Source organism: Momordica charantia (genome assembly GCF_013281855.1).
Source record: "Momordica charantia cultivar OHB3-1 chromosome 4 unlocalized genomic scaffold, Mcharantia_2.0 BLBB01000004.1, whole genome shotgun sequence".
In the NCBI taxonomy this organism is placed as follows: domain Eukaryota; kingdom Viridiplantae; phylum Streptophyta; class Magnoliopsida; order Cucurbitales; family Cucurbitaceae; genus Momordica; species Momordica charantia.
This window is the reverse complement of record NW_028275162.1, coordinates 18,252,963-18,325,051: the sequence shown is the minus strand read 5'-3', so window position 1 is coordinate 18,325,051 and position 72,089 is coordinate 18,252,963. Positions and strand designations below refer to the sequence as shown.

At 37.3% G+C, this 72,089-nt stretch overlaps 2 protein-coding genes across 3 annotated transcripts; one reads left to right on the top strand and one right to left on the bottom strand.

The window, feature by feature from the left end:
* The first annotated feature begins 8,997 nt into the window (after window positions 1-8,997).
* LOC111022348 (uncharacterized) lies at window positions 8,998-9,804 on the top strand. The gene has a single exon (XM_022299516.2). It carries the CDS (start codon window positions 8,998-9,000, stop codon window positions 9,802-9,804), a length of 807 nt encoding a protein of 268 aa, XP_022155208.1.
* Window positions 9,805-38,241: 28,437 nt separating this feature from the next.
* Window positions 38,242-48,374, bottom strand: LOC111022352 (Regulator of Vps4 activity in the MVB pathway protein). 2 transcript variants are annotated; one of them, XM_022299519.2, is made up of 6 exons: window positions 48,026-48,374; window positions 47,374-47,506; window positions 47,173-47,276; window positions 40,546-40,717; window positions 40,318-40,458; window positions 38,242-38,798 (listed from the first exon to the last, which is right to left on the bottom strand). In XM_022299519.2, the coding sequence occupies exons 1-6, from the start codon at window positions 48,073-48,075 to the stop codon at window positions 38,421-38,423; spliced, it is 978 nt and encodes a 325-aa protein (XP_022155211.1). In that variant the 5' UTR covers window positions 48,076-48,374; the 3' UTR covers window positions 38,242-38,420. The 2 variants fall into 2 exon arrangements, with proteins under 2 accessions (XP_022155211.1, XP_087979429.1); XM_088123303.1 differs by lacking the exon at window positions 48,026-48,374 and adding an exon at window positions 47,714-47,971.
* Between the last annotated feature and the right edge of the window lie 23,715 nt (window positions 48,375-72,089).

Below are 72,089 nucleotides of genomic sequence, written 5' to 3'. Positions count from 1 at the left end.
ATTGTCTAATTCAACTGTCTCATCAAAATCAAAATTTATTTTGATCATATGATTGTAGTGTATGTTCATGCTAATTTATGGGTGAGATCCATGTAGGTACGTCTTAGTCTCCAAGGTCTTGATTTCTGCACATAGAAATCTAGTATCAGTGTGGTGCTCCACCAAATACGCTCTGATGCTTACTTTAAAACTCAAGTAGGGAGCAAATGGGTTTGAAGAAGAAAGGGTAAAAGGACAGTAATCTCAAAGCTTAGAGTCTGCTTAAGAGTGTGTGTCGAATCCTCATAAAGAGTTGTGTTGGGAAATGCGACTACCTCAATTAGGGTTGTTATTTTCCTTAATATGGAAAGATAAAGTGGTGGAGTAAGATGGACAATAAATCAGAGGTGGGGGACCTATCTCGACATTCCTTAATATAGGGTATGCTTCTTTCATCGTGAAACGCGAGCACAGGGGGGTTTGTTAGTACTTTTAACCGCATTGGGGGCATACGTGGGTTCTCCCATTCTGGTATGCTTGGTATCCTAATTATTTTGGTGCTCTCGTCATTGTCTTGAAGCACTTTAAATATCCACTTTGCGGATGAAGGACGACCCTATGTGTTTTCGCATAGCCTCTACACGTGGCGCCTAGTGGATTTTCATTAACAGTGGCCCTACTTTCCTCGATCAGGCTTCCTTCGTGGGACGTTTGGAAAAGTGAAAGGAAAACATGGTGTTGGGTGCCGACCGCTCAAGGGACACGCTTGGCTTTTCTCTTTGTGTGAGTGATGAAAGGGTGATGATGAAATCTGTAATGAATGCTCATGAGGGCATTTTATTTTCACCAGTTGTGGGCCATCGGATCAGCTTTTCATCCAACAGTTGGGGAGTGCAACGATCTTTTGGCCTTTCTTTCTTTCTTGGGTGGGTTTGTGCCCTAAACGCCTCTTTCTTCCGTTCTTTCCAGTTTTCAAATTCAATCCTCTTGCGATGCCTCGCTTCTCTGTTTCCATGGATGTTCTCCCCCTTCTCGATGAAAGGTAGGCGATACATGCTAGTGCCAAGAGAAGATGAAACCTGGATTAGTTGAGGAGGCAATATCATCTCCCTGAAGTGTTTTGATGTGGCTCCATTCTTTGGACGAGAGGATCAACTGCCCATCCATTGGCTTGGTGGGGCTTTACTGCCAAGCATTTGAACACGAGTTGAGGCTACCGCTTCACCCTTTTGCCCAGCAAGTTTTGTTTGGAGACTGTAGTGCCCTCGTATAGCTAGCTCCCAATGGGTGGGGTTCCTTACTCAACTTGTGGCTGCTCTGGTCGACGTAGAGTAGAGGTTCAGGGCTTCAAGCGTACAAGGTTTTGTAGATAATTAGCCTTTAGAATTTTACAAATCATTTGGACTGGCTATCCCCTTTCGCTAAGGAAGCAAGCCCTTTAAAAAGGTGCCCTAAGCTAGCGTAGTATGGGTCTCCAGTGGGGGAGAGATGGATGTTTTGAAAGGCCTTAGATACACTGGGTTCACAAGGTGAGTTGAAGAAGAGGTTGGTCCTTTTTGACTTTGAGTTATCCTCGAAAGAGATCCTTTTAAACTCAGCTGTTTGACACGCCATCCTATGGGTGGGTTATCTTCACCCGCAGACCTCTACATCGAGATCGTGAGTGTTTTCATGCTGCCCCGCACTATTATTTTCTCTTTTTGACATGGTGGAGGTGGAAAAGGCTTTGTCAACCTCCGTGGCGCCCTTGGCCCATGATGCTTCTAGGCCTACCACAGGGTTAGGTTCTTAAGGCTTTCCTCGCAATTTCGATTGTGTGCATCTAAGCTTTCTCGGGTAGGTAGGTATGGTCGCTTTATTACTTCGTCTTATAAGGCTTAGCGTGTGCCATCACGACAACCCTTATTTTTTCTAATGGGCTAGTCCATCAGGATCGCTAGGAGGTTGAGTTTGCTAGCGCTTGAGACATGGCTGTTGCTGGAGCGAACTCGGCTAGGGCGGAAACAGTAAGGCTGCAAGAGGAACTTGAGGAAAATGACCTTGAGAAACTTGAGGGGTTGTTGGAGGTTGCACATTTGATGAAGGTGGAAGAGGCCCTCAAAGCCCTTCAGGCTCAGGTATTGGGTTTAGAGGCGTCCGTAGTCGGTGATTGTAGGGAGTGGAGGCTTATGAATCTGAAGCTTTATATCACTTAGGTGCTCAAGTCGCCGAGTTGGAGCGTCGATTATTTTTTGAAAAGGCTAAGGCAGCGCAACTCAACAATCCTCTATTTCTCGAGGAGTTGTTCTACAAACTAACCTCCTATCCTAAAAATTTGAGAAGAATATGCATAAGGAAGGTCTAGACTTTGCTCTGATACGCGTCTGGGATCGGTCTCCATGACTTCACTTGGACCCTATCGAGGCTTCTTTTTAGCGGATTTAGATCGAGTCTACTCTCGAGCTTCTCGCATAATGTGATTGCCTTATTGCTGAGGGAAAGTTTGAGCATGAGGCGACGAATCTTGCTACCTTAAAGTTTGCTTCTCTAGCCTATTATTCTCATTGCCTCTTTTTTGTGCTTACGTTGTATTTCGATTTTGGGGCCTTCAAGCCTTTCTATACCCAAACTTTGGACTATAATGGAGTTGCTTGCTAAGGTTTTCTTTTCATTTGACTTGTTTGGTTATAGTTGTTGTTCCACTACTTATTTGTAGTATTTGTCTTCCTAGCTTCAAAGTTAGGTGGTTGGGGCAAGCCCCAGGGCTATGTGGCTGAGGCAAATCTCTTATATCAAGGGCACGTTCATTTGGTCGTGGATCGATTTGTTTAGGGTAGGCTCCATCGACGAGGAACGCATCCTTCAAACCTTGGCGCAAGGTGTGGTGCATAAGACTCTGTGGCTAAGGTAGATCTTCTCTACTCTACACATCCCTCTCGTAGGCCGATTTTGTTTGTGTAGGCTACATCATCATGGATCCCATTCTTCGAATCTTGGCCCTATATGCTTTGAGGAGTGTTGGGAGCATCCATTATATGCTTTAAGAACATAGCATAGGTTATATTTGGAATGCTACAATACTACGATTCACCAAATCTGCACTAGATTTGCAAATCTGTAATAGGAAAAGAAAGGTCTTCTTACACAAGTAATCATTGACAACACAAATGGAAAATATGAGTAGCAATGTTTGTCTCAAAACAACCTTACCCAGCCACTAGCAGGCCACCATGAGGCAAGAGACAGATGAATAGCTCGAGAGAGTTCGACGGTGAATTTCCATCATAGAGAGAAGACACATTCAATAGAAGCCTGGCATCCATTGAAGGTGTTGGGAATTAAGCGCTCCAAACAATTTTCCCTTCCACAGTTATATCCAGTAAATCACAATCACATAACATAGATAAGAGATTAAAGTGACTCCTAATCCACAGGATCCCAATTTGATAATAGAGGAAGTAAACGAGGAGGCTGCAATAGTATTCCCTCTAAATGTTGTTCTGTTAGTTGATGACAAAGAAAAATCGATACGTGTTTATGCTGCTCCATCGTTTAACGAATTTAATATGGTGAATGCAGAGCCAGAGATAGCCGTAGATAGTTGTGTACAAAGCCTATTATGTTCCAAAATCTACAAACTCTAAGATAGTTTCACAATAAATCATCTACCTTGCATGAGAGTGTTGATCTGTAGTAGAGTAACCTTGGGTTAGTGGTAAAATTGGTTAATTAATGAGTTTAATTAAATAATTGTTGACTACTGGAGCTCCAAGTTGTAGGTCCATAACATTCCTTTCTTAGCTTTTTGACCTCTACTGCGAACAATAAGTTGGAAAAAATTAAATAATGTTGATTATTTAATTGAGAATTAAAATATTTAATGTGAGCCGTTATAATAATTTAGATTTATTATTAATTAATGAGATATGATTTGGTTGGTCTCATGGAACCTTCTATATAGCCAAACCCATGAGATTAGAACCAACACATTAATTAAGAAAATTAAAAATGAATTTTTAATTTTCATAATTAATTAGAAAATTAGTTAGTTCATTAGGGTTTTGCCCCAAAGTCTATATATAAAGAGACTTATAGGCAAAATCCTAAAGCATGCAAAAGTAACTCTTTCCATTTCCTAGTAGGCCACCAAAAAATAAGGTGTTATTCTCTTATCTCTAAAAATGTTCCCACACACAAAGTTCATCGTAGATCGAGGATAGTTGGAAAGATTAAAAAGGTAAGAGATTTGATCCATCTTAGTTTATTAAAAATGTGTTTAATTAAAAGTTGTCATCGAGATCTGCTAATAAATTTTTAGTATGTGTGTTTCTGCTCTGTCTGGCGGTTGGATCATTTGCCATTTCCAGCATACTTGAGGTTGATGCTTTTATGTCGATTAATGCATAGATATTAGCCTTAGCTAGTATGATGAAAATGATGACAATTGCTAGAGCACCACGTGCAAATGATATTGTCAGTAATATTCACGCAATATATCTCATTCTAAGTGTATAGATGAGCACAATTTTGACTCATGCTCAACGAGCCCAGCCTCTGTATACTATTTGGGAAACAAGAACGTGAATAGGAACAATCTTTATTCCCACATATAGATGGAGGTAGCACCCTAATTTCAGTTGGGGAGGAAACTATGGAAAAAACTCATGGCAATCTGATACGAATTAATTTTAGCAAAAGGCAAATTTCCCTTGGGGATTTTCTGGACCTAACTAGTAGCAATTCTCTCAACTAGCAGCAAATTCTTCAAGCTTGATGGACTTATGATGAAAGAACAATACCATTCACGTAGCGGGCATTCTTCTTTTGTTTGAAATATTTCAGCAAAAATTTCTCTAGAAAATCTGTCCATGAAGTGATAGAACACTCAGGTAATGAGATCAACGAAACCTTTGCGTCATCACTCAAATAATAAGAGAATAGCTTCAGTCTTAGTGCTTTATCGGTCACTCAATGGATCTTGAATGAGTAACACACTTCGATATAGGGCTTTAAGTGAAAGTGTGGACTTTCAGCAAGGCAACCTCTTGATTGCCTCATGGTCTGCAATATTTTGAACATCACTTGTTGAAGCTCAAAATTATTTGCCTCAATGGTTGATCTTGCAATCCCAATATTCAAATTATTAAATGTTTGCATTGCATAATCTGTCATGCATCTTGATCTTCCATCATCTGCCATTAAATGAGATTATTTTGATTGTTTCACGTGATTATAATTCTACAATGGTTGTACTCTCAATTTTTGGGCAGAATTTTCAGGTGGAATCACATAAGGATTCTCCCTTCTATTATCACCCATGTATTTACTATCACCCATGTCTTCTACGATTTATTAAAGCTCTTCTTTGCTACCTCAAAGTGCTTTCAATCTCAAGCGCAAAATATACCGGTGCTCTATTGCACATACATTACTTATCAAAAGCCAATAAGATCAACAAAAATAAGTTAGTCAAAAGAGTGTAAATCATAGTTTTGTAGCACGGTATTAAAAATAAATATGTTAGTTCTCTAAAAGGAGTCTCCAATAACAGCGCCAAAAAACTTGATACAAACTAATATATTTACAAGCACAGGGCATCCTACAAATGTAATAAAGGAAATATTCCAAGTATGGTATTCTCAATGACTTCATAAAGACCAAGTGAATTGATTTTAGAACAATGGCTAAAAATATTGATTTTATATAATGAAATTAAAAAAAAAAAACAGTAAACCATAAAAAAATTAAAACAAAAGCTGATATTGACACACAATGAGGACACCAAGGTTGTAGCATGCTAACTAACTATACTGAATGATGTAAATTTGAGAAATTAACTCCATGGAGTAGTTCCTAAACAGTGTCATATCTTTATATCTTTTTTTTTAGTAACCTTCTCCTATATTGCTCTATGATAACTCTCCAAAAGAGAGTTATTCTAGTAATTATTTGGGTGATTTTATACAAATAAAGGTCAAAGTATGTCGGTTTTAGCTCTTACACATCATGAAAAATCTTATAAACCAAACTTGGAGCTAAAGTCTCAGGTCTTGAATGCTTTGACTAAAAATTGCGTTAAACTCTCTTATTTTTTAGCTTAAATGCACAGGTTTGGAAACAGAAGACAGAGCATGAAGAGGGTCCTAAGCCGAGAGAAGAGTAGATGAAGCATGTTGGAGGCAGAGCAGACGAAAGCTAGAGCAAAGCAATGCTGGAGCATGGAATTACTGTGCAGTAACAGCCAAACATGGGAATTTACCATGTCCGTACAATCTTCAGTCGGGTGCCCTAAAAATGGATCCAAAACAGATCCCAATAGAAGCACATTTTTTAGAGCTGAAACGACAAGGAGGAGGATTCTCTCCATTTTTCGGGGGCAGAAAGCTGATGACAAAAGGGATATTCCACTGCAGTTTAGAGCTGTTATCTTCTTCTTCTTCGGTTTTTTTGATATTTCCCAAAGATAGGTTGTCTTGTTCTTTTACCCGTTGTGTTTTCTTCTTCATTTATGAGCTAAACCCCATTTCGGGGGAGATTCACATGTTGTAACTGCTATGAACTGAACCTCTAGCTGCTATATTCATTTTTTTAATGAAGTTCTGTTTATTTCTTATATCTTATCGAGCATGGTTAGCCGCTTTGTTATGTATGCTAGCTTCTGTATTGACCCGAGAGGGCTTATGGTTTGCTGACTTGCTTCATTAGTGATTAGTAATTTTCTATAGTATTTGTGGATTCTCAGGAATGGGGTCCCCTAATCATGCCTAGAACTTGTTTTTATTGCTTAGAAACTTAGCAACGGGAGTTGTGGGTATTCATGTTCGGGTGTCTCGGAAGGGAACCAAGTCAAGTTGGGCATTAACGAATATTCGTGAGCTAGAGGGTAGGTTGATAAGTCTATGAATGCATGTTGAATCTCCCCCACTTTCCCATACTTGTTAACTTCCCGTTTTCGTATTCTGTGCTGTTTCTTCTTCTTGTTATCAGCTCTACGAAGTGTGTCTGCTGCTGAGATTTGTTTACTGCTTGTTTATTTTATTTGTTTAAGTTACGACACAACATCTATATTTCTTTGTTTTACACTTTGGTATCTGTGAACATCGTTTAAAATGTAATCCAAAGTCTCTGTAGATTCGACCTCGTTTCGTACTACAATCGACAATCTCATGTATATTTGCACATGTTGTCAACAGGGTTGTGTGGACACAACAAGTTTTTCGTGACGTTTCCAGGGACTTAGTGATTTCTTAGTGATTTTATTTTTAATAATAGTGTTACTAGATATGGTGCTTAATCGAGTTTTCTCTTTCTCACATTTTTGTATGGTTGTAGGTGCATGAACAATTTCGAGAGCTTGAAATATATTATAGATCACGAGATAGAACGCACATTCCATAGGAATCAAAGAGAATAAAGGAGAACCCAAGCTGAAGCAAATATGAATCTGCCTAACCCACCTTTGCTCCAGCCTATTCCACCGAATGTGAGGATTGAGGAAATAGTAGATGGGGTTCCTATTACTGCTGACCCTGAGGTAGTAGTGCCCCCTCTCAATGATGTATTACTAGCAGATGACATTGACAGAGAAATCAAGGCGTATGCAGCTCAAGCATTTTATAATTTCAACTCAGTAATCACGGAACCTAAAATTGCAGCCCCAAAGTTTGAACTTAAGCCAGTGATGTTTCAGATGCTCCAGACAGTGGGTCAGTTTCACGGACATTCTACAGAGGACCCGCATTCGCATATGAAGTTTTTTATGGGAGTATGCAATTGGTTTGAGGATGAAGGATGTAGCAAAGAAGTGTTGCGGCTTAAGTTGTTCCCTTATTCACTCAGAGACGAAGCGAGAACCTGGTTGGAGTCACTTCCTTCAGAATTTATTACAAACTGGGACGACTTGGCTGAAAATTTTTTGATGAAGTAGTTACCACCAAGCAAAAATGCTAAGTACAGAAGCGAAATCAACAATTTTAAGCAATTTGTTGGGGAGTCAATTAGTGAGTCTTTGGAACGTTTTAAATGACTTCTATAAAAATGCCCTCACCATGGGATCCCAAGATACATCTAGATCGAAACGTATTACAATGGTTTGGACGATGCCACCCATCTTGTCATCGATGCGTCAACAAATGGGGCTTTGCTAGCAAAACCTTATGCTGAAGCATTCAATATCTTAGAGAAGATATCATCGAACAATCATTCATGGTCTGACTCTAGAGCCATCCAAGGGATAGGAAGCAAGGGACTGAACGAATCCGAGTCATACTCTTGCATTGAATTCAAAGATTGAGAATCTGACAAACTTGGTTATGTTGAGCATGACCAGCAAAGCACAGTGGGAGCATCTTCCGATAAAGCAAATATCAGCCACATTCAAGGGATTTCTTACTCTTTTTGCGAAGGAGATCACCATTACAACAATTGCCCAAGCAATCCAGAGTCGATGTACTACTTGCATAATCCTCAGAATAGTAGGAATGATCCACACTCCAATACGTACAATCCGGACTGAAGGAACTACCCTAACTTATGTTGCGGAGGAAACAATGCTGGTAAAAATCTAATGCTCCAGCATAGCAGCGAAAAAGAAGTTATTCCCTAGGCTTCTCAACCCAAGGTTAGGTAGCAGTGCAGAGGCAATCTGAAGGATCATTCGCATCTTTGGAGAATCTGATGAAACAGTATATGGAAAATAATGATACCACGGTACAAAGTCAGGTAGCATCATTGAGGAATCTGGAGATGCAAGTAGGCCAACTAGCGACAGACTTGAAAAGTAGACCCAATGGAGCGTTGCCTAGTGATATTAAGGTGCCCAAGAGGGATGAGAATGAGCAATGTAATGCTCTGACATTGAGAAGTGGCAAGACATTGCCTACTACCTATCCAAATGCTCTAGGAATCCACAAAGAATTAAATCAAGATGAAATAAGTGGGCCACAAACAGAAGAATGCGAGTCAGCCGGAACACCTATAATCATGTCAGTTAAAAGAAAGGCAAACTTCAGCCAGTTAGTGAAAAGTAGCGAGTAGATAATGGACCTGCAAAGCAACACAAGCAAAGAGGTCAACCCAGTAGAAGCTAGGGCAGCCAAAACAGAAGCATCACATCTACATATGACTGGAAAACAAAAACAGACAGAACATAAAAATGCTCCACCCGAGTATCGATCCGTACCACCATACCCAAAGCGGCTGCAAAAGAAAGAGCGGGATGTGCAATTTCAAAAGTTCCTTGATGTGCTGAAGCAGCTGTATGTTAACATACCGCTAGTGGAAGCATTGGATCAAATGCCGACTTATGTGCGTTTCCTTAAGGACATTCCCACAAAGAAAATAAAGTTGGGAAAATATGAAACGGTGACATTGACTAAGGCCTGCAGTACTATCCTCACAAGCGAAATTCCGGAAAAGATGAAGGATCTTGGGAGCTTTACCATACCCATTTCCATTGGAGGACAGAAGATAGGACATGCGTTATGCGATTTAGAAGGGAGTATCAATCTCATGCCCTTATCCATTTACAGGAAGTTGGGGATGGGAGAAGCGCGGCCGACAACAGTCACATTGCAATTAGCAGATCGATCAATCACATATCCTGAAGGAAAAATTGAGGATGTTTTAGTGCAAGTAGATAAATTTATTTTCCCTGCTGACTTTATTATTTTGGACTATGATGCAGATAAGGAGGTTCCTATCATTCTGGGAAGACCATTCCTTTTAACTGGAAGAGCGCTTGTGGATGTCCAAAAAGGCGAGCTAACAATGCGTGTTCAAGATCAGGAAGAGAAGTTCTCAATCTATGATTCCATGAAATTTCCTACTGGAAAAGAAGAATGCTGAGTGTTGAAGATTTTGGATGAAGCTTTAATGGAGGAAACGAATGCAGAAGCAATGTTGGAGCATTGTGTAAGTAGGGATGCTGGAGCTGAAGAAGGTTTTGGTGATGGGAATAAAGAGATGATGGTAAAGGAAGATGCTGCCTCTAAGATAGAGACCTCAGAACCTGGAGAAGAGTATAAAAATGTTGAGCCGTCAGATGCCCCAGCGCAATATGTAGAAGCTAGTGAGGGCCAACCAAGTGGTGAGAAGGTAGATGCTCCAGCATCTTGTGCCCTCAATAAAAGACAGAGCCTTACAGCCTCGGTGGATAAAGTGCACATCATTGTAAAGGAAAAACAGGAAAAATTACCTGAAAAAGAGCCACCTAACATCAAACCGACTGTAAAAGGTTCAGAAGCAAGGATGAGAAGACCAAAAAGAGAGTTGGAAGCATCATGCATCAAAGATAAAAAGGCAAAACCTTCCATGTCATCGGCCAAGGTACAAATCAAGCAAGCGGAAGCAACTCCAGTCACCACTTCCAAGTAAAACAAAAAGTTAAAAAAGAGAATTTTCATTTCCCCAACTGAGGGGAAAAGGTATGCTGCAGTTATTTCACAGGAGCATGCCCCGACAGCAAAGAGAGAGAAAAAGACAATTGATCCAGAGAGGAAGATCGGCCCACGGCCAACTCGTTGGATGAGAATAGAAAGCAAAGAACATTGACATGCTTGACTCGCGAGAGGGAAGTTCCTTTACTTTTTGCTCTAAAAAATGACCCATCCCCCCCAGTTGTTGTTACTTTTTACTTTCCTTAGTCTAGTTTAGTTCAGTTTTAATTTCTACTTTTTAAATTTTTGTCTTTCAAATCTGTCTTTGCATATTTTTCTTTTTGTAGTTCACTATGTGAATGTGAATCCCCTCTTAAAGTAATGATACAAAGAAAGTTATTAGCAATCCTGTGTTCTCAACATCTGCCTTTTGCCCTGCCCTTTGTGTATACTCTTGATGCTAGAGCCTGCTAGTGTATAGTTTTTTCCTGTTGATGCTGGAGCATTTTAATGAGAGTTAGCTTTCTTTTGTTTTCCCTCTGGTTCATGTTTGCTTGCCCATGCCCTAGCATCCCTCTAGTAGTACTGCCTTCAGGTAGTGCTTACCCTTGGAAGGAATTTCCATGGCTATCTATCCAAGACTATAGATATTAGATCCTCTTAGTTGTAGCATTAGCCCTCCACACCCATATCTATATCTTGATAGCGAACATCCTTATACTTCGCAATTACTTTCGCTTTAAGTTTGGGGGTGTGCTGGTGATTTACATTCAGGATATCCTTAGTTGCATTGAGGACAATGCAACCTTTTAAGTTTGGGGGAGTGAACTTTCAGTTCTTTTACCTTTATTAGTATTTGTATACATCCATGAATATTTTTAATCCTGTAATTCAGCCCTTTAAAAAAAACCATCATCATCAATAAAGGAGGGGCTAGTAGCCCACATCCAAAGTATAAAGAGGCTGCAGGATTAGAAAAGGCTAGTAGCCCATGGTTAAAGAAGCCCAAATTAGTAGTGCAAAGTTTAAAGATTAAGGCTAGTGAAAGAGGCTTGAGAAAGAAATCTTTAAGAGAAGTTCAGCTTGAGGTTGGGAAATAGAAAGAAGCTAAAGTTAGGCAGGAAATAGCGTCTTCCAGAGTGTGAACAAACATAGGCTGCCTTCATTTCTTTTAGCAGAGTATGTAAGTTCTAGCATTGCTGATCAAAGTGAAAGGTTGAGGCATAGGGCTGGATGTTTGAAGTGCAGGTTTCTAACATTCTTCTTTTGTGAGTAGAGGTAATATGCATGCTCTTGCTTGGGGACAAACACGATTTTAAGTTTGGGGTGTGATAACTCTCCAAAGGAGAGTTATTCTAGTAATTATTTGAGTGATTTTATAAAAAGAAAGGTCAAAGTGTTTCGGTTTTAGCTGTTACACATGATGAAAATCTTATAAACCGAACTTTGAGATAAAGTCTCAGGTCTTGAATGCTTTGACTAAAAATTGCGCTAAACTCTCTTATTTTTTGGCTTAAATGCACAGTTTTGAAAAATAAGACAAAGCATGAAGAGAGTCCTGAGCCTAGAGAAGAGTAGATGAAACATGTTCAAGGCAAAGCAGATGAAAGCTGGAGAGAAGCAATGCTGGAGCATGGAATTACTGCGCAGTAACAGCCAAACACGGGAATTTACCATGTCCGTACAATCTTCAATTAGGTGGCTTAAAAATGGAACCCGATATAAAAGGGACATGTTGCCCTAGCCACAAAAAACAGATCCCAATATAAACACATTTTTTAGAGCTGAAACGACAAGGAGGAGGATTCTCTCCATTTTTAGGGGGCAGAAAGCTGACAACAGAAAGGATAGTTCACTGCAGTTTCAAGCTGTCATCTTCCTCTTATTCGATTTTCTGCTATTTCCCTCAGATATTTTGTCTTCTTCTTTTACCCATTGTGTTTTCTTCTTCATTTATGAGCTAAACCCCATTTCGGGGAGATTCGTATGTTGCAACTGCTATGAACTGAACCTGTAGCTGCTATATTCGTTTTTTAATGAAGCTCTATTTATTTCTTATATCTTATCGAGCATGGTTGGCCACTTTGTTCTGTATGCTAGCTTTTGTATTGACCCGGGAAGGCTTATGGTTTGCTGACTTGCTTCATTAGTGATTAGTACTTTTCTATAGTATTTATGGATTCTCGGGAATAAAGTCCCCTAATCATGCCTAGAACTTGTTTTTATTGCTTGGAAACTTAGCAACGAGAGTTGTGCGTATCCATGTTCGGGTGTCTCGGAAGGGAACCAAGTAAAGTTGGCATTAACGAATATTTGTGAGCTAGAGGGTAGGTTGATAGATCTATGAATGCATGTTGAATCTCCTCCACTTTCCCATATCTGTTTACTCCCCGTTTTCGTATTCTGTGTTGTTTCTTCTTCTTGTTATCAGCTCTACGAAATGTGTCTTCTGCTGAGATTTGTTTACGACACAACATCTATATTCCTTTGTTTTACACTTTGGTATCTGTGAACATCGTTTAAAATATAATCCAAAGTCCCTGTGGATTCGACCTCGTTTCGTACTACAATCGACAATTTCGTGTATACTTGCACGTGTTGTCGGCACGGTTGTGTGGACACAACACTCTACCCATAAGATTTTACAAACTAAACTAGATATCTCTCGATCAACTTCTTTAATTTCTATTGCTTAAGTCGATTCTTTAAATTTATCCTCTCAGGCTTTATTATGTATCACAAAAATGGCCCGAATGAATAAATGCTTCCTAATATCAAAAAAATAAAGAAATCATCAAAGCAATGCATTAAAGAAAAAGTACAACATCATTACAACATGTAGAAAAATGTTCATCACCTAGGGTTTAGCTATGCTCGATAACAGTTTGTTTAATAAAATAACTTGGAGTACAGCACAACATGAATAAGGATTGAAAAGAAATAAGAGTTCTCCCACTTCGATAAACTAAAGATTTCTTCTCGACAATCTATAGACACAAGAAAATATAAACTCTGCTAAAACAGCTTCTAATCAAGACTCTACCTAGTCTTGTAAAGACTTTCTGTTTGGGAATAAAAATAGTAAACTAAAATTGTCTCAATTACAAAAGTAGATTAATTTTGTTAGTTAATCCTAAATTAGGTCTTGATTCCAATTATAAGAAATGATATAAATCGAATTGGAACTTACAAATTAAAAGATAGATAAACTAACCTAAGAATTCTAAGCAACAATAACGATAAATTAAATGGGAAGAGAAAAATTAACAATGGATTTATATTAGTTTGCCTAATATGGGCTACGTCTAGTTCTCTACTACCATTTCAAGTTATACTAAAATGCTAAGGAGAATCTCCCAAGAGTTTAGAAGCTTTTTATAATGATTTCTCTCAGTTTTCCCTTCCTAGAAAAATCGTTCATGAATTACTCTACAAGTCTTTCAAACTCTCTAAAGGATATACATGTATTGAGATCTCACTCAAATTCTCTCCACTTGAAGAATTACTCACGACTCACTACATTTGTGTACATCACTCAAAGATTTATCTATCTCTAGTTATAATAGATGACAAAACAAAAACTAAAGAAGAAAAGGAAAGTTTTTTAAAAAGACCCAGATTGATACTAAAAAGGATAAGGGAAATAAAAACAAAAGGATCTTGGTATTTCGTCTACGAACACGAAAACCAATTTTCTTCTTAGTTTTTGTAACGCCCCGCGTTACTCAGGTCCGGCCCTACGTTACTCAGGTCAGGTTACCCTCGAGTCCCGGGGGTTTCTTCTTAGAGATAATTTTAAATTTATCTAATTACTTTGTGTCGGTTCTTTTAAATTACTATAGTAATTGTTGTGAGTTATTGGTTTTATGTATGTATTTAATGGTTGCTGACTGTGAGTGGGTTGCCGTGGCACTTGCCTGGGTCGTTGGGCCGATTGCTTAATTATATTAGTGGAACTAATTAAGTATAGGGAGGTGAGGTCTGCATTCGTAATCTTTTAGAGTTCATGGGTCGTGTTTTCTTTCAAACAATTTATTAGTTAGTGGACCTTCTTAGAAGCCCAAAACTTATCCAAAGAAGGGGCCTTGTGTGGATTTATCAAATGCCCAAAACCCTAGCTATTTGGAAATTAAAACAAAAAGTTATAAAGAAAAAAAAAGAAAGAAAACCCTAGCCTTTTCCCCCATCTTCACGTGTTGGCCTTTTCCTCCACTAGGGCTGCCTCACGACCATCACCGGCGAGCCTTCCTCCGACGACCACATCTGGCGACGGCACGACGATCCAGTCCACGGCGGTAGGCGCGGCGACGACTCCATTCCACGGCAACGGGCGCGGCGGTGTGTTCGAGAACAGCGGGCGACGTGCGGCGTTGGCGCGGCGGTGTGTTCGGACAGCGGGGTGTGCAGCGGCGACGTCCGTTCGTGGCAGCGGTGTGCAACGGCTCCATTCGTGCTAGCAGCGTGCAGCAGTGACGACTGAGGGTTGCCATTCGTGACAGCTGGGGTAGTAGGTGCGCCGGTGACAGCGGGAAATTTCAAACAGCGGGGTTTTTAGTGTTCGGCGACTACCCACGTCTGTTAACAGCCCAATCTACACAACCTACGCCCCGTCGACTAGGATTGGAGCTACCCGCACCTGAACGAAATCGTTTTTGGCGGTAACGAAGCATTTATAACACCTTAGAACTAGTTCGATGGCTGAAACTTCTATTTTAATTGCTGTTTTTTTCCCTTGGTGTTTAGGTGTTGAATCGACGCGTGCTTTGGAAGCCTAGCAGTGTGTAAGTAGTACCGGGGGGGGGGGGGGGGCGTTTGTGAGTGAATGTGTGCTAATTTCCTTGGATAAGTCCTTGTGTTATTGTCCGCGTTAATCTAGATTTGAATGTCTGTTACTATTGGTTCTGGCTGTCTTTTGTTCGTTGAGATAACTCTGGAAGAATGGGTTCTATTATAATTGTCGATGTTAGATTTGGTTATGTCTGAATGTTGCCCGTTGTTGCTGAACTTGTAGTTGTGCTGGCTAAAATGTTGTGAAGCATCTGTGGAAGTCTATGTTTCTGAGTATGACTGTTGTGTCGGTGTTTCTGAGTATGTTGGACAGTTCATGAGGTCATCCCTAGTTGAGTGGTTTGTACAGGTTGCTTGGTTTTGTTTAGAATAAACCATGTAATTAAGGCGTGCATTATACTTGTTTGTTGTAGTTTGATGGGCTTGTTGCATCTGTCGTATGGTAAAACATTGGTGTAATGTGCTAGACGTGTGAGTAGGATCCCTGACATTATGAGAATGTTTGGTTGTGTTTACTATGGCCTAGTCGTAGGAATATTGGGTCTTCCTTAATGTGAAGGTTGCTGTGACAAGCAGGATGGGTTATTGTGAGTTGGAATCCTTGTTGGAAGCGAGGGGTGGGAACGTCGGTGTTGTTTGGTTCGGGTAGGATGTTGAATGAGGGTTAAGCCTCGTGAGTAAAGAGTCGGGGTCTGATACGTCTCTATGGGGTGTCGATGCTCCGGGTACAAAAGGTCGGGGGTCGATACACCATTTTTGGTTGAGATGAGTGTCGAGGCTCCGGGTACAAAGGGTCGGGGTTTGGCACGATGAGTCTAATTGAGACTAGCCTTGATTTTATACGGGGTAGAGGCCAAGAACCAATACGTTGAGCGGATGTCAGTACCTTGGGAATAAATGTCAAGGACCGGTGCATAGCCCAAGACCTTGGGAATAAATAGCAAGGTCGAGCGCCAAGCTTCTATGGAGGGATATCGGTACCTTGGGGATAAATGTCAAGGATCGATGCGCCTCGAAGGGTTAGCCTTGCAGTACTAACTCGGGGTTTAGTACGAGTTGTTTGTTGAAAGGGGTTAGGAGCTAGCGGGTCGTGCAAATCAAAGCCACGAGAGTTCCGAAGTTGGTTGGAGTGTCGAGAGGCCACTTTCCTGTTATTAGTTCTTGATGCTTATTTCTTAGATTGTTGAGTATGATGCCGATGTGATTGTGAGCATGTTGTTTGGTGTCTGTTTGGTAAGGGCTACTTACTGAGTATATTATATACTCACCCCCCCCCTCTATGTTGTTGGTTTCAGGTGTGAACAGGACCATTGGCCGTGGTGATGACGTGGAGAAGGCTTGACCGAGGAGGGACCACTAGTTATGTTTTGTTTAGGATAGTTGTACTGGGATTTCCTTGCCCTTCGCGTTAGAAACATAGTGCCAGCGGCATCAGATTTTGTTGAACTCACGGGACAGTTCTTTTTGTTTTTCTGTTCTTTTTTTTATTTCATACTTGTTCTTTTACCGAGCTGTTAGCTGTCCGGATTTATTATTATTGTTTAAAACTAGGATGGGTTGTTGAATTGTGGAAGTAGATAATTGTAACTTTCTTTAATCGGTTTTTACCCACTGAGGCAATATTGTGGGTTTTCTAGGATCCGGTCCTTTTCTTTATTTGGGTTGTTAGCCATTGAGGCCAATCTGAGTTTCCAGGTGTTCTTTTTGTTGTGACCGAAACCCCACAGGTTTTCCTCCGTCTTATGTTTCATTAATGAAAAGAAAAAAAAAAGGTGATTAGTTATGGCAACAATACCCCATTCCTTGTAGTGAATTTGGGGACGTTACAGTTTTGCTCCATTTCTGAAACAATCTCCCACTCGGAGGCAAAACAAGTAATATCCTCTACGACGGTAGTGACTTCTCTCTACTCCTAGAGAAGTCCAACTAAAGTTGTGTATAACTTTAATCTATCAATAGGGACAACTTTAGTAAACATATCGGTTGAATTCTGACAACCTATAATCTTTTCAGGCTCCAACATATCATCATCCAAATCTTATCTGATAAAATGGTACCTTAATAGTATGTGTTTCATTCTTTAATGGAACACTAGATTGTTTGCTAAATGAATAATGGTTTGACTGCCATAATGCAAAGTCACTTTTCCCAATCTCAAGCCAACTTCTTCCAAGAAGTACTGAAGACATATCATCTCTTTGTTTACTTTAGTAATTGCAACATACTCAGTTTCAATTGTCAAAAGTACTACTATCTTCTACAGTCTAGAGACTCAACTAATCGCAGTATTACCAAAAGTAAAAACATACTTGATAGTACTCTTTTTGCCATATGTATCACCTGTCATATCTGTATCTATATAAACTTGCAATTTAAAACTCTGACCTTTTAAAATGCGGAGCATAATCAATTGTCTTTCTCAAGTATCTTAGAATCCACTTCAAAGCTTCCTAGTGCTACTTATACTCGCTGATAGCTCCCACTACATGTTTAATGTCTAGTCTTGTGCAAACCATGACATATATCATATCGCCTCTAGCTAAAGCATATTACACTCTAGTCATATGATATCTTTTCTACTCATTAGTGGGTGAGTGCTCTTTAGATAATTAAAAATGAATAGCTAATAGAGTACTCACATGTATGACATAGCCTATGTTAAATCTATTTTGACACATTCTTCCTGTGACATGTCAATACCACCATCAAATGTCTACTCAGGAACACATTTGCACCAACTTCGTTCACCTTAACTTTCTTTGAGATCTTCCAATTCCTCCTCAAATGTTATATCTTACCACAATTCCAACACTTTAATATGTTGTTTCTAGATTTGCTTATGTTGTTTCTTGCATTTTCTCGATTTCCATAGCCTCTATTATTACTTCTTCTTCCATAAATATTCAATGATGTACCAAAAATAGATGCAACACCATAATACTTTAGTTGCATCTCTGACATCTTCAGATTCCAATTTCTCTTTTCCACAATAATTTTTTATAGTTACCTCCCAACTGTCAGGTAAGGATCTCAACAATATAATATTATTATGTTCATCACTAAACTTTAAATCAACAACAACAAAATTGTCAATCAACACGTCAAACTCATTTATATGGGCAGCAACAAAGGTAGCTTCAGCCATCTTAAAATTTAAAAAATTTAGTTGTAAGGTGCACCATATTATTTAACGAAGGCTTCTCGTACATGTTGGCTGGTACAACCATCAATCCCTTTGCGGTAATATCCTTATCCATGTTGTTGCTCTGCACATTTTTTTGTTAATGTTAGGCAAATCGTACCTTACACTTTATTGTCCAACCTCTTCAATTCTTTTTCTCCCATGTCATCCGATTTCTCATCTAAAGCAAATCCAACTTCATGGAGTGTAGATAACTCTCTACCTGATTCTTTCAAAACGAAAATTTTGATTCATTAAAAGCACTCAATTTATCTTTTCTAGACCTCGTTCTTCAACATTTGGCTCTTATACTAATTGTAAAGGAATAAAAACAATCAACTAAAATTATCTCAATCACAAAAGTAGACAAAGTTTGTTGGTTAATCCTAGAGTAGGTTCTTATTCCAATATGTAGAATTAATTAAATCAAATTGGAACTTACATCATAAAAAGATAGATAAATGAAACTAAAACTTAAGAGAAACAAGAACGATAAATAAAAAGGGAAGAAGAAAATTAACACCAGATTTATACTAGTTCACCCAATGTAGACTATGTTCAGTTCTCTTCTTCAATGGCAGGTTTCATTAAAATGTGAAGGATAATCTCCCAAGAGTTCCCGAGTCCTTTACAATGATTCTCTCAGTTTTTCCTGAAAAAAAAAACACTCACGAAACACTCTACAAGTCTTCTAAACTCACTAAGGGATACACAAGTATTGAACTGTCAAATTAAATCTACTTGAAGAATTTATCACGACTCTCTACATTTGTGTATCTCACTCAAAGACTCATTTATCTCTATTTATAATAGATGGTAAAACCAAAACAACAAAAAATGAAAATGAAAGTTTTTTTTTTTTAAATGCCCAAACTGAAACTATAGAGAACAAGGAAAATAAAACAAAAGGGCCATGATATTCCATCAATGAGCAGGTAAAATCAATTTCCTCATTGGTTCGGCTCCATTACCTCATCATAGTCTTCTAAAGAAGCTTTTAGATTGGTCTCAGAATTTTCCTTAAAAGCATTAGGAATACTCAATTTCTTGTTTGGTATTGAGGTTCATAAAAATGTAAATGGTCTTTTACTCTCTCAAGGTAAGTACACCTCAAGGTAAGTACACCCCTAAAGTACTTGCTAAGGCCCAAATGTTGGAAGCCTCACAGAACATCTAGTCCCACATCTACTTCTATTACAAGCCAAATAGGTGGCATGAATCTAATGAATGCTAGAGAATACAGGAGTCTAGTTAGGTCATTGCAATATCTTACTCTCACTAGACCAAACATAGTGCAGGAGGTGAATCGTGTGTGTCAACATCATCAACAACTAACCCTCAAGGATCTTAAAGTAGTCAAAATTATCCTAAGATACTTGGAAAGGACCCTTAATTTTCACTTTTTACAAAAATAGCATTCTAAATTTATATGTTTTTTGTGATGTAGATTGAGGAGGGTGTCCTTAGATACGCCAAAGCACCACTAGATTTTGTGACTTCATTGGATCAAATTGCATCCCATGGTCCTCATAGAAGCAACCAATAGTGTAAAGATAGAGCTCCAACATTGATTATAGAGCAATAGCCTCAACTACAGTTGAACTAACATGGATCACATTTCTCCTTTGTGATATTGACATACCACTTCACAAGGCACCTCAACTATTCTACGACAATATAGGTGCACTCAATATGTCCATAAACCCTGTATTCATATGCTCGCACAAAACATATCGATGAGATTATCACTTTGTGTGAGAGAAGGTGGCACTTAGTTCTCTTATAACTTCTTACGTGCCCTTACACAAACTAGGTATTCATTCATCACTGCCACTAGTCTGAGGAAGGATATTAAACAAAATACATTGGTCTACTACCGATCTTCTCCTTAGTACATAGACAACAAACATCTTGGAATTTATGAGCCACAATCTCAACGAATATCAGCCACAATATCAGCAAATTTTTGTGGCAATTTGTTCTCATTTATGTTAGCAAATTTGCTATAATTGATAAGACGTAATTTGTCTCATTTATTGTATTCAAATCCCTTTTATTTTGAATAAATATTATGTCTAATTAGACAAATTATGTTTGAGTTTATTGAGCTGACAGAAAACTGAAGAGTCAATAGAATTCAGCATAAATGCGTGCGATTGTTTCGAGTAAGTAGATTGAGTTCTTGAATTAAGAAATCATTTTTGCTCATCAATCTTGGCCGGACTCAGTGTTATTTCATCCGCTGAAGCTTTAGGGTTGAGTGACAGTTTATTCATCATTAACATTCAATATTAGGGTTGAGTGACAGTTTATTCATCATTAACATTCAATATTCACAGAGTTCCATCTCAAAACCAATTTACAACTAAATTAGTAGCCCGCTTATACTATAAACCCTTGTTATGTCCCTTATCTTTTCTATGTGGGATCCTTAACATGCCTCGTTAAGATGTGCCTCTTTTGCATTCACCAATCTTGGTCGGATCCCATTTTTGGACTAGATGCTCGTTTGAGCTTGTTGAGCTCTAATACCATATCAATATTCATCGGGATTCAATCTCAAAACCAATTAGCAACTAGAGGAGTTGTCTTGGGAATTCTCTACCTCGATGGATAAGAGAATATGTGTAAGTGCACACAGTCACAAGTAATAAAGAGAAAAGTAATTCCAAATTTGTATCCTCAAGGACTTTGATTAAAAAATTGATATGGCGAATTGCTTTAGACGGTAATCGGGTCTATTGGTAAAAATAATAGTGAAAGTCATGGTTTGCTTTTAAAAATATCAAGCTACTAATCAAAGACAACCCCTCTGATTCCTGCCTTAGTTTTAAAAGAAATAACACAACAATGAAAAAAGCATCATGTGCTACTCTTGACAACTTATTGGAAACTGAGTTGTACTCCTATCACGAACCGCTTATGGTTGTTTTATAGTCTGGGGCAACCACTGGTCATATGTCTATGCGTGATGACAAACCTAGAAAATTACTATGAACTCATCTACTTTTATGGATCAAAGGACCTATGTTTAGGATCATGTTTTATGTGCTTATGTCTAAGCCACATCCTATATTAATGCTCAATTAATCACTAACCTAACCCTATCAGTATTGGGCTTTGGTTTAGCAAGACTTCTTAAGCGGCCAACTTAAGAAATTGCTTGGAAAATAAATGTGTTGTGAAGATAACCAATAATGCGTCCAACACTACCTGGATATTTTCTCCCATGTTAAATTTTAATAGATTTTCCTAAGGCATTTCACATAGAGGTTGAAAGCTAATTTAGTGTATAATGAAAGTACGGAAAATGCTCATAGAAATAGAAGAAATTCTTTCCATTTATTGAAAATAAATAATGGAAAAGGTACAACGAGTCCTAGCTTAACTTTATTCTCTTTCGAGCTTGAAGAGAGAAAAACTCGCTAAAAAGCTTGGTAAAATAGAAATAAACGAAGTACAAATGATTTAGAATTTGAAAAAAGGTAAAACAAAGCTTAACAAATAAATTGCTTAAAGACTAGGATTCGAAAAGCAATAAATATTAAAGAAATAAGAACAAACGAGTTTAGCTACAAATTAAGACTAAAATGCAGTAAGCATTTAGATAGTTGTAACTTTGTTGGAGGCTGTTACCACCTTACACGTGTCGACAATTTAAGGTTCTTTCTATTTAAGTAATTGGGATTATCACAAGTTCCTCTAGCTCGACGTAGCGCCTCCAAGCTGAGCTATAAATAGTGATGCTTGCCCTTTATACAAGGTATGCGAATCCATTTGCACTTTGAGCTTAGATCAGACTATGACTGACTTCCTCGTCGGAATGCTAAACCTTGTTTTGCAGGTTCTTTGGAAGTACAAGTGAGATTGTCCCTTCAGTTCTGATCTAGAAGGATTCCAAGCTTGGTCGTTTTTTTTATCAAACAAAATTTCCTCCAAAATAGAAGGAACTTGGAGCGTAAGCCATGTGATTTTATTGAAAAAAATGATTGTTGACTAGACCACGTCGATTTTGATTAAGGAAGTTGACTTGGGAGATGTCCTTTATGGCTTATGCCAAAATGTATGTTTCATTTAACAAGTCCCAAAGTAGCGTCGGTGCTACTTACTTGTGGTTTGAGAAAATACGAGTTTCTACTGTATTTACCCACAAAGTATGTACTTTTACTTTGAAATGTTCTACTCTAAATTTCATGCAATAATAATATGCTTTTCCCAACTTTTAACAGTATGTACTCAAATTATGCAAACTATGAGAAGAAATGGATCATTTTCATATCCAAACATGCATAGAAAATAAGTTTTAAACCATGAAAAACCAAGCTCATCAAGTAGCCATTTAGTTCTATCCCTTAACATGATAAGGTTATAGTTGGATGAAAATCACAACTTCGGATTGAAGTTTGGTAAGATTGACTTTTGTTTTGCATTTAGTTTATCTTTATAACTTTCAAAATTCAAATTCAAAACCCTTTTTATAAAACTTTGAGAAATTAATTTAATCGGTTCCCTTGGGATTCGATATGGTCTCACTATTTCTACAAATTAGATTTCGCGAATCAGTTATTATTTTGGAGGACATCAACAATCCTTACCAGTAATTCAAGCTAGTTTTGGAATGATTCCTTAGTCAATCCTTTGCTTAATTCTTTCCAGCCACCCACTTAAATAGGTGGACTAAATTACTTGAAAAGAACACTCAAGCCATTTAACCTTTGGATTTTATGTCAAGCTATCATATGACCTCAATATGCAGTAGCTTTATTATTGTCTTTCCTAGTTTATGTCTTACCTTTTTTTATTCCTTTGTGTCATAGCTATATGTATGAATTTAACTTAAGGTTATAGTTTCACGAAATACAAAATTACTTTGGTTTTCTTATTAAACTTTGATTACTTTGCAATTTATTGTTGTTGTTGCATGATTTGATTACTTCTTAAAATTATGTGGTTTGTTTGTTGATTGCTCGTTTAGTTCAACGGGTTGATCGACTAATTGCTGTATTGGTAAGGGATCTTGGAAAGGCTTTTCCAACCATGATATTGAATACTCTTTTTGTCCAAATTGGTGATTCTTATAGTCCATCTAAAGGGGAGCATTGAGTTTAGATGTTATTTTAGTTAAAGATTTTGTTATTTTATTTTGTTTGTTGAATTAAATGAATTATTTGTAGTAGTCAGCTACTTTAGTTAAGATCATCGTGTAGTCCTTTAGGATTATTATTTTTTGTTTACTTATTATTTAGTACTATTTATTGTTTTGTTATTTATATAAGGCTTGTTGGCTTATAATTTGCTATCTAGTTTGGAGCGCAACAGAACTTGGCTATGTGGTTTAGGTTCATCTTTAGTACATCATAGGTTGTGTCATCGTCAAAATATTGTGTTTGGCACTTTTAGGCTATTCTATGGTTCTATGGCTATCCGGTAGTTATGATAACAACTTTAAGCCCTCCAAGCATTTGGTAGGTCGATTTGAGAATGGAAATGACACTAATTAGAATCTTTTAGGCCACTTAGACATCTTTTTTTTAGTACCACTTAGACATATTTTTAGGTAATTTCGTAGTGCAATGTAGTGGTAATGTGCTTTTATGTTCACTTTAGGTATTTTTTAGGTTGGTTTGAGAGTTGAAATGACAGTTAATCACTTTTAGGCCACTTACGTACGTTGGCAATGTGCTCTAGTTACTTCCTAGCTTTATTTGAGAGTCTAAAGGATGATTAGACACTTTTAGGTCATTTAGGCATGTTTTTAGGTGAGTTTGTAGCACGAAGGGGTGGTAGTGTGCTTTATGTTCACCAGGTACTTTGTAGGTTGATTTGAGAGTTGAAATGACATTTAGTCATGGTTGTGCCACTTAGGCACAATTTTAAATGAGTTTCTAGCATGAGGAGGCAGTAATGTGCTTTACATTCACCCTAGTACTTTCCTGGTTGGTTTTGTTGTGAAAAATGCAGCCAACTAATTATTATCTTAATCACAAATGCATACAATATTTGTTAGTTAATTCCAGATCAAGTTATGGCCTCAGGCTTCTAGCATTGGAACTTACAACTTAAAATATTAGATAAAATAATCTAAAAATTCTAAGTAACAAGAACGATAAATAAAGATAGGAAGAAGAAAATTAAACGTCGAATTTATACTGGTTCACCCAATGTGGACTATGTCCAGTTCTCTGCTACGATTGTAGGTTCTACTAAAATATCGAGAATAATCTCTCAAGAGTTTACAAGTCCTTTACAATTATTCTCTCAGTTTTCCCTCGCACAGAAAATGCTCACGAATCACTCTACAAGTCTTTCACTCTCAATGGATACACAAGTATTAAGCTCTCAAACTTTCTCTCTTTGGAAAATTACTCACGACTCTCTATTTATGCTCATCTTCAAATTTCTCATCTATCTCTATTTATAATAGATGGAATGATAAAAACTAAAAGGGAAAGGGAAAATAAAAAAGGCAAACTAAATAGGACAAGGAAAAAAAAATTCAAAATGACCTTTTCCCTATAGGAAAAAAAATTTCTCCTTAGTTTGGCTCCATTATCTTAATAATCTCCCACTTGGAGGCAAAGCAAGTAATATGTCTCCTCTCCAACGGTAGCGACTCCTCTCTAGTCATGGAGAAGTCCAACTAAAGTTGCACACAACTTCAGTTTATCAACAGGGACGACCTTGGTAAACATATTCACTTGATTCTGACAAATTTGAATCTTTTCAAACAACAACATTCCATCTTCCAAAGCTGATCTCATAAAATGGTATCTTATCTGAATATGTTTTGTTCTCAAATGAAACATTGGATTCTTTGCTAAATGAATAGTTCTCTGACTGTCACAGTGCAACAGTGCAAAGTCCATTTTCCCAATCTCAAGCCAAGTTCATCCAAGAAAGGCTAAAGTCATATCATCTCTTTGCTTGCTTCAGTAACTGCAACGTACTCAGCTTCTGTAGTAAACAGTGCTACTATGTTCTACAGTCTGGAGATCAAGCTAATAGCCAGTATTACCCAAAGTAAAAACATATTGGTAATACTCTATCTGTCATCTATATCCCCTGTCATATCTGCATCTACATATCCCTACAGTTTAAAATATGATCTTTTAAAGTGCAAAGCATAATCAGTCGTCTTCCTCAAGTATCTGAAGATTCACTTCACGGCCTCCTAGTGTTGCTTTCTTGGGTTACTCATATACCTGCTGACAACTCCCACTGCATGTGTAATATTTGGTCTTGTGCAAACTATGTCATACATTAGGCTTCCTATAGCTGAAACATATTGCACTCTAGCCATATGATCTCTTTCCTACTCGGTAGTAGATGAATGCTCTTTAGATAATTTTAAAATGACTAGCTAAAGGAGTACTCACAGGTTTTTCATTTCTCATGTTAAATATGTTTAACACTTTATTCACACACTCGTTCTATGACAATGTCAAAATACCATCTTTTCTCTCGATTCTCATCCCTATGATTTTTTTGCCAGCTCCCAAATCTTTCATGTCAAATTTTTTAGATAATTCAACCTTTATCTTTAGAATTTCCTTTTTGTTTGGTCTTGCTATCAATATTTCATCAACACATAATAATAAAATGATGAATGAGTTACCCTGAGTTCTTATGTAGCAGCAATGATCTGCCTAACATCTTTGGAATCCACTACTGCACATCAAACTGTCAAGCTTTTTATACCATTGTCTGGGTGCCTGTTTGAGACCATACAGGCTTTTCTGAAGTTTGCATACCATTTTCTATTGCCTCTGTAGTGTAAATCCTTGTGCATGCACCATGTAAATTTCTTCCTCCAAATCACCATGAAGAAAAGTCGTTTTTACATCTATTTGTTTTAGGAACAAATCATCTTCTGTCACTATCCATAGAACAGTCCTAATGGTAGTTAGTTTAACTACAAGAGAGAAAATCTCATTAAAGTCACAATACCTTGCTTTTGTTGAAAGTCTTTGACTACAAGTTTTGCCTTGTATTTTTACTACTATCGCGTCCCTATTTGATTCTATATACCAATTTATTCTACAAAGCTTTCTTACCTCTTGATAACTCAGGAAGTTGTCATGTCTGATTAGTCATTAGAAAATTCATTTTATCATTCATGGCTAACTTCCACTTAACAAAGTCTTCCAACTAACCCGCGTGTTCATAACATTTAGGTTCACCTCTCTCAGTCAGTAAAATATAGTTCAAAGTAGGAGAATACTTCTGTGGTGGTCTCATGGTCCTGCTAGATCTTCTAACTGTTGTTGGTAGTGTTCTTTGAACCACTCATAAGTTTCCACAACTAGTTCCTCATATTCCAAAACATGTCCATCATATCCCATAATTGTTTCCTCAGAAGTAACTGCATTCTGATTTTCAATCTCTGTTATTTTGGTCTCAACCTCAGGAGGACTTATATATTAAGTCTTCTCTTCTACGCTTCCACCTGACCGTGTCTTTCTTGAATCAACTTTGTTCTTGTCTTTTTATTAGACGTCCTCATTGAAGATCACGTTCTTGCTTCTGATAATTTTCTTGTTTTGGTCATCCCAAAATCTGTATCTTGTCTCAGCTCCACCGTACCCAATAAAAAACATTTCTTGGATTTGGCATCCAATTTACTTCTGTCTGCAGCATCAATGTGAATGTAAGATACGCAGCCAAAAACCTTTAGATGGAACAGGTTTACCTGTTTACCAGTCCATATTTGTTCATGCAATTTGAAGTATAATAATATGGTCGGGCTCCTATTGATTAGATAGGTCGCACAATTGATTTCCTCTGCCCATAACATCTTAGGCAATTCAACATGTATTCTCATGCTCCTAGCACTCTCATTTAGCGTCCTGTTCATTCTCTCCATCACACCGTTCTGCTGTAGTGTCTCTGGAATAGTCTTTACCATCACAATTTCACTTTTTGCACAATATTTCCTGAATTTCCTACTAACGTATTCACCACCATTGTTTGACCTCAAGCTTTTGGTTTTCAGACCTGTCTCCTTCTCTACCATAGTCTTCAATGTTTTGAAAACATAAAACACATCAAACTTATGTTAGATAAAATAAGTTCATATCTTCCTGCTTGAGTCATCTATGAAAGTTACATAGTATCTGGAACCTCCAATGGAAGAAACTTTAGAAGGCATCCACACATCAATGTGAACCAACTCCAATTTTGTAGACTTTGGCGTTGAACCTATCTTTGAGAAACTGACCTGACTTTGCTTCCCAAATATCCACCCTTCAGTTATGTTCAACTGCCTTAATTCCTTGTAGCTTCCCTGTAGAGTGAAGATTTTTCATACCTTTTTCACTCATATATCCCAGCCTATTGTGTCATAATTGGGTCTTGACTCGAATGATCTACATCAGCTAACATGTCTTTGTCATTGCTACTGACATACAAAGTTCCTAACTCTCTTCCTCAAGCGATCACCATGGAATCCTTTATAACTTTCCAGCTTCCTTGATCGAAGGATATTTGACATCCTTCATTATCGAGCTACCCCACAGAAATCAGGTTCTTCATTATATTTTGAACGTGACGTACCTTGCGAATCTTCCAAACTGAACCGTTTGTCATTTTTTAATTAATGTCACCAATCCCAATGATGTCCAAAGGCTCTCCATCACCAAGAAACACCTTTCCATAATTTCCTGCAACATAATTATCAAGAATGTCACATTGTCTCGTAGAATGAAAAGACGCACCTGAATCCACCACCCATGTACCATGAGTGCCATCAACTGCAAGAACTAGAGTATCATGTATTTCTTCAACAACAACATTTGCACCAACTTCTTTACCCTCAGCTTTCTTTGGGGCTCTACAGTTCCTCCTCAGATGTCATGTCTTACCAAAATTCCAACATCCTAGTTTACTATTTCTATACTTGCTTCTATTGTTTCTTGACTTTTCATGTTTTCCATAGTCTCTGTTATTATTTCTTCTTCTGTCCACATTCAATGTTGTACTAGAGTAGACGCAATACTAGAATCATTTATGCGAATCTCCTCTCCAAGAGTTGCATCTCTGACATCAGCGAATTTCAATTTCTCTTTTTCATAAGAACTTGAAATAGTTGCCTTTATCGGCTTCCAACTATCAGGTAAGGATCTCAACAACAAGATAGCATTTAATTCATCCGTAAATATTAAATCAACAGCAACCAGTTTGTTAACCAACCGCATCAAACTCATTTATATGGACAACCACAAATGTACCTTCATCCATATTCAAATTAAAAAAATTTGTTGCGAAATACACCTTATTATTTACCGAGGGCTTCTCATACATGTTGTACGGTGCAGCCATCACCCCATTGTAGTGGTCTCCTTAGCTACATTGCTCTGCACATTCTTTGTTAATGTTAGGAGAATTGTACCCAACACCTCCCTAATTTTGTTTCTTCCATGTCATCTGACTTCTTGTCTAATGGCAATTCCAATTCTTTGGAATGTAAATAATCTACTATATGATCCTTCCAGTATGAAAAATCAGTTTCATAAAAAATAACTAATTTATCTTCTCCGGTCATCGTTTTTAAAACTTGGGCTCTAATGCCAATTGTTGTGAAAAATGCAGCCAACTAATAATTATTTTAATCACAAATGCATGTAATATTTATTATCTATTCCCAGATCAGGTTATGGTTCCAATTAATGTGGAATTCAAATTTCAAATTGGAACTTACAACTTAAAAGATTAGATAAAATAATCTAAAACTTCTAAGTGTAACAAGAACGATAAATAAAGATAGGGAGAAGAAAATTAAACACCGGATTTATACTGGTTCACCCAATGTGGGCTACGTCCAGTTTGCAAGTTCAAAATGTCAACAATAATCTCCCAAGAGTTTACAAGCCTTTTACAATGATTTCCTTCAGTTTTCCCTCACACAGAAAATGTTCATGAATCACTCTACAAGTTTTTCAAACTCTCGAATATATGCACAAGTATTAAGCTCTCAAACTCTCTCTCTTTGGAGAATTACTCACAACTATCTATTTGTGCTCGTCTATCAAATGACTCATCTATCTTTATTTATAATAAATGGTTTGACAAAAACTAAAAAGGAAAGAGAAAATAAAAAAGTCCAATAGGACAAGGAAGAATTTCAAAAAGACCTTTTCACTATCAGAAAAAAAAAATCTCCTTGATTTGGCTCTATAATCCCAACAGGTTTGAGTGTCAAAATGGCACTTAGGCACTTTTAGGCCACTCCAGCACATTTTTAGGTGAGTTTGTAATGCAAGGGGGCAATTCTGTGTTTTACGATCACTTTAGGAACTTTTTCTAGATTGGCCTGAGAGTTGAAATGGCACGTAGACATTTTTAGGCCTCTTAGGCACATTTTTAAGTGAGTTTTTAGTGCAAGGAGGGCACTTGTGTGCCTTAATACACCTTAGGAACTTTGGGCAATTTTAGGCTTAAGCAAATTTTTTGTGAGTTTGTTTGTAGTACAAGGGAGCAGTTATCGTCTTTATGTTCACCCTAGGAACTTTATAGGTTGATTTGAGAGTCAAGGCAGTTAGACAATTTTAGGCCCCTTTGGCACGTTTTTAAGTGAGTTTTTAGTGCAATGGAGGTGATAGCTTCTGTGCTTTATATGCACCTTTGCCAATTTAAGGCCACTTAAGACACGTTTTTAGGTGAGTTTTTAGTGCAAGAGGGCGGTTATGTGTATTACGTTAACCTTAAGTGCTTTGTAGGTTGAGATTGAGAATCGAAATAACATTTAGGTACGTTATAGGTTGGTCCATTGTTGTTATTGTATTTTGGGCACTTCTAATACATATGGAACATTTATGGCAACTTTATAGCTACTTTGAATGAATCTTAGTCTTTTTTTCCTATTATTAAACATTTTTTGTTATTTGTTTTGTCTTTTCAAGGTACACTTGATGTTATTATTGAAAGTTACATATATTGAAAAATTACAGAGATTTGATGAAGGAAGAAATGGAGCCTTCTAAATTCATTAAGCGTATTTTATATTTATTTTTCTATGTTGTACTCTTATCTTAAGTTTGAATTGAAAAGGTGTAACAACAATTTTTTGTTTAATGTAAATATTCAAATTCTATAATAAGTTTAAATGTAAATTATGATGGGTGGCTCATTAGTTCAAAGGGATTAGGATTCAGGGTTAATTAAGAAGGAATTGGGTTTAAACTCTGTGATAGAGTTATAGGATCAGACGGTTGTCCGAGGAGATTAGTTGAGGACAAAAATGAAATTTCTTCACCTTCGACGTAGGTTTCATATATGCTGACAATTTGTATTTCTTCGTATATGTCAACTCTGTCAAAAAAATGGTTTGCATATATAGCAACTCTATGCCGATGATTTCTTTTCATCGGCATAGTCTCACCCGACCTACAGTCCAATCACGATAAAATTGCCGATGAAATCTTTTTGTCGGGAATAGGAACTGCCGACGTTTTCTTGTTTAATGGTGACGAAAAGACGGCAAAAATCAAATTTGTTGTAGTGATGATTTATTATCCTTGCACAATTGATCAAACTAAGCTTCTTTTGTAATAGATGGCCACAAGTAACTTGCTGGAGTTCTGCAAACAGAAGTCCTCCGTTACTTCGTTGCCCCAACTTGCACTAAAGAAGCATAATTACAAACTTTTAAACTTAGCCAAAATACACAGAACGTAGAGAAGACCAAAGTAATTCAGGAAAGTATCCCATCTATATTGTTTCTTCTTTTTTTTTCCCCCTTCCGTTGTAAAATCATCTTTTTCTCATTGGAAAGCAGTAGAATGTAGTTCATAAGTTCAGTAATTAAGTTTATAAAACAATCAAAATCATATACATAAAGAAGCTAGGTTTTGTCCAAGAATATTTCAAGCAGTACAAAATTACAAACCCCAAAATAAAAAAAAATAAAAAATAACTACAGATTATAATAGAATTAGTATAATGATTTTAATCGTTCTCATTTAGTTAGTTCAGTTTAATTATTACTTTCATGAATTTGTCTGTTCGTGTACAGAATTGTCTGTCGAAGCAATAAGGCTTATCCCTTCCATAAATCGAGTGATCTGCAAAACACAGTTCTAGCACTCCGATTCCCAAGTCAGTATTGACCGAGAAAGGTGAATAAAATATTCCTAAGGGATTCAAACATCCCTGGATAACGGATTACCCAACCTTCTTAATTATAGGTGATTGAAGCTGAATCGGTTGGTAAGGAAGGTCGAGATTCTCTCCCTCAATTTCGATTGTGACTGGATTGGGGAATGGGTGCCAACTGCGCCCAGTCAAGTCCATCCCTTGCGCGCGCTGATGGCGGCAATGGTAAGGCAAGCTCAACCTACTGTCCTTTACGGTCGAGCAGACTTCACTAAGTCGGTATATCTCTTGGTTGTTCAACATGTGGCTGCCCGTTTCCGCCTCATAACATTGTCATACATCAAATGCATGAGTTAGCTAGCATAGATTATAACTTTTTTTCTCACCAAAAGAAAAAGAAGAAAAAAATGGATGATGAATGATGCATGTGGTTTGAAGGAGTGGACCTACTTCATTAAATGCGCCATGGCTGCCCAACATCAGTACATAAACTCCACCTTTACTTCTTCCAGTTTCTTTAAATTTTGTCTGTTCTGATGTCTGAATGCATCTCATAGAGATCGATGAAGCATTTAATACCAAACCCAACACGCAAAGATCTTCTTTTTCTTTGCTTTTCAAATTTTCCATATTTTTTATTTAACAATTAATAAGCCATGGGCATCAATGATTGTCTATCTAAGAGTTCAGAAGGGGGAAGTTTTGATTGGCAAAAGAAAAATATAGAGTATGGAGAAAAAAGAAAAAAAATGGTGTATCATAATATATAGCCTCGGTAGGGTTGTTTAGATGTGGACTGACCAATGAAAATATTTGTTTGTATAAACCGAAATTCAAGATGAAAACGACTCCTCAATTCAGCTAAATCAATGTGGTTGATTGTGAAGATCTTTGCACTCCAAAACCCTCTTTCTTTTTCAAGCTTCCTCACTTCTCCTGCTCATTTATTTCACATCTTTTTCAACCCAATTTTTCTCTCTCTTTTCTTCAGCCCTCATGGAGCTGAGCTAGCTTTGTCTATTTTTAACTTTTTGGGTTAAAAAAGAAATGAAAACACGTGGCCGAATGGACGAATAGATAGAATGTGTGGGAAGGTACATGATTATTTTCGACCGTTGTTTTGTCTAGATTCTAAAAAGATGTCCTTTTTGTGATTTGAAATAATAATATATATATGTATCTACGTAGCCAAAATGAATTATGAGATGAAAAATTGAAACTGTGGTCTGAAATGTGCAGTCTGATGGTTCTGTTTCTGAATGTTATTTGTTTATATGGAAAAATATGATTGAAGGGGGTGGTTTTGATACATGCATGAGAGAGAGAGAGAGAGAGAGAGGATAATGAATGGATTTTGTAGGAAAAATACAAAGTTGGTGCGTTGGAGAGGGAGAGGGAGAGGGAGTAAATTTTGTTTTGTGAGTAGGAATGATAAGTTAACATGTAACCTGGTTTGGGGGTCTCACAGGAGGGTGCAGGGCAATAGGGGTCTGTGAGAGTCCCATTACTATCACTGCTGTGCCCTACATCCTAAGGACACCCCCTCCTCTCTGGTCAGATCAGAAAAGCCCATAGTGCATGTGGGTCGGTGTGTGTTTGGGAAACCAAACAAGAATGTTTTGCTTTGCTTTGCTTTGTCTGTCTGTGACTTGTCAAAATTCTATGTGGCCTACCTTTTTCCCTTCTGCTTTTCTTTTCTTCCTTCTTTTAATCTATTTGGTTTGGTGTGATGTGAGCTACCTTTTTAATTTGTTTTCATCTCATTTTTGCATTTTGTTTGAGTTCTTTCAAAACCCCTTTAAATTTTCCTTTTTTTTCCCTCTACTTTCTAGGAAAGATATTCTTAAAAGTGTGTTTGAATAATAATTTTTCTATCTAATAAGGGTTTTTTCTTTTTTCTATCTATTCATTTTCTGATGGATTCGGTCCTGGAGTTTTGGAGCTGAATTTATTTAGAAAACTCTCATAAGTCTTTTTGAGCTTTTTAATTTTCTGTCTAATAAGTCTTTATCGTTGACTTTATAAATAACTTAATGTTATCACTGAATGTCTGAAATCAACCTACCATGGAATCTTTAAATAATACAATCATGGTCCACGCAATTGCTAAACTGACAAAGTTAATGATGATATGGACTTATGAGACACAAAGTTGAAAATTTAAAGAGGTATTAGAATTAGAATTTTTTTAAAGTATAGGGACCAAATAGACAATCTTGAAAGTTTAAGGACACTTATTGAAGATAAATTAAGATACAAAAACTGGATAGGTAATAACCCTAAACGTTCAAGGATCAAATCTATAAATTAGTTCTCGTTTGATAACCATTTTTATTTTTTATTTTTATTTTCCAGTTTCGAAAAAATAAAAAACATATCTATTTGATAACTATATTTTTTTTCAAAGAAAGTTCGAGAGTTAAAATAGATATGTTAGAGAGAAAAAATACATAGAAATAAAAAAATAAAAGTTAGAGAAAATCATTTAGAGATCATTTGCTTGGTAGGAATCCAATATTCTGATAAGATGGATATCCAAATTCCGATGTTTTGTTGGACAAAAATGAAAGATGTCTAAGCATCTCATGAGGATTAGGCAAATGCCCAAGTAGCTTTTGAATACCCTCCTACAACATGAGCTTGCATGTTCTTAATTATGACATTTTTGGTAACATATACTTTCTTTCATCGATCTTCTTTATTTGTATTTTTTTACCTCATATTTCGTTATTTATTTTTAAAATAAATCAATGCGCATTTATTCATTGGTAAATGAATATAACCATTAACTATATTTTTATACAGCATTTTGATATCAATTAAATGTTAGTCAATACCAAAACGAGCATAGCTCAGCGGTAATTGGCATATACCTCCAACCAAAACTAAATGTTAGTCAATGATATAATCTCTTTTAACTTATTTTTAATTAAAATCTAATGTGCCATCTTTCTTTTATTTTAACAGTGACCCTAACATAAAATAAATTGAAATAAAAATATAATATAAAAAAACAAATTTGTTAGATAAATTTAAATTATATATTAAAAAACAACATATAAATTAATAATGACTATGATAAGAGCATTGTTTGTAACAATACATAATTTTAGTTACATTTTTACAAATCCTGTAAAACAAACACAACTATCCAAATATTATCAAACGTCCTTATAAATATTTCTATCCAACAAATATGGTTATCCAAAGATATGTCAGACATCTCTATAATTTCAAATATCTAATATTTCAGGTATCTGAATATGTTAGCTATCTAGATTCCAAAAAATAAATGGTTGCTTAGGGGGAGGAAGTTAGAGAGCAAAAGTTATGTTAGTGAGACAATATTAATTAGAAAAATAAATGTTATAGAGACGGTCAAAGAGAAGATAATTAAGATTGTACAACTTTTTTTTTCTTCTCTCGAAAGACTGAGTTTTTTCAAAGGACAGCAAAAAAAAGTGGGGAGGGGGTGGTCAGTGGCCTACTCTCCACCTCTCCTTCTCCTCCCCATCAAGGGTGTGCGTTTTCTCTCGGTCCTCTAGCTGAGTTTTTTTTCAGAGGGTTTTCCTTTCTCCTTTGTTTAAGTTCTTTTGTACTTTTTTTTCCTTGAGTAGTAAGTAGCATAGATCAAAATATTTCGGGGACTTCTATTGCTGTTTTTAGGGAGGATCTTTCTTTCCCGCTAGTTTCTGTGATGCCGGATGGTGGTAGGGAGTCAGGGATCTCCCTATTGGATGCCAATAGTGCTGTTGTAGCTGACAAAATCAAAACCAACATTGTTATGTATGGTCAATGATTCGTCATCGTGACGTTTTGAATGCAAAAAATTGGAGAGGGCTACCACCTGTAATCTCTTGGGATGACTCTTCATCTTCGTTACATTCCAATTTAGAGAACTTCCATGGTTCCGGGGCAAGGATGACGGAGCAGAAGATGGGCGACGATGGAGGTGCGGCAGCGATCGACTCAAACACCGTTTTAGGATCTGTGGAGGTTATCAGTCTCAATTCTCTTGAGATCCCCTATCACCATGATTTTGGGAATTTGTCTAATCCTTCCTTACCTATCATGGTGGAGTATAAGCCAACCTTGGAAACAATTATTTCCCTCCAAATCCTTGCCATAATTGACAATATCCTTCAATTAATTGAAGAATCTTTCCCAAAATCATTAAATGAGGTTGTGGAAGTTTTGATATCATTAAATGAGATTGTGATCTTTAAACTTTAAAAATTCTAAAATTCGTCTTTCATGTATTGAAACTTCTCAATTAAGTCCTTCCAGTAAAATTTCTCAATTTTCATATAGACTAATGTAATTTAGTTTAAAGTATCATTAGATTTTATTGAAGAATAGAGGTTTAAATTCTCACCTACCTGAAACGAAAGAAAGAATAATAATAAAAACTCTTGTCTGACACATTTTCGTGATAGAGAGAAATAATAAAGTTGACGTATATAGCTACGTGTGAATACTACATTTTGCTTATTTTTTTTAGGTCATTTATATTAAAGTCCGAGTTAGGGTAAATATAAAAACGAGGATAAGTTGAGCAAAATAAAATAATAATAATAATAAAAAGTGGATGAAAAAGGTTACACAACTTTTTTCTGTAACTTATTTTCTTTTTTATAAAAATGTACGTGGTTTCTTCTATATTTTCAATGGCTGTGGGAGTGGGGAATTGAACCCACAGTTAAAGGTATAGATCAATTACTGCTTAACTATGCTTGCTTTGACAATCACACTAGAACCTAATTATTGGTTAACATGGAAGATTAGTTCATCAATTTCTTGCTAAAATATACCAATAAAGTTTCTATCGTTCCACATCGTCCAACCAAAAATTCGACCATGTTATATTAGCTCATCAATCCCTTGGTAAGACAAATAGTGGAGGTTTAAAAAGTATATATTTTTGTCATGATATCACTATAATCAAAGACTTGAATTTTATTTTTGATAATGAAGTTTTTAAAACTACACGGGAGGATAATATTTTGAATTATAACATACTCCTCCTCTGACTCAAATGGATTCATTTATATGTTCACTAATGAAACTGGGTATTTAATAGTAAGTTTCCGACGTGATTTTTTCTTGAATTTATTAAAGAATAATTTAAATAAATATGTATATATTTTCAAAATATTGTAGGAAGTGTAAAATTTTACAAAAATAATATAATTTATATTAAATTCAAACTTAAATGTTATATTATAATTGAAAGAAAAAATGAAAATTGTTACATTTTTCAAAACGTATGGTATGTATGCGGTATGCAGTGAAATTTCTTTTCATTAAAATACTTCCAATATATATGAATTATTTAAATTTTATTTTAACCCTTTTCAACATTTATTAAATTTGTTTGGTTCGTGAGACACATTTTGGTACCTTTTATAGAAAAAGGGAAAAAAATGGAAAGACAACTTATAAAATAGGCAGCCAGAAACTTGAATGAATTTGTATAAAAACTAATATAAATTATTAAATACTCAAAATTTAATGAAGACAAAAGAAAAAGTTCCCACCTTACCCCTCTCCTAACATGTCACAATTAATGTATAGAAGGTAATGAATGAGTTTAACTGTACAAATTCACAACCATGTAGACACATGAAAAATTGTAAGATTATGGAAAATTACAAAAATAAACCATAGGGGTTGTTTCAATCACTCAATCAGGACCCTAAAGTTACAAAATTATTACAACAAAACTTTTAAAGATTCCAAAATGTGCATTAAATTTCTGAACTATAACCATTATTCCAATCATACCCTCTCGAACTATAAGATTATTATAATCAAACTCAAACTTTTTTTTTCCATCAACTTTTTGTTTCCTTGAATCGAGATTGCACCTCAATATCGATTTGAAAACCAAATCCTTTTCATGGTTAATATTATACTTTTCAAATTTTAGAGAGCTAACAAAGATTAGGTTTAATTATAACCATGGTATAATTCAAATGTTTGAGTGTAACAATCCTTAGTTTACAGTTTTATCCAAAAAAAAAAACCCCTTAGTTTACGGTAGCTTGTACATTTAGATATATTTAAGGGTTTAATTATAAATTGTCATAGGTGACAGAGGGATGATGAATCAAATTGAAAGGGTGATATAACCAGAGCTATAGTTTAAGGGTGATATTAATAGTTTTCCCAAAATTTTGATATTAATAAATTTTTTTAGTGCAACAAATATGAAGGTCAAGGAGATTTGAATACGCTTGCAAAATCTCGATATTTTATCATTTTTATCTTTAGAAAACACAATATCTTATCCTTTTTCTTTCACTCTCTTTTTTTTTTTAATTTATCTTATCATCCACTCACATGAAATGAATTTAAATAAAAAAAAAAGGCCCCTTCTTTTGCTTGGGGGTTAATTCAGTGCTTCTTAATGCATGGCCCTTGCACCCACCCAGGCATTGGCTAGAAATTTAATGATATTTTTGCAAAATAAGACACGGGCAAAAGAAAATGGTACCACACAACTGTGAATTTTAGAAATTAAAAACAAAATCATTATCCAAACAGATTTTTTTTATTAATTTTAGCCTCGCTGGATAATTGTCTTGTTACTTGTTTTATATTTTCTATTTTTGAAAATTAAGTACTTTCACCTTTGTATTCTTTCATCTACTTTTTTTTTAAATGTTTTCACAATCTAAGTCAAGATATTGAAACTTAAAAAAAAAAAAAAAAAACACGATGTTTTCAAGAAACTTGTTTTTATTTTTGAAATTTAGTGAATGAATTCAAAAGTGATCTGCATCAAACTGAAAGCAGTAGACCAACATCACCAAAGGTGAGGATTTTACGACTTAACCACACAACAAATACATGGAAATAAATTTTACTTGTAACTGTATTAATTACATACATTTGATTTGATTTGGTTCCACTTGTGGATTGACTCTTCACTCTTCAATCTTTCAACACTCGTGAGTAACTTCAAACACAGAATTTATGCCTCAGAATCAAACAATAATGTATATATTACCTTCTCTTTTCTGTCTTCAACAATCAGAAGCTTGTGCTCCTCCTTCAAGCTTCATTGCTCCAAGGTTGACATTAGTTAGCTCGGCAGCTACACGGGCTGCTGCAGTGGCACGTTCAGCTGAAGCGATGGCAGCTCTGGCTTTCTCTAATATGTCGGATGGAGGTGGTATTGTGTCTAATTTAGCATCAACTTCTGGTTTGAAATTAAAATTCTTCGATGCTGGTTTTATTTCATTTATCGTAGTATTGTTAATTGGGCTGAATGTATGGTGGCGATCAGGTTCTTGCTTTCCCGTGGGAGACACAACAGGACGTGCTGTCCCGGAAGAATTGGAAGAGCCATGTTGGAGGGGAGTTTGAGAGGCTGCTGCTCCGTGTACTACCTTCGGTCCGCCCTGCATATCGCAAGACAAAGGCCACAGAATGATCCGTCAAAAACAGGATTTCGTTACTATAATAATAAACTTTTAAACTCCATCTTGCATCAGAGAGAGAGAAAGAAGGCCATAAATTTACAAGCTCATAGAAGAGGGGGAGAATCTTCTCCCCTCAAATATTCCTAAACACCGAAATTCCAGAAGACAAATCCAACTATTTTTTTGTTGGTAAGAAACAATTTAATTGATGATATGAAAGGACAAAAGTGGGCCAATTTCAAGAGATTACATCAAGAAGAAAAGCTATAGTGGTGAGAAATAGGGGAGCATTTACACCCAGATACAACCAAATAGACTAGCTTCATAAAACTGGTCAAAAGATTGTTCTTTTTCGTTGAAGACGTGCTGGTTCCTCTCTCCTCTGGGTGACCCATAAAAAGGCTCCAATAAATTTTTGTTGGAAAAAGTTTCATTTTTTCACGTTTGTACTTGAGCTCCATTTGTCAATTTAATCTTTAAATTTGAATAAGTGAGGTTTTTTTTCTTTTCTTGAGGAATGATAAGTGAGGCAATTAATATCTCCTTAAAAAAAGATTAAAAAAAACTGTTCACGAACCAACTACATAATCTTACAAAATTCAACACAAACTAAAACACCCAAGATCAAGCTACAAATTTATTCAGGTAAAAAGTACTCAAACTTAACAATAAAATGTTGAAATTAGCTTAAACAAAAAGCATCCAACATGACCAGAATACTCAATTCTTACAAAAATTGTATTGTCCAGTCATAGAAGTACTCATAGCAAGCCACAAATCTTTAAAAGAATGTAAACCTAACTAATTGAGGGCATTAGTTGTACCACTTATTTAGATAATATTGATATATTTACGGTTAAAATTGACAAACCGAGTCAATAGGGGTAAAAGTGACTTTTTCTTTTTCTTTTTCTTTTTTATTTTTTTGAAGTAAAGGGAACACAAACTTTCATTAGAAGCTGTAGTCTAACTATGTGAATGAGTTGTTCAGCTTATTAGAGTCTTACTGTTTTTCAATAGGGTGCTATTAGTTTGCTAGTGTAGTCATCGGTTATAGATAGAAAAAGGGGTGGTGGGCAAAAGAATTTTGGTGGATCCCCTCCAGAGGACAGAGAGCCTCGAATCTCGTAACATTTTCCAATTCAGTTCCATAGTTCTAATCTTGGTTCCTTTCAGCCTTCTCAGGACAACGGCTATAAATCCATACAAGGGAGAGGATGGAGAAATATGCAGTCAGCAGAATAGGGTGAGTTGTTTCCAGAAGCAAGAACATATACAATTTATAACTTCACTACAGTACTATGAACTACGGAATCCAAGATCAAATACAGAGTTGTGCTGCAAGTCATCAACGAGCTTCATTGTCAAGGTTCATGAAAGTAAGAAGACTGTGACCCGAAAACTAGTTTATGTAACATCTAATGCATTTCAGATCAATCTACACACAAAAAATCAGAGTTTTCAGCTACAAGTAAAATGCAAGTTGGCGAAATTGTACCAGTAGATCTTCGTGGGTTTTACTAAATTCAGATGCAGTGTTGGAAGAATCCCAGTTGAGACCATGCTCTTGTGCGATCTCCTTCATGACCTTGAGCTTCAACTCTCCAGGAGGGGCACTCACTGAAAGCTTTTCAATAATCTGAAAGAAAACAAATAATCATCAAATCTCTTTTTGTTCTTAAAAATACAATAGTGTTGCTCAAGATAAACTTTGGATGGACTCAACTGATCGATTAACACCAGAATCAGGACGAAGGTCAGAAATAGCAGAGACAAATTCTTTGCCATATTTGACTGCAAATAAATTCTTCAACTGCAGTAAATCTGGAAGGTCAGAACATCGAGGAGCAGCAAATATTATGCTGGAAATAGCCTCTCGCAATTCAACTGGACATTCTCTGTCATGGTAAGTTTAATAGTTAATAATAGACAAACAAAATGCACAAAAAGTAAGCACATTAATATTTCAGGTTTTCAATATGGTCTTAGTTAAAGATGAAAACGCAATGGAGACTGGGCAAGGATATGAACAGAATCAAGCAAATGAATAGAACTCATTGACATTTTAACATAGGAACTTTCATCTTCACTTCTTTCCTAGACACTGCAAGGCTCCACTAAATCTTCCATCACCATTAGATAGGCACTTAATAGAACCTACTGTTTATTGTTATAAGGACAGAAACTAGAGTTATCTAGATATCCAAATATGTTTGGAAGTGCTTTAGGCCTTTCTCCATGCACAAAAGCAATCTCAAAATCATGTTAGTAACATAAAAGTTGTCAACAAAAAGCCAAGTGCTTGATAAGAATCACTTTTAAGAGTGTAAAACCAAACATCAAAGTGATTTGTTATCAAATACTTTTCATTAAGTGCTTATAGTTAAAAACTTATGTTACAAGCACTCCTAAACACATTCTAAGTTATAACAATTACTAACCAAAATAACTCACAATAACGTACCACTATTAGAAGTTATGTAAACTCCACGACTACTTGGTAGTGACATGAAAATTGAGTGATAAAGTTTCAGTAGATGGCTAGTACACTAGGTTTTTTGATTGAATGAACATGGTACCCGGTCTCTCTTTTTGTAGCTTAGAATAGCATTACTGAAATAACTTTGCAGTTAATAACTTTCTCAAGATTCCCGCCGAAGAAACTTGAAACACTTACCCCTCCTCTCGAAACAAACCCTCAAGAAACAGAGTACGAAGCTGACAAACTTTTTATTAACACTCTCTCCCTACAAAAACTGAAATTATACCGCCTCATACTTGCTATTGGCATCAGAGAACTAAAAAACCTCTCCACACCCATTGATTATGAGAAGCGCAAGATGCTTCTAGGGGTTTTTCTACAGTCAAAATGAAAATTCATTCTTGGAATATCAGAGGCCTGGGCTCTTGGAGAAAGAGAACTCTCATCAAGTAATCCATCTCCCGCATTAATCCAAATCTGGTGATCCTCCGAGAAACAAAACTATTGACTATTACGAAACTATCCAAATCTGCTCTGGATGCTGTTGGATCGGCTCGGGAAATTCTCAATCTTTGGAACGATCCATCCTTCACCATGAAAGAAGTTATTGAAGGTGCTTTCACTCTCTCTCCATCACTCTCTAATTGATAGTTTCTCCTTCTTGATGTCAAGTATATATGTCCCTACAAGACCTAATTCCAATGCTACTTTCTAGCAGGAGATCAGATATCTATCATGTCTTTGCGAATATTCTTGGATTCTAGCAAGGGACTCCAATGTCTCAAGATGGTGTTTGGAAAGGTCTCATGGCAGGCCTCTCAACAAGACTATGCAACTTTTCAATAATATCATCTCTGAACTCGCACTCATTGAGGTCCCCCCTACAAGGTGGCAAATATACCTGGTCAAATAAAAGGTCTTTCTCCTCATTGAGGGATTCCTTGTTACAAATGGCGGCATCGATAATTTAGCTCTTCTCTCTCCAATCAGCTTGACAGAGTTATATCTGATCATATCTCCATCCAACGTGAATTTGGGCACATACAACGGGGTCCAACTCCATTTAGATTTGAAAATATGTGGCTTATGAAATCTTCTTCCATTCTTTTATGGAAACTTGGTGGAGAAGTAACTCTCTGCAAGGATGACCACAGCATGGATTGATGATGAAGCTAAAAGCCCTGAAAATGCCTCTAAACCAGTGGAACAAAGATCAACTTGAGTGTATTCGCCGCAAAAAAATAGCCTATCCAAAAAGCTCAGAGAGGTTGACAAGGTAGAAGGTACAGCCCCTCCCCCTGCCACCCCTGCCAGTTTGAATGAGAGAATCTCTTAAAAGAACCCCTTTTAACTTGGCAGCAAAAGAAGAAGATTTTTGGCGACAAATATGCAAGCTTAAATGACTTAAAATGGTGATGAAAGCACAAGTTTCTTCCACCATAGTCTCGCTAATAAGAGAAGAAAAGCGGCCATCTTTGAGCTCCTATCTAGGAAAGGGAAAAGCATGACCTCTGTCAAGGATATTGAAGCTGAAATTGTGGGTTTCTACAAAGAACTCTACACCATACAAGAAAATCAACGGTTTTACCCTTCTAACCTTCACTGGGATCCTATCATAGAAAATGACAAGAAGCTGTTGGAACAGGAGTTTACAGAGGATGAAGTCCACAAGGTAGTTCTTAATTTGGGTACAAACAAAGCCCATAGGCCCGATGGTTTCACAGCGGAATTCTTTAAAAAGTCTTGAAACATCATCAAAGCCGACATAATGGCGATGTTCCACGATTATTTTAAAATTGTATCATCAACGCCAGCCTCAACGAAACCTATATCTGCCTTATCCCAAAAAAAAAGAAGACAAAATCAGTACATGATTTTCGACCTATAACTCTCATCCCTTGCACCTACAACATTTTGGCTAGAGTTCTATCTAAAAGACTCAAATCTCCTCTCCCTCACACAATTCAGGATACCAATTAGCTTTTGTTGAAGGTAGACAAATTCTTGACGCATCAATGAACTAATAGATAATGGAAAACAAGGAAGATGGATGGGTTGGTAATAAAGCTTGATCTTGGACAGGCCTTAGATAAAGTAGACTGGGATTTCCTCAATTCTATGTTAAAGAACAAAGGTTTTGGACAAACGTGGATGAAATGGATACACGCTTGCATCTCCACTACAAATTTCTCCATCAACATAAATGGTAAACCTAGAGGTAAAATCAAGTCTTCAAAGGGGACAAGCAAGGATACCCCTATCCTCGTTCCTCTTCATCATTGTTATGGATTGTTTGAGTAGGCTGAACTGTCAAGGTGAAAAAAAGGGGATTAATCACTGGTTACACAACAACAAATGCTTCCCTAAGCATGAGCCACCTACAATTTGTGGTTGACACATTGCTATTCTTTTAGCAAATCCAACTAGCTTGCGCAACCTTTTCATCATCATCAATATTTTCAAAGTAGCATTGGGGTTGAACACAAATTACAACAAATCATAGATTTTGGGAGTTAACCTACAGCATCATACAATCTGTGACATTACCAAGGCTTTCGACTACCGGGTGATCACTTGGCCTGCAACCTATCTAGGCATTCCTTTAAATGGTAACTACAGGAAAAAGACTTTTTGACTTCGTATATCATTGAAAGAATAGAATGCAAGCTCACCAAATGGAATCACCTTTTCATCTCCATGGAGTTAGACTTATCATTAATATTTTTTTTGAACGAGAAACGGACTTTTTATTGATTTAATGAAAAGGAACAGAAAATTGTTCAAAGATACAAACCCTCGAAGGAGTGAGAATATAAACGAAACAGTAAACAAAGCAGCAAACAAAACAGACGAAAACAAAAGCTAAGGGGGAGTTATAAAAGCCTTCCAGTTAGAACAAATCATACTCGAAGAATAATTAACAAAAACATTGGAAAGAGCATGCCATTGAGAAGCCTTAAACTTTGCTAGGTAGAAAACTTCAACCGAATCTCTTCGTTTCCCCTTAAAAAGCCTTTGATTTCTCTCGAACCCCATGTCGAACAGCAAAGCTTTGACTCCATTACACCAAAGAAGACCCGCCTTTGACGCAAGACTCGGGCCAATTAACAAAGATTGAACATTCTTTGCAACTTCGAAGTCAAAAACCCAATAAACCTCAAAGATCTCAAAGAAAAGCTTCCAGCAAGTAGCCGAATAATAACACTGAAAAAATATACGTTGCTGATACTCACAAGACTTTCCACACAGTGAGCACATGGAAGGAAAAAGAACCATTGAAGGATTCTTTCTTTGAAGAACATCCACTGTATTAACTTTACCGAAGAGAAGAATCCATATGAGAACATTAACTCTCTTTGGGCTTTTAGATTTCCACAAAGCACCGAACAAATCCTTAGGCAAGGATGAAGAGTTCTGTTGTTTACATAGAGAGGCTACCGAAAAGGCCTGGAAAGTTCCAAGGACCAATGCCCACCGTCAACTTCATCTCTGACCGAAGCGAAGCTAAGTAAGGCTAGCTAGGCTGAAAACTATTTAAATTCATCATCTTTTAGGGATCTCCTAGCTTCAATGAAGAGTTAGACTTATCATTATCCAATCAGTTCTCTCTAATTTTCCAATATAATATCTGTCCTTATTCCAAATCCCAGCTTTGGCTAGGCTGCAAATCTACTAGAGAAATTGATTCGAAATATCCTTTGGGAAGGCACAAAAACAGTGGTAAAGCTCACCTTGTTAATTGGCAAAACGTCCAAGTCCCGCTTCTCAATGAGGCCTTGGCATCGGTAAGATCAAGATGAGGAACAAAGTCTTGCTATCTAAGTGGACATCGAGGTATATTATGGAAAAAAATCAGCTTTGGAGGAGGTTCATTACTACTAAATATGGGACAATAGAAATTGACGCTTGGACCTCCAACATCTCAAGCAACCATAAAGGCCCATGGAAGGCCATTCTTACCCATACGGTTATCAAAACAGAGGCATTATGCATAATTGGCAAAGGCAGCCTTCTGGCATGATAGTTGGCTAGGAGCTTCCACATTGACTATGGCTTACTCAGATCTCTTCGCTTTGTCCACTAAGACCACGCGGGTTTCAGATCTATGATCCTTAACCATGAATTCATTGGGATTACACTTTCAAAAGGCCTCCAAAAGACAATGACGTCATCAATAGGATGGATCTATCTCACATGCTATCTTTGACAAAGCCTTCCCAATTCAAAGATAGGTGGCAATGGCTGGAAGACCCAACAAAAATAAATTCCTGTCAAAGCCATGTTCAACAAACTCTCTCACAATTACGAGATGCAACTCCATATTAAATATTTCTGAAACCCAAATACCCTTTTTTTTTTGAGCTTAGCCTTAGTCACAACTCTTTTTTTTTTTTTTTGAGCTTAGCCTTAGTCACAACTCTATCAATACCAATGACAGGGTTCAAAGGAAGAAGCCTCTCCTTTTCTAACTGCTGTCATATGTGTATGGAAGACGCTAAATCTCAAGATCACCTTTTTCTAACCTGTCCCTACCTTTTGTAACCTGTTAATAGTTTTGGATTTTATAAGATTCTTCCTATGGAGTATATGGATTGAAAGGAATAACTGGATCTTCAACGATACATACCTCCCCTTCAATATGTTCTTTGATAGAGTTTTGTTAATAGCCCTTGGGTTGTTGCAAATGTCACTACCCATTTACAAATGTCTTAACAATCTGGTATCAAGTTGATGGCCTTTTTGAAATTCCGTTTTTTGAAATTATCTTCTGTAATTTCATACATCTATGAAATTTATGTTTCTTACACACAGAGAAGGAAAAAAAAAAAAGAAAAAAGACTTTCTCAGGATTCATAAACTCAATACGTGCACCTACATATAACTGATGACTTTATGAACTGGGATTTATGAACATGGATGAGTTCATGGAATTATAATTCAGGAACATGATTTAGACCCAAGGATCCACTGAAAAGTATGAAGGGACGCATCTGTCAGCATTCAAAAGTCTAACACAAACAGAGATGGGCATGACTGGAACGAAAGTAAGCTAAGTAATACTTCCATTTTTCATGGTTAATTAATGAATCTTTGTCACTCAAAGAACTCTCTTTCCTTCGCTCCTCGTCTTCATGGATCAGTGGCTCCACTGATAATCTCATTCCACGACATGACCATAACCAAAACTTTCAAACTCAATTCCTAGATACAACAGCTAAATCTAAAGAGGTGTGCAGCAAAATAAAATATGAGAGCACCTAGAAAAATCGGCATTTGAAATGAGAAGGTTTTCTGCGGTTATAGTGATCGAGAAACTCTGAAAATTGATGCATGTGAACTTTTCAGGACTGATTTATTCTAATTTTGCATCAAGAATCCATTAGACATCTGATATGATCTTTAGTTACTATTAGCTCTTCCAGTGGGATATTACAACCCTATAACAATGGCCAGAGGGCAAAGATCTCTACCTGCAATACAGTTTCTTGACAAAATGAACCACGTCCTAACCGTCTGACTTTCTTCCTTCTTATCCCAATACATAACTAACAAAAAATACTTGCAGAAGTTACATATAATAACTACCCAAGTAATTTTAGATTCACAGCATAAAAGATACTTGAACACTAGTGGACAGTTCTTTTCTTGAACACTAGTGGACAGTTCTTTTCTCTTTCTTCTAGCATAGGTCTTGACCACCGATGCAACAACATCCATTGCATTACGGGTGGAAAGTGAAATTCTAGAGTTTCAGTTCATTGGAACCAAAGTACCAACAGAAAGTATTTAACAATCCATTTAACTTTCAATCATACTACAAATTAAGAAGAAGTTGAATATAAGGAAACAACTCTTTTAGCTATAAATTACCTCTGGCTTTCGATGATCGGAACACGAGCAAGAACAAACTCACAGAAAAGCTCTAGAATTTCATATGCAGCCCATATGTTTTGTTCCCGTATTACATGCTCCACCTACCCAAACAGATACCTACATATGTTATTTTACCATATAGTAGAGCAAACATCTGAACTGATAGACATTACTGATCTCAAAGATAGGAACCAGTACCCGAATCCGAGCTATCGGTTCCTGCCCGGCCTGCAAGAACTGTGCTATCTCCTTGTGCATATGCTTCAGCTGCAGATCCCTCTTATTCTGCAGCAACTTGATTCGCGAAATTGCCAGGCTCAAGCAAGTTTTGCTACAAAAACCCCCCATTACATATTATTACTTTGCATTCCCAAGAAAAATGCACGGGATGCTATCAGGTTGTTTGATACTTTGATTCGAAATTTTTTGACATGAAAACTTGTCAAAAACAGAAAAGATCAGCCTAATTGAAAGATGGTAAAGTTAACAGCCCACGAAACAAAATTCAACTAGCGAAATCGTATAAAAACAAGCGAACCATTCTGTAAAATTCCGTCAAGTTTTGGGGAACAGAAGTTTCTGCTGAATAAAGATCGCAGCCCAAATTTGGTTTGTGGGTATTGGGTTTTATAAGTTGGCGAAACAAAAAGATCCCCAACGATCAAGTAATCCACGGAAAGATAACAATTCCAGATGAATTCAATCATCAGGTAACCGCAAAATAAGACTAATTTGTCTTAAAAGTAATGCTAAGGATCCGAACCAAAATTAAACCATAGTCAATGAAATTAAGAATTTGATTCAAGAAAGAAAAGAATAGTGAGAGGGTTTAGAAAAATCGGAAGCTGACCATTTTCCAGCAAAGACCCCTCTGTTAAAGAGTTGATTGAGCAGTGACATTACTGAGGCTTAAAGTTAAAACAGTCTCTCTCGGCGAATTATTTCAGTGCTAAGTACTTTCGGTTCGTCAAGCAGCGGTACTGGCGAGCAAATTTGTGATGATCGATGTTCTGGGCTGAGTCGCAGAGATGAATATCGGTTGGAGACTAGAAAAATATCAACTTGATTGAAGTTGCATTCTTTTTCATCTTCTACATTATGAAAAGTTCACCGTCTCTTTCCAACTAATCCATGGAAGAATTTTTCGATAAAAAAAAATATCGATTTTTTTTTCCCTTCTTGATTCCAAGTTTCCAACCTCAGAATTCTTTCTATCCAAGATATATATTTTAACTTATTATAACATATAAAAGCTTCAGTTCTTTTGAGTTTGTTCATAAAATAATTTTAAATTTGCACTTAGCCAAAAACATGGTTTTTGGACTGAATAGCCTTTGTCAAAGGCTCATTATGAAATATGTTCCTCTCCTTTGTGTTTTGTAAATATTTGTTGACATCATCATAAATTCCAAATTACTACCCTACCAATTGTTTTCCCTCGTGTTTTTTCATTTCTATCCTCTCTCCTTTGAATCTTGTATCCTCTTGTCCTCTGCATCTCCTATCCTCTCTCCATCTCCTATCCTCTCTCCTCGCCTTGTTTGGTCAATGTGATGTCGAATGCTGACGCATTAAATTTCAATAATTAAGTTCTTTGTTTATTTATCCCTAGCAGTTTAGCATGATCAACGACGGCAAGGTCGTATGAAGATGCAGGGAGAGCAGACAACTAGCGAAGATGGAGACAGAGATGAAGAGGAGAACTAAGAACGGGAACGATAGATATGACGAGAGCGAGATCGATAGAGAACTATAACTTGACAGAGAAGAGACGAAGAAGTAGAACAAGAGCGAGAGCGAGAGAGAACTATAACGGTACCGTGAGGAGACGAAGATACAGAGCGGGATGATAAAGAGAGCAAGAACGAGACTACAAGCTAGACCTGTAACCACATCTGTATTTTCTATAGATATGGACTTCCAAATTACGCCAGAGATGGAAAATTAAATACATTGAGGAAACAGAATTATCAAAGTACATAAAATAACAAAATTCTGGATGGAAGAAAAAGAAACATAAATCGAATAGCTACAGGGACAATTCCCCCAGATCGCACAAACGAGCCTCCAATGCTACCACTCTATCTTGGTTGTTTGTTCTCTTCCTCCAACATGTCTACCCTTGCACGGTATTTGCTTTCCATCATTTCGAATGTATGACATGTACGTTCTAAGTCGATATACATATTTCTTGTTTTCTGATGGTTTCTCTTCTCCTCTTGCAACTCCACCCCCTTGTCTTTGAATGTTTGATCTGGCTCTGCCATGGTTACTCTCAGTCCACTGCTGCCCTCAGACATTTTTTCTATGTCTTTCTCGCAGACAGTAGAAATGAAATAAAACCAGAATGCAGATGTATGTGGTATATATAAGACGAAGCATCGCCTAATATACATTGAATTGTGTTGGTAAGCATCATTAATTGGGTGTAATTGCGTGCAACGTCTTCCTACCGTATTTAATGGATATGCGGTGAAGTAGTTATGGGGACGTTTATGGAGAAGAACAAGAACTAGAGCGAGATAAGCGAGAACGAGATCGAGATAATAAGTCTATTGGAGTGAGTGACGAGAATGAGGATGTGAACGTGAGAGAGGATGAGAGCGATGGCCAGAGCGAGAGTGAGATTAAAATCTATTAATTTTTTGGAAAGTGCGATAGACTGAACGAGAGTGCACTCGAGAGCGAGAGCGTGAGGCAGCATGTTTGGGTGTTGAGTGCAATAATGCTTTGGGTATTGTGTAGTTATGTGAACAGTACATCTACATTCAACGTTGCGTACATGGGAACTGTGTAAATAGGAATTCTTGACGAGAGCGAGAGTGAGAACCGTAGCGATGATGATAACCAGAGCGATAGTCGAAAGTATAAAATTTTTGTGTTTTTTTTTCCAACATTGTAATTTTTATATTTGTTTTGCAAGTTGCTTTTGACGATGAATAGATCAATGCGGTAGACATCTTTTAACCAATCTTTCGAGGGGCACCTCCAAACTCTGCTATTTTTGCAGCAAGTTGTCTGTTCTCAAACTTACGTCGGGTAACAATGGCTTGTTCATAGTAAACCCATTTTTCCGTCATTGGTAACAACAACGTTACTATCCATACATCCGTTACGAAGTTAAATAGATAGGACGAGAGTTATAATATTATTTGTGATATAGTAATTTGCGATAACGAGAACGATAGTTATAATATTATCTGGTTCATATTGATACCCAGTACGTTAAACATACAAAACAACTACAAAAGAACTAGAAGCATGTGTTAGTACACTAATTCATCTAGAGTGCTCCAACGCAGAAATCCGTGATTGCAGATTGGCTACTTCCTCTTCGAGACGTAGTCTAGCCTCGCGCTCCTCCTTCAGCATCCATTATAGTATATCCCCTGTCCTCTCCACCATAGTTAACCTGTACCGTTTGTTGTTGACATCGTGCTTCGTTATGCGAAGCTGTCCGTTCAGGTCTACAATTTCCTTACAAGTCTGTTCAAGTGCAGCTTGTGTAGCAAGAAGTTCATTTTCTTCGACGGACGAGGGACTGCTTGGCTTGTATGACAACATGATGCTGGCTAAGAATGTTTCTTCTAAATGGTTCCTTTGTTGTTTCTCTGGTGCGGTGCATGCGGGTGAATGCGAATGTAACGTTATATAAGCATCAATAGGTATGACGGTTGGGTTCTGCTAATTCATTAGGAATCGGAGAAGTCGCAGCTGCGTTGGAAAGAGGAGGTGGCTGTGAATGGACGGATGCGTCAGTTCAAGAAATGACGACTGCAATCGACGTAGGAGCGAAAACATAAACGAGAGAGAGACCAAAACGAGAGCGATAGAGGAAGAATACGAGACAGAGCGAGATCGATTGTATAACGAATAGGGATAGAGCAATAACTAGAACGACGAGAGGACAAATATGGCAAGAGCAAGAATGGGAGTGAGTAGAGGCAAAATAGGTCGAGAGCAAGAACGAGAGTGAGTAAAATTCGATGAGGTCGAGAGCGACAAGTGGCTGAAGAGGGCAAGAGCAAATCTGCATACGAGATTGAGTTTGATGATGAGAGCGAGAGCGTTGACCGTGTTCAGTATTGTGATACTATACTGACTCAGCGCCTCCATATGCACTTGTTTCCTATTTTGTCGAAACAGTCAAATCACGTACAGGCAATGATGATCAAAAATTAATATCAAACTGTTGCTTTCTATGACATCAATAAAATAATATTATCCATATGCTTCTTTCTCTTTCTCGTTTTCCCCCATTCACACAACCAATTGCGAAACTCCTTCCCTCACTCTCATTTTTTACACCCAACCGTCCTTCGCCCTTTACATTCAATGTTATCTTCCATCGTCTGCCAATCTCTTGCTATGTAATTTATTACGGCGGGTGGTTGTAGAAGCAGGATTTAAGAAGATCATCCTTACTTCATCTTGTTTTGTCACGACAAAAGTATTTTTTCTATTTATTGACATGGTCATCAACCAATGCATACTCCATATCCGATCACTTAACAGCTCTATTTCGGCCTGATTTAGCCCGTCCATGTTCGTTCATTGTCCAACTTTATCGCTGGGAAGACACACGCACATACATGTATATGTTACGTAGTAGTATATGTACATGTCCATATATACCTTATATGTAACATATACATATGCTTCAGGTTGAGCGAGAGCGAGCTACAAGTGAGAGCGATATAGAATGTGCCGGAGAGAAAGAGTTATACTGAGAGCGAGAGCGAGATAAAGAGCACGAGCGATAGTGATATAAAGAGCACGAGCGAGAGTGAGATACGGAGCGCGAGCGAGAGTGATATACAAAGCGCGAACGAGCACGAGATACAACATTATACCGAGAGCCGTTGACAATTTCACGTTTGTCATACTAACATTTTGTTTTTTTTTTGTTTTTCATTTTCAACCTCAAGTAAGACTAGGATGAACGTGGAGAAGTGTTTGTTCGTCAGATATTACGGCATGTAGGATGATAGAAACAATACCTACGTCGGCGGTCAACTGAAAGGATTACTAGTGCCACAGGGTATTTCGTTTAATCAGTTACTTGACCGTTTGTACAGACTGATCAACGTGAGGCAGTCCGAATGCGATCTCGTCCTCAGAGTTCCTTATGAATTGGTGTACAGTTCGCCCCCATTGTACCTAACGAACGACGACGATCTACGGTTTGTGCTCGTGCAGGAACAGCTAAGTAGAGTGTTGTTGTTAGTATCGACCGTATGAAGGAGGAACGTTGAACATAGGACCGATCAACGTACCGTTGCTGACAGCCCAGATCATCATCATGAGCCGACGGAGTCCATATGTCAACCAACAGTTGATCTCTCTCTCGACGATGAAACCGCTAACCATGCTACATGCACACGTGTGAGGCTGAATGTGGAGCGTCGGTCACTACATCAACAGACAATGGGTACGGTCACCTGGTTTTAGTGAAACAGCAACGGTCGATCCAATTGAAAGGCCGACCAGAATGCATGAGGATACGACGGCCGAATCATTTGGGGTCGGTCCAGCAAAAGGCGTGTCCAGGGTGGCCCAAGACAGCGAACCATCGACATTGCACGAATTGCCACCAAGACGACCCATCATAGAAGAACAACTGTTTTTACACGTCCCGTTTTCAGGCGGACTAGACGTGCATGTTGGCAGACTGTTCATATCGAAAAATGACATCCGACTAGTATTAGCAACTATGGCAATATGTAATAATAAGGAATTCAAGGTTAAGAGATCAACGCGAAGTTTGTTTGCCGTGCGATGCGTTGACCGTACGTTCAGTTGGAGGATCCTTGCGCGATCGGTTGGTGGATCCAGTGTGTTTTGTATATCGAAGTATGTTGCTGAGCGCACGTGCAGTGTCGATGTATTTGTTGGGTGTGTTGCCCTAAACTCGTAGTTTGTATTTATGTAAAAACAAATGTATATTCAATAAAGTTTTATTCAATAAATTTGTTGTTGAATTCATAGTATTGCATTGTCCAAAATCCAATAAACTAAATATCCAAGGTTATTTTAGTGTAACTGAGACAGTATATGTATTGGGTATATATTTGATATACTGGGTATATAATTGATATACCCCTAATATATGAGGTATATATTTAATATACCCCTGATAACAAGCGGATAATGTCCCGTGAATAACCTAAAGGGTCTATAGTATATGGATAATGCTGGATACCTTATCCTGACAACACTATGGATACGGCTCACTCTGTAAAGGTTACAGACGACTCGATCCAGGTAGTTCGTGTGGAGACATGCCAGTAGGGGTATCCTATACAATGAGTTTGTATAAGACCGGACTACGAAATAACCAATCTTTAGATGTAACACCGTTAACTAATAGATTGCTGTTTCTTAGGATGACCAGACAACTCATTCTCAATCCTGAGTGAGTTATGGACTCCTGCCCGTGAGGGCTCGTCTTTTGATCTGTATGGGTGAGAGTGGCCCGAGTCGCCGATTCAACATTCCTACCATTTTGGGGACGAGACCTAATGGGGAGCTGGGAACATAACTTCACGAGATTGAATTCATTCCTCCCCGACTTTAGGGGAGTAGATGAGTGTTCTCTTAAATGCTGACTCCGAGACTTGAACAAGGGGCCCCACCCCTCATTGGCCCGAGAGGTACTTTCGGTTATTGGTTGGACCATAATCGGGTTGTTCATTAGAGGAGCAGTGGTATTTAAGGAGTAAGATGTAACTCGGGGCTAAAACGGTAATTTGACCCAACTTGAGTTACGAGCACTCGTGAAGGATTGACTTGTCAGTTATGGTCGTATATCTGTGGACACGAAAACATTCTGCAGTGAGAAGAGTGCAACTGCGGGTCTTTAGTGGAGTGACTCGTAGTTAACGAATGTTGATTAACTCGGTAAATGAGTTTGACCGATTAATCTTGTATCGTTGGAGCTTCTGATCTGTAGGTCCATTAGGTCCCCTTGCTAGCTCAAAATGGGTAAAACGATGATCAAGTTTTTGGAAGAATTTGAACTGTTCAAATTACTTAAGGGATTATATGTATATTGATACATTATAATATATAGTTAATTCTAAATTCAAACTATATATTATGAGAGAAATTATTTGAATGAGATTCAAATAAAATTAATATGAATAAGATTCATACTAAAACTATAGGTTAAAAATAATGTGCATAAGATGTACATTAGAACTATAGGTTATAAAAGATAATATGGTTTAATTAAATATTAGATATTTAATTAAATGTTAAATAATTAATTGTTAATTATTTAATATTACACTTAATTAATTAATTATTAATTTGATTAATAATTATTTAATATATTTTAATTAATTAATATTTATCAATTATTATTAATTTTGATTAATAATTGTTTTTTTTAACTCCCCTGCATTTTAGCAGGGGAGTGGGGAGTTTTATGAGGTGGGGTAACTCCTTACGTCATAAGTTGGTTTTCCTCTTTTCATCTCAAATGACAGAAGTGTTTTGTGGTGAAAAAAAAAAACTAGAACAGAACTCCCAAAAAGAATTTCTCTCAATCTAAGGTTCTCTCAATTCTTCCTTACATTCCAAACGAAGTGCTCCCACAAGCACGATCTTGAGACCCAAGAGGATAGCACGGAAGACTCACTGGTAGTGTCGGGAAATCATTGAAGAAGAGTTCTTCAAAGGTAAGGAAAACAAGTTTTTCCTCTGTATTTCTCTTCTTAACTGTTTTGATTTTGTTTCCCAAATATCACGAACAACGGTCCGCTTCCGCTCCGAGATTCTCATCCCTTCAGTATTTAATGACCAGGATAGATAGGCTAGTAGTTGGGTTATTGCCAACTTGATTAAAGATAGTCAAATCGGTACCGGGCAGACATACCAAGTAAAACACATAATTGATGACGTGCACACTAAGTTTGGTGTACACATTAGTTATGACAAAGCATACCGTGCAAAGGAACTTGCGTATCCTATATTGAGGGGATGGCCAGAAGATTCTTACACGCACATGGATGCATACGGTGAGGCACTAAAAATTGAAAACTCGGGCACCATCTTTAAGATTGAAATAGAGGACCCGATATACTTAAAATACATGTTCATGTCATTAGGGGCAAGCATACGAGGATTCAAGTCATTGACTCGCCATGTAATGATAGTAGACGGAACGCACCTGAAGTGAGAGTTTGAGGGCTGGCTCTTGATTGGAGTAGCCACGGATGGCAATAACTAGATTTATCCAGTCGCATTTGCTATCGTTGATAAAGAATGTGATGCATCGTGGAGATGGTTTATAACGAATCTTAAAGACGGCGTTCGTGAACCTAATGGCTTCGTTATCATATCTGACCGTCACATGAGCATAATAAACGCAGTCAGAGACGTATTTCCTAACACGTTCCATGGAATGTGTACGTACCATTTGTCGAGGAACCTGAGATCAAGGTTTAAGAACGAGGCGGCCACTAAGCTGTTTTCAAACCCGGAGTATGCGTTCTGGGAGTCCCAATTCAAGTACTATTGGGACCAACTCATCGAGTGCTGAGGGTACTATTTGGACCAACTCATTGAGTGCGGAAGTTGTTCTATGGCTAGATATTTGGAGGAGATGGGGTTTGAACGAAGGGCTCGTTGCTACCAAGTCAAGAGAAGGTACGTGAACATGACAACCAATAGTGTCGAGTCTGTAAATTCTATCTTGAGAGAGGCTAGGGGGTTGCTAGTCACTTTGGTCCTCAAACATATAAGGGACATGTTGCAGCGGTGGTTCCACGATAGGCGAAACTATTGGTCCACACGGAGTACGACTCATTCGGACTATGTCGAGCAATATCTAACATCTCAGTTTGAAAAGTCTCGTACTTATAAGGTGAAATCGATCGACGTTTGCAAATTCGATGTTGAAGACCGGGATTTGAATGGGATTGTAGATATAAATACGCGCAAATGCACATGCAAGGATTTCGATGCATTACAGGTGCCATGCTCTCATGCTATGGTCGCAACAAGGACGAAAAACATAAATACCCATTCATTAATTGAAGACAGATAGAACGTAGATTCGCTTGTTACAACGTATGCGGAGCCAATTATGTCGATCGGCCACATGTTAGAATGGAGGCAACCAGACGACTTTGAGCCGAGGACTATCCATCCATCTAGTAAGATTAAGCGGGTCAGTCGTAGGCATACTAACCGAATCCCCTCAGTTGGTGAGCGACGTCGTATACAAAAGTGCAACCGTTGTGGTAACACCGGCCACAATAGAAAAACATGTTCGAACTTGGTAACAACCCGAGTGTCGGATAGAATACCCGGGGGTAATACTGTACCCGTGGGAGGTTCGACTAGAGATGGCTGAGCGATGAGGTGTGCTACCCCGATATTTGTTGTAAGGTACTGTGCATTTATTTCTGCTTTATGTAGTTCTGATGCCATGCATGAATACACTCTACATTGGATGCTTTAATTTGACGTATCTCCTCTGTCGTTCTCGTTCACGTATTAGTCATAGCTCTCATACAGTATTATACTCTCGTTCTCGTTCTCGGTCACGACCCCAGTATAGTCGCTGTTTTTGTTAACTCCTGTTCTCGTTCGTGGTCTCACTCTCATTCTCGCCAATGTACGACTGACGAGACAGGTGAATTGACATGATACACAGATCCAGTCCGGCATTATTCATGTACTATTGAGTAATTTGTAGTCCCATCATCCAACATACAATTCACTATTAAGTCTTTACATATGCAATTAGCACATCCTTTACATGTGTATATAAACCAATGCATTGTAATACTAGACACATGCAAATTTGTTGGGTTGTGGGATATAAGGATGGTGGCCGTAGGGAATGTCTGTACAACAGATGCATGCACAAGAGAAGAGCACATGCTAACTGATTTGGTGTCCGTCAGGTCAAGACTTTATGGAATGCTTGTTGAAGTCCATGAATACATCGAACGAAGTATCGAAATGGATTACACTTTCACGTACTTGCAGGCTAGGTCGGATGAGCTCGCCGCCCGGCTAGACGATCTCCAAGAATGACAAATGAAGCTACTAGATCGTTACATGTCAGTCGAAATCCAATTTGCTGGGATGGGAAAATAGTAGTGTCTTATCCGACCATGTGTGAAATCATATATCTTGGGGTAAATTGTACTGTGTAATTGTCTTAATAAATAGTTGTAATATACGATGAATCGAACTACGTTGCTGTACCCCTCGTTTTCATCCTCTTTAACTCTCCTTCTCGTTCTCGCTTGCTGTGCAATCTCGCTTTCGCTCTATTTTAGATGTCGCGCTCGCTAACTCTTTGATTTCGCTCTCGTTGTCTATTGCTCTCTCTTTCATCAACTCTTCACCCTCGCTCTCGCTATCATTATTGTTATAGCTCTCGATCTATACGTAAGTCCCAATAAATGCATGCAGTCGGACTGTATATGTTTTCCTTCCCAATGCATGATTTTACAATCGATGTGACTGTTTGCCTTCCCCATGCGTCTAATAAATGTAATTATTGTTGTTCTACCAACACACAATAATAATAATAATAATAATAATAATAATAATAATAATAATAATAAATATAATCTATCGTATGTTCTCCCTTCCATTCACTCATTACAACCTTATGTCTTACGAGGTCACCACTGAAATTTCGGAATCACAAGGGGAAACTCCGTACGTAGATCCAACAAGGGATGAGTTGGAATATTAGAGGAAACGACATCGCAAGAACAGACAATTGTTGTATTTAATGCTCGGAACAGACAATTTTAGGATAAACTCTCTCATTCTCTTTATCCCTAATTTCTTTATTTTTACTGAACATCTCCACTCTCTCATGAAGTTTAGCAATTTTCTCATCTAAAACAGCACATTTTTCCTCTAAGGATTGATTTTTTCGAAGATAGACTTTACTAACTTCTCCTAATTTCTTCTCACTATGACCCTCTTTATTAACCCTAGGATCATTAGATTCCATATTAATTTTTCCAGAATTTGTACCACCTATAGATAAATTTCTCCTAGGGTTCATTCTTATAGCTTCCTCATATTTTCTTCTTTGTTACCTAGGATCAAAAACTAGCTTTTCATGAGAAATCCTAAGAGGTTCAAGAGGAATCATACCCGGTTCAGTTGGTGGAGGCAACAACACTTTCTTCTTCTCATTCTCTTTGTCGTGTGGCTTGGAGGAAGATGAACCTTCCATGGTTCTCGAGCTTGCTTCACGATCAACAACGAAAAATCCCTCCAATAAACCCTAAGTGTGTCGAAAAAGAGAGGGATGAGAGAAACTTTGAGATTTCTTGAGAGGAGATTTGAAAACAAGTGAGAAAATCTTGGTGAACATCGTGAATGGGGGAAATTTGAAATTCTAGGGATTTTTGTTTTAATTCTTTAAAACATATTAAAAACATAATTGGTTTTAAAATTGGGCCTCTTTTTGATTTAAAAACAACCCAAAGCCAATTTAAACATAACCCACATAAAGCCCACGAAAGCCTAATCTATAACTCAAAAATCGATTTTTTTTCTCTTACATTGCGTCTGGCGCAATTTTGACGACGGTCGGATCTTGATCCTGCACAATTCAAATGCAAAAAAAAAAAAAAATTAGATTTGGAATCTACACAAAAATGACCTAAAGAAAATGTAAGAATTTCGCAAAAAAAAAAAAAAAAACAAAAAATATTTTACATAAAAACGTCCCCTAAACTGCCCGAGGGACTGTTTTCACTGTTTTTCACGAGTTTTTCAGTAATACAGAGGTTTTACCTCTGTCAATATACTCACCATAATATTTCTTGACCTGATGCCCATTTACCTTAAAAATATTACCTTTGGAGCCTCTTAAATCCACCGCTCCATGTGGATAAACATGTTCAACTACGAATGGGTCCGACCATCTAGACTTCAACAACTTACCTGGAAACCGCCTTAATCAGGAATCGAATAACAATACCGAGTCTCCAGATTCCGAATTCTTATTCTTATCATGCAAACCTTGCTTATTTTCTTGGAAACTTAAATTCTGTACTAAGAAAATAAAATTATTAAAACGTTCAGAACATAAAAAGGTTGAAAAATAAACAAGCATGACAGTAATTTACAATCTTCCCTCCTATTGAGTTTACTTTATAGAACGTTAGAGGCTTTCAACTTTCAATTATTCTCCTCAAGTTCATTCGACCTCTCTTCTGCTACTGCTATGTGCAGTTTCGCTTCTTCAAAGCACAATATGCTTGAAGGTCCAGCTTGAGGGGGAGGTGACTTACTTGTATGTATTGGTTGTTGAAAAGTGGAATTTGGGGTGCAACTTTAACGTAAAATCCGTCATCTGAACCTATCTCATCCTCTCCTATTTCTTCCTCTACTTGATCTTTGAAAGATTTGATGAGCTCTCCCTTCTTTATGTCTTCATAGGTCTCCAAAGAATGTTGAGGGAAAGGGAAAAGTGGTTCAATGTTGAGAGGTGATGGGTTTAGGTCCATTGTGACCTTGTGCTCAATTACCTCTACCGGTTTCTCGTGTTCAACTTCCTTATTCTTCAATACCTCATTTATCACTTCAAAGGTCGGTGGATCATCATTGTCCACTAGGAGCTCAGGTTCGCCATATTCAAGCTCGCTCCTTTCATTGAATGCCTCATCTTGCTCTTCCATATTGGTAGGCAATACTTATGGTGCACTATTCCTTAACTCATTGGCCACTTGCTCAATTTGGCTCTGCAGCCTACGTAATGCTTCATAAGTTCTTGCCATAAAATTTATCATTGTCTCTTCAAGGCTAGAAATGAATGATTGCATTTGCTCTGGTATCCGTGGTTGTTCACATTCCTGGTGAGGTTGTGTTGGGAATTCTGGTAGAAATGCGTGCTCGCATGGATGGATACTCTCAATTTGATGCTCTCCCCAATAGAAATTTGAATGATCCCTCCAATCTTGGTTGTATGGAGTTGAATAAAGGCTGAATTCTTGCTGGTTTCCTAGCGGACCTAGATAATAAAAAGACGAAGGATTAGATGGACAATATTCCATTGAATGACAAATATCACCACAATATAAACAAAATTGATTAACAGGAGCTATGGGCATGTTACTTCCCATTGGAAGATTATACATAAATTTAGACTCCATTTCCAACACTCCTGTTTGTTGTTGGTTCAATATAAGTTTTTCTTGACCTCTATTCTCGCCTTGACCTCCTTAAAAACTCCTGCAAGAAAGTTTTTGTGCTAAAAAAAAAGGGGCCCTTTCAGGTTAGATATAACAATTAAACTTGAGGAATTGAGGCATGCAACAATCACAACATGAAACAATTCACTTGAAAAAAATATGATTTGAAAACTTAAGTCCCCGGTAATAGTGCCAAAAACTTGTTGGAACTTTCTCTACCTTTAAAAAGATTAGAGACTCGTGCAAGCGCACACAGTCACAAGTAATACTGGGAAGTAATCCAAGGTCGAATCCTCAGGGACTTGTTGCTTTTCAAAACAGTTTTTAAGAAGTGAACGGTTCAAATATGCAATTATGATTTAGGAAGAAACATGTGATTAAATGTTGTTGTTTGGGGTTTTAACTAACAAGCAATTTAATAATACTCAACATCTTTGCCTCATACCTTAGTCTTGATGCAAAACATGGAAAACACACTATGTTGGGGAAATTGCGCTAGGCGCAATTCCTGACTTTTCTTGGGATTTGAGTTCTACTCTTTCACTACCGTTTTTGGTTGCTGCATATGCTAGAGTAACCTACAATCATATGTCTATGTGTGATTACAATCCTAGAGAATATCTAGGAGCTCACTTGCATTATGGGTCAGAGGGCCTATGTCTAGGACCATGTTTTATGTGCTTATGCCTAAGTCACATCCCATATTGGTTTCCTACTATTTTACCTCACTCACCTTTCCCAAGGTTGGACTTTGATGAATAAATCAAGTTCCCACTGGCCAAATGGAAAAAAGACGTAAAGAGAAGTTTTTAGAAACCAACCCAAAAAAGTGTCAGGTGCAATTCTGGGCAAATCCCAAACGTGTTGAAAATCAAATCATTTTGACTAAGGCATTCCACAAAGAGGTTGATAACTAATTTAGAACATAATTAAAGGAATGTAAATGCACGAAAACATAAAGAAAGTATTTTTCATTGAATTTAAATGAATAAACGAGTCGTATAATATGTTCTAGCTTGACCATCTTCTCTCTCGAGCGTGAGTGGAGTTGAAACTCGCTAAAGAACTTCCAAAGAACAGAATGAACAAAGAACGAAAGTAAGAACTTGAATTAAAAGCAATACGAGAGGTAAAAGCGTGAAAAACAAAGAAATGAACATCTAGAACATAAACATAAACCCTAAAAACGTGTTCTACAACTAGAGAGCAACTAAAAGAAGATGAAATGAAACTTGGAAGGGATGATTTGCTGATTGAGGGATGACTTTCTTTTATATCACCATAGGTTGGTTGAAACTCCCCTCCATTTTAGGTGGAAATGGGTTGAGATTCACCTAACCACCCCACTTGGACTTGGACTCACGGTTTTGAACATGTGGGAAATGTCTTTCTTGCCCTTCATTAATCAAAACGTGCGTTTTGACATTTTGTCCTCAAAAAATGCACCAGGCACAATTATGCAAAAAAAACAGATTTCTATTATTTTCTTCCAACTTTGACCGCATTTTTCTCATATTTTTCCTAAAGTACCATAGTTTGACTTTTATGCAGAATTAATCTACGCATGTTATATTCTAAGAATATTTGGTCCTTTTTGGCAAATAATGATGGGAAAGGGGTCAAAAACGTGGTCAAATAGGCCTACCGACACATGTTTCTACAATAAAAAGTCAACCTTAACAATCCCCATGACATAGATTATCCTGTAATACCAGTAATCTTATTTGAGAATAAAATAACACTAAGGACTATTGCTCTTATCCGATAACAACAAACGGAGACAGTACCTACCTCGACATTGGTGTCGGCTACAGTGTCAACAGTGTTATGTGGGCCAACGTTCCTCTGCTTGCGTATTGGGTCGCCTTGCATGTTTCCTACACATGACAAGGAATGCAGCAAAAGCGTATACGTACATTAAATGAATTTTAAAATACGTGCAAAGCGTTGGTAGAACAACGTACCTCCAAATGCGTGCCCTCGGATGGTGCTTCAGCAGCTTGATGCATATGGTTGGGATTGGCTCATGGGGTGGACCAGCGGACACATCCGTCGATATCCTGGACTCCGTCTGATTAAGAAGGCATCGTGGGTCCGGTAATTTGGTGTCCATTGCAGTTATGTTGGGAGGTTGCTCGGAAGTGGTGACACCGAGAGGAGTAGCAGAGAATTAATGTTGTTCAGTTTCTTTGTCTACGGCAGCAGGAAGGCATGCTCCATCAAGGTCCGGTTCAACGTTGGCAGTCGCGGATGTATTACCTATTACGGTGGATGGATGCTCATCTATGGTTCGAACGTCGGGAGTAATGGAGGACGGTTGATTAAGTGTTGTGGAGTCATTGGTATATAGGGGACGCACTTGTTTGGATGCAACATTGTCGGCACGGTAGTGGATGGGGCCTCTACTAAGGCGGACGCTCCCTCACCTGTGGTTTGACCAACTGTGATAGGGGAGAATAGTTCATCGTGGGATGCTGTGTTGATGATAGATCAGTGACAAGGCTGATTGAGTCCTGCCTCAACAGCCGAAATCGTCGAGGGGCCGTCAATGACGTTGCTCTACTGTTCGCTAATGCTTGGACCAAGGGGATTGGTAGGGACGGTTGATCATGCGAAGATGTACCGGCGGTACTACTAGAACATTGTTCATCGGGTCCCATCAGGACAATGGTCGTGGTAGGGAGGCTCACTCCTAACGTAGTTGAGAGCTCAACTTGAGCAGTGTCCGTGCCCTTAATTGTCGGCATTCCACTGACATCAACGTCTAGCACGTCACATTGAAGTACGTCGTCCGATCTGTCTTTCTCCACCGACAATCCTGGTCCGTCTTTGCCCCTATCAAACTCTTCAGCACCTTGCATGTCCTGATCATCTCGAACATCATCAGTGTTCTCAATGTCCATGTCACCCGACATGGTCGCCCTCTCAGCATCAGGTTCAGGACGAACAGGTGAATCAGTGTCCATGCTTGTACCCTACAACAAAAGATGAATGCTTAGCTAAATTTGAACATAAGACTACGCATTACAACAGTAATGACACATTACCCTGAAAAGGTTGTGCATCATTGTCATCATCTCTTTGATGTTCAATCTAATCTCACGTAGCTCGGACTTCATCTCCAACTGAAGGGTGTCCAACCCTTTCTAGAAAGCATCCATACGATCATTTGACGGTCCACCAGATACGTCCTCGTGCAATCCACCGCCTCCTTCTGGCATAAGGATTGATTCAGATCCTATGAACATCGGCACAGGACTATCTCGGGTCGTCATTGGTTCTATGGGCTGAACCATCCTTACAGCTTTTTCCACCGTCCTTGAATTGGGTACGTCTGATGGGTGGTGTACTGTCCCTGTCCCTTCAGGTATGAGAGTCAATTGAGTGTACGGCCGCAATAACTCGAAGAAATCAGCATCATCAACAGACTCTGAACTGTCATACAACTCAATAATTCCAACTCCATCGGTGCGGGTTGATGCCTCGTAGTAGCTGCGGCAGCGCCATAGCTACCAGCCCTGGCTGTGAAGGTCGACTCTCGATACAGCCTCTCTGCATCAAACTCTACTAGAGGCTGGATAGCAACCAACCGCACGTATCGACAAAATACAAGTGCATGATTAGTAAAGATTAATTATTTCGCACATGGTTATACTTGATCCGAGAGAGATAAAAATATAGGGTTGGAATAATTTCCCAATCTCAGATGAATTAAACACCCCACGTTTGAGAACAGCTTTGGTGACGGTTTTGAGACACGAGTAACGAAATATGCGAGGCACTGTTGTATCATTCATCTCATCAATGTCGTGTCTGCGAAGAGCTGGTACGATCTCGTACGCCCAAGCCTATTTAGAATCAATCATATGAGTTTCATTCATTATGCAGATTCTTGATGAAACAAATGTACAACCGTCGTAAGGACGTATATCATACCTTAAATGCTGGGGGAATACCCGCCAGACTATACTTTACCTTGAAACTGCTTTTGGCAGCAGACTTTGACTTATAGTGCGATACCTTGTCTTTTATTTTACTCTGGAGGCCATTAAGTGTTCTATTTCAGATAGTTGTCCCTCAATCCATGTTATTGAAGCGGTAAAGGTCCTCAACATCCCCGAACAAATCATCATTCAAGTTGGACTTAATCTTGTTATTGCCCATTATCACGAATGCAATGTAATATTTCAATGATAGTTTCACAGCATCCTCGTCATTATTGAATACAGTCGCCTTGTAAATTCGTTCGAAATCAACGAGAGATATGTCACCCTTCTCGTCCTTGAAATATCCGGCACGCAGCCTTTTCTTAGAGACCTTCTTCTGAACAACGGTACCAGATGACCGCCACAGGCCCTTCATCAATAAGAACTCATCCTTAAAGAACGTAACAATGATTCCTCTAATGTTAAAGCTCATTGCATCTGCTGGCGCACCAGACACCTCTCTGTGCAGAACGTAATGAACCAATACACTACAGAACATCATGTCTAGGTCGACGAATCTGCCTAATACTATTCCTTTCCTATACATTTCCAATTGTTTAGGAGTCCACTTCTGCTTGATATACTTGTTCACGTTGCTCAGGTATAAGCTAGTAGCTTGGGCTGGAAATCTATCCCCCTCAGCAATTTTAAATGCATGAGCCATGTTACTCCTGCAGGGAAGCATAAAAATAAATGGAACCAGCGCTTCATTGACAGAAATGAACAACAGATGTCATTACAGTACATTGAAGAAGCATAAAAAGAGGGGTGACGGAAGAACACTCAGCAGATAAATTACGGATTCTGTACATCCTCTCGCTCTCACTTTCTTTTACATCTCGCTCTCACTCTCGCTCTCTTTTACATCTTGCTCTCGCTCTCGCTCTATTTTATCTTGATATCGTTCTTGTTATCCCTCTATTTTCTATCTTTATCTCGTTCTCTCTCTCGTTCTATTAACCGTAATCACTCTCGCCCCTCTTGCTCTCATTTCTGTGACTCTGGAACACACTCACAAACATTCGTTTCTATGAATCGAAACAATCGGAATTCAGACAGGCATAATCATTTGAAAATCTAAGTGACGGTACAGTACAAACTACAAGTAATCGATTTCGCAAACCCTAACTAGATTATGTCAAGAGAAACGACAAACTGAATCACATCCTAAATACATACATATTTCGGGCGAATGAAACCCCTACACCCAACCAATGACCAAACCAATACAGAAAACATGTTCAGGGTAGATTTCAGAGTCGGAAAAATGCAGATGAATAGAAAAAACATACCTTCAGTAGACAACAATAGTTGACAGAGACTCTTTAAAATGAAGGAATAGACGGCGAAGAACGCTTTGTTCAGACAAATAAGACGAAATAAATCGAATTCGTGGCTGGAGATAAACGAGAGTGTTGGATTAATGCCGAAAACGATTAAGGGTTGAGTGCGTCGGTCGTTTTGAGATAATCGGAAGATGAGCGTTTTTCCTGTCGAGTGTAGAGAGAGAATGAAAAAAAACGAGGGAAACTTATGAGACTATTCGTATTACACAAGTAAGTGGAGGGGTAGGGCAGTAATTTGGAACCTATGTTGATGTCAGCAAATGTTTATGAAACATAAAAATGAGGGGAGTTGCCATATTTCATAATCGGCCTTTGAGAAAGGCTATTCAGCCCAAAAATCCCAAAAAACAAGAGTTTGAAATAAGTTGTAATTGAAAAGCACACTTTTGATGGTAAGTTTTTATAAATTTTTAAATGAAAAATAAATTTATACTTATGCAAATGTTAAAGAAGGAACGTAAATTAATATTAAAATGGTTGAGAAAAATACATTGAGACAATTTGTCTCTTCCTCGAGAATGATCATATGTTTCTTGCTTTTAATTCTAAATTTTAAAATGTAGAATTAAATTATAAAAAGACAAAAATTTTGATAAATGTATTATTTTATGGTATAAACTCATTTCTTCTTTTTTCCTTTTTTTCTAATTTAAAACATGTAAAATATAATATATTATAAATTATATGATATTATAAAATAATAATTCTACAAAATTTATAACATAGATAAAGATAATTTTAGATTAACTAAATGTTTAGTTGGTAACTAGCTCTAGTTCATAAATATATTAGTAAACATCAACAATGTTTTAAATTGAGATTCAATTTTCAAATTTGCTATCAAATACATATCTAAAAATACCAAAACATATAATACAACCTTGTTTTTCATGCAATCTATCTTTACATATTTCTTCTTTCAAATAACCAATGGAACTCATCCATAAGTGGAAAAGAAAAGAAAAAATGCAAAACTCATAACATAAAACACAATAGAGATAACGTAGGAGACTCATCTCCAAAAAGGGACGAAGATGATAAAGATAATGCGTGGAAACCATGATATATCTATGAGTCAAGCATACAATAGGGCTTAGATAGAAATAGTTGAATCTCAATCTCAATTTGTTCCCATTTTTATTCTAATGGTTGATTAAATGGGAAGATCAATGATGAGACATAATCCTGACTTCATTGAACAAACTTCTATGCCCATCTTTTTTTTCAAGCTGTCCCGAACAAGCAATCTTCTAGGCACACCCTTCTATGGCCTAGTGTTTAGGATTCTAATATTGTCATATAATATAACATAATAGCGTTCTTCAAGTGAATTGAAGTAAGATATCAGATTTTTTATTTCAAGAAAAAAAAATTTATCATTATACAATGTGGGATGCATTGATTAGAATTGCAAGTGAAAGCATTGAACCACTAAATTAAAGGGTTGTGACATCTTGAAGATTTTGAAGTATTCAAATGTTCATACAATCTAACATTGGGGAGATTATATTTTTCAGAGTATATTGTAACCCATACTGTACATTAATTCAGTATGGGTTGCTCACTTTTATAAAGAAATCACGGATCAATCAATCCAATATTACAGCCTTAATTATCTATCTATCTATGGAAATATTAATATATGAATTAATGTACAATATATTATCAAAAAGGAACCATTATTCTGTCATGAGTTGTCTAGAAAACATTCCTTCTGTCAAGGGAGAGGAGTAACACATCACACTAGTTATGAGAGAGTTGTAGTGCAAAACGCAATCGTTCTACTAACTTATCTTGACACTATCCCTCTGCAAACAAGGGGGAAGTGCAACCAGCCTAAGTTTAAATCGTAAAATTAAGAAGCGAGAATGAGAGGTGGCCTTGGTTAAGCATTCTGCAATTTGGTCAATAGATGGAACATAACGAACAACAAGTTGGCGGCACAAAATATGATCTTGAACAAAGTGTACGTCAATCTCGATATGCTTGATTTGACCAATGGAAGATTGGATTGTTTGCAAGAGTACATGCACTCATGTTATCGCACCATAGAATAGGTATAGAAGAGAGAGGTATCGAAATCTCCTTGAATACTAGAGAGCATATGTTCTTTCAGTTGTCGCATTTGCTAATGCACGATACTCAGATTCGGTGTCAATGCGGGTGGAAACATGTTGTTCCATAGAAGCCCAAGATACAAGAGAGTGACCAAAGTAGACACAATGAGTGAGAACTGAATGCTTATCATATGGACAACAGCCCCCATCGACATTAGAGAAGGCAATTAAGTTGAGCTGAGTAGAGGGTTGGATGTGCAAACCAAGGTACATAGAGCCTTTAAGATATCGAAGAAGCCATTTGAGCGCTTGCTAATGTTTTTCAAGAGGTCGGTGAGTGAATTGACCCAATGCGTTCACTGTAAATGATATATCAGGTAGAGTATATGTTTGATATTGGAGAGTGCCAAGTACACTGCGATAAAATGAGGGGTCAATCATAGGTGATCCGTTTGAGATAGAGAGTGTAGTTTCAGTAGTTGAAGGAGTCACACGTGGCTTAATATTAATTAGCAGACCAAGCTTACTCAATAAATCAACAATATATTGAGATTGAGTAAGAACAAACTCATAAGAGACTTTGTGTACCTGAACTCCAAGGAAATAATATAATGAGTCGAGATCCTTAAGTGTTAATAGATTATTAAGTCGTTGGATGAATTGAGTAAAGAGACACTCCGCAACTCCCGATGACAATTATGTCATCCACATAAATTAAAACAAAGAGTACATGTGTCAGTCACTCGAAGAAGAATAATGAAGTATCAGATTTTGAGGTCATATAGCGCCTTCAACAATTTACACATATGGGTAGGTTTAGAAGTATTCTCAATATCCTTGTATCTAATGCATATACAATCTTTCATATAAAGGACAATTTAGAAAGGCGTTGAGGCACTGACGAATCTCCCAATTGAACTAGACAACGAGAGTTATAATGATTTAGATGATAGATGACTTGAGTACTATAGAACTAGAAGTTTCATTGGAATCAATACCTGGAGTCTGATGCAATCTTTTTGCGACTAATTGTGCTTTATAGTGTTCAATGGAGCCATTTGAATGACGCTTGATTTTGAACACTCGATTTTTTCCCAAAAGGTTTGGGTGGGAGCAGGTTCGAAATGTCGATTTCGATGGAAGTGTCGAAGTCCCGATTTTATAGACATATCAATGTCGATAGATATTTTAGGAAAAATTACAGAAATTGTAGATATTGATGCAATTTTTTTTAATTAGTAAACAAGATTTTAATTATAGCTTAAAAGCCTATAATTGGTCGCTTTTTATAACCATCGTGTATGTAAATATATAAGTACTATACTTATGGAAAATATCGTTGCGATGAAAACATCGGTAATGTATACGTACATGGAAATAAATAACAACTTAATTATATATTATAAGATAGTGAAAATTAATATAAATTATTTGAATTAGTAAATTAAAATCCAATAATAGCTTAATTATGTCTTTATTAAGATAATATTTTTTTTTTGCCAACACGAATTTAGCTCCACTATAATTGGTACATCTCTATCAAGAGGTCATGTGTTCGAATATTTTCCCTCACTTGTTGTATTAGAAAATAATAATAATAACTTTCTTTTTTTTAAAACATGTTAAGATAATAAAAATTGAAATGACATTGAATTAGTAAATTAATTTAGTCAAATAAAAAATGAAAAAGAGAAAATAATTGAGAAGGTGTTCAGAAGATCGACACTTGTTTTCATCGTGGACTACTACCACCTCCTGGGGGTAGATTCCAATAATTCTCTTCCACCCACCACTACTCCTTTGGATTTTTTGAAAAATTAAAAGTATTTTCAAAATAAATTAAAAAAAACGGATGACTTTCAAAATATTTGGGGATATAGGATGTTGCGTCTTTCGAAGAGACGTTGAAGAGACCCATTCAGTGCGTAACGGACGGACTTATGGACGGAGTCAGATGGGATTATGACCCCGTTACTCCGTCCGTCACGGGATTGGATGCGTCTCTTAGAGAGACATATCTAGTCTTCAAAATCTCAATTTGACTCTTTTTTTTTTATTTTGTTTTTACTTCCCCTCACATCTCATTCTAATTTTTATTAATAATTAAAATATTTTATAATAAAATCTAAACTCAAACTTCATAACTTATCTAAATTTTTAAATTTTCTATTAAATATACTTCATAAATACTTCATAAATTCATAAAAATAAATATGTAGTTAAATTGAAATTGCATGTCTTCCAATTTTGAATATTTATTAATATAAAATAATAAATTCTTAACCTAAAATACTCACAAAATAATATAAATCGATAAAACAATTAATTCAAAAGAAAAAAAAACGTAGTGATGTCCATACAACGAATGCCAGCGACGGATGCATCTTTCTAAGATGAGATGTGAGTGAGATTGTCTAGTACGAAGTACGAACTATCTTAATTAGGGTGTTTAGTAAAAATTAGGATGAGATGTGAGGGGAAGTAAAAACAAAATTGAAAAAAAAAAGAGGCCAATCGAGATTTTCAAGGCTAGATGTGTCTCTTGAGATGTATCTAGTCCCGTGACGGATGGATTCACATGAAAGACGCAACACCCTATATCCCCAAATATTTTGAAAGTCATCCTTTTTTTCGATTTATTTTGAAAATCCCTTTAATTTTTCAAAAAATCCCTGCTCCTCCCTTCTTTTTCCCTGATATCTTTATCAAAACAATAGAAGCATAGCCAGCCTATCTCCATTTTTCCTATGCCCTTCCTCGTTTGGCTTTCAAAATTTTAAATCAAAGGACCCCTCTTTTTTTTCTTTCCCTGATGCTGTTATTATAGAGGCCACGGTTGGGAACTGAACCCCTATGAAAAGGTTCTTTGATTAGAGATAAGTCCAGAGATACAGAGAGGTCGTCATCAATAAAGACGAACACCCAAAATAAACTGTCCAAGAAGAATCAGGGTAAGAAATGGCAATACAAACTGCGGAGTATAGGAGCACATAACCAGAGTATTGAAGAGCTTGAACTTGGAGCCGTCGAAATGTCCACGACATTGGACATATCTACGACTTGTCGATGTGTCTTAATAGGAGGGGAAAAGCGAAATTCCCCTCCCTTATCAATGTCTAGCATGTCGAGTGTCCATGTTTCGTTGGATATTTAAAACAGTGGGTGGGAGATGCCGGGACAAGCGTCCAAGTTTGATTCTGTAGATCTAAGAGCCCAAAATTCAGTTTGCGTGGCATTTTGCCATTGAATACAATTTGCAGCATCTCTGAATAAGGTGGGTTCAATTTGGGATTAGTCAAACGTCTGTGTTAAGACATAATCACACTACTGTTCTCTTTTATGCTCTTGTTTTTGTATCTTGTACTAGTAGTTTTATGTCTTGTTAGTCATTCCTCTTTAATTACTTTACCACATTCATTATTCATTGCAGTAGGTGAGGTTAGGTGGTTTCTTATTTCCTTAAACATGTTTGTTTAGTGCTGTACTTTTCACTCCTTAAGATCTATCTCTATTTAAAGAGATAAATCTCTCTTTGGAATACACAAGAAGAATTACCACAAACCTTCTCTTTGTTTTCCAAAACTAAACTGTCTGTGCAGCCAAACCAAAGAATGTTGGTGGTTTAAATATACCAAGTCTTCCCTCGAGTGATCATGGAGCCTTGGATAGGTGATGAATGAGCCTCCAAAGTATGAGAGTTGCTACATTATGCTGCTTGTCATTTCTGCGCCCACCTTGGATAGGTGATGAATGAGTCTCCAAACTTAAATCTTCATGTTTCACCTTCCCAGCCCATTAATAATTCAACTCCAATAAATAAAAACAAACTTTTACCCACGGCCTCGTCTCCCCCACCTAATGTTTAAGAGTCCAAATTACTAATACTAATTTTTGATTTCTTGGTATCTGTTAAGGATCCACATCCATAAAAGAATGGATCTTGCACAGGTTTATAATAGACATGAGTTACTCCTCTCATTCTCAATTGATTTTAGGATGGAACTCCATGAATATTAATAGTATCAACGTCGCCGCCTCAACTCACCCATCTTTCCTCTCATTGTCACTTTTTCTTAGCTTTTTGTTGTTCTTCGTCAACTGTCAAAATGCCATGGATGTGTCGTGATTCAAGTGACTAAAAGCTCTACTTTTTCCTTTATTCTTGAATCGGACCGATCTGATTCGTTCCCCTTTTTTTACAATTCAACATACGAAATATAGACAATACATGCAATGCCTAATTCATAAACATGATCTGAATCGAATGGCTTGCAAGTCGTTCTAACTCGTACGATTCAACTCGTGTATCGTACGAGTTTAACAATACTGAATGGTATAGAT

Excerpts from the sequence above, each read along its gene's own strand:
- LOC111022348 (XM_022299516.2), top strand. The coding sequence starts at position 8,998 with ATGGACCTGCAAAGCAACACAAGCAAAGAGGTCAACCCAGTAGAAGCT.
- LOC111022352 (XM_022299519.2), bottom strand. The coding sequence starts at position 48,075 with ATGTCACTGCTCAATCAACTCTTTAACAGAGGGGTCTTTGCTGGAAAA. Across the intron at positions 47,507-48,025 it reads GGGGTCTTTGCTGGAAAATG|CAAAACTTGCTTGAGCCTGG; the intron begins GTCAGCTTCCGA and ends GGGTTTTTGTAG. Across the intron at positions 40,718-47,172 it reads CCGATCATCGAAAGCCAGAG|AGAATGTCCAGTTGAATTGC; the intron begins GTAATTTATAGC and ends TTACCATGACAG.